The sequence below is a fragment of the Pseudophryne corroboree genome, assembly GCF_028390025.1.
Source record: "Pseudophryne corroboree isolate aPseCor3 chromosome 3 unlocalized genomic scaffold, aPseCor3.hap2 SUPER_3_unloc_3, whole genome shotgun sequence".
Taxonomy (NCBI): Eukaryota; Metazoa; Chordata; class Amphibia; order Anura; family Myobatrachidae; genus Pseudophryne; species Pseudophryne corroboree.
Window position 1 is genome coordinate 5,308,868 of NW_026967519.1, and position 72,089 is coordinate 5,380,956.

General features: G+C 48.7%; 1 protein-coding gene across 3 annotated transcripts; it reads right to left on the minus strand.

Moving 5' to 3' along the window:
- Positions 1 to 2,651: 2,651 nt before the first annotated feature.
- On the minus strand, positions 2,652 to 44,940 carry LOC134983932 (zinc finger protein OZF-like). 3 transcript variants are annotated; one of them, XM_063949538.1, is made up of 7 exons: positions 44,713 to 44,940; positions 20,077 to 20,224; positions 19,616 to 19,807; positions 18,774 to 18,852; positions 18,560 to 18,657; positions 6,215 to 6,422; positions 2,652 to 3,941 (listed from the first exon to the last, which is right to left on the minus strand). In XM_063949538.1, the coding sequence occupies exons 2-7, from the start codon at positions 20,152 to 20,154 to the stop codon at positions 2,752 to 2,754; spliced, it is 1,845 nt and encodes a 614-aa protein (XP_063805608.1). In that variant the 5' UTR covers positions 20,155 to 20,224; positions 44,713 to 44,940; the 3' UTR covers positions 2,652 to 2,751. The 3 variants fall into 3 exon arrangements, with proteins under 3 accessions (XP_063805608.1, XP_063805607.1, XP_063805609.1); XM_063949537.1 differs by having other exon boundaries at positions 2,652 to 3,944; XM_063949539.1 differs by lacking the exon at positions 19,616 to 19,807 and having other exon boundaries at positions 2,652 to 3,944.
- Positions 44,941 to 72,089: the final 27,149 nt, after the last annotated feature.

Below are 72,089 nucleotides of genomic sequence, written 5' to 3' on the forward strand. Positions count from 1 at the left end.
GAAGGGTAGCGCTTCCATATTTTTCTTGGAGTCGGCATCCGCGTTCCATTGATGGATCCACAGGGCCCTCCTGGCTGATATCGACATGGCATTGGTTCTTGAACCCAAGAGACAGATGTCCCTCGCTGCATCCTTTATGTAATCTGCAGCATCCTTAATATAACCAAGAGTTAGCAGCACATTATCTTTATCCAGAGTATCTATGTCATTTGCTAAATTATCAGCCCATTTAGCAATGGCACTACTCACCCATACCGACGCCACAGCAGGTCTGAGCAATGCACCCGAATTAGCGAAAATGGACTTCAGAGACGTCTCCAGCTTGCGATCCGCCGGATCTTTGAGAGCTGCCGTGTCGGGAGACGGAAGCGCCACTTTCTTAGACAAACGAGATAAAGCTTTGTCAACAGACGGGCATGTCTCCCATTTTTCCCTGTCCTCAGAGGGAAAGGGATACGCCATGTAAATTCTCTTGGGAATCTGCCATTTCTTATCCGGCGACTCCCAAGCCTTTTCACAAAGAGTATTCATTTCATGAGAGGGGGGAAATTTTTCCTCAGGTTTTTTACCCTTGAACAAGCAAATCCTTGTTTCTTGTACCGCCGGTTCATCAGAAATGTGTAAAACGTCCTTTATAGCCACAATCATGTACTGAATACTCTTAACTAAGCGTGGATGTAACGCTGCCTCAGTGAAATCGACATAGGAATCAGAGTTCGTGTCGGTATCAGTATCCCCCACCTGATTAAACGGTCGCTTTTGGGACCCAGATGGGGTTTGAACCTGAGACAAAAGCCTCTTCCATGGACCGTCTCCACACCTGGGTCTGCTTCTCAGACTTATCTAACCACTTGGACAAAGAAGTTACACTCGAGTTTAACGCACTGAGCAATGTCATCAACTCTGGTGCCGGCTGCGTCGACATTCCCAAGTCTAGTCCTGCATCCACTCCCCCAATAACCTCTTCCGGTGAATAGGCTTCCGCCTCAGACATGTCGACACAGAGTACCGACACAACACAACACCCAGAATGTCCCTGTTAGGTGACAGGCCTACAAGAGATTACAGATAGAGGACACAAAGGGAGAATGCCAGCCCACACCCCAGCGCTCATATATCGTAAAAACTATATATGCTCCAGCGCTGTCTATTCTAAAAAGCACCAACCACTGCTGACCCTCCGTAAAACAGCCCCCCGTTAACTTTTACCACCATGGAAGCTTGGAGGTCCCGCAGCGTCTCACTCCGTCCTCGTGGAGCAGAGAAAATGGCACCGGTGAGCTGCGGACCGAAGCTCCGCCCCCTTCCTGGCGCGCTCCGGCCCGCCAAATTCAAAATGTAAGAAAATGCCGGCGGGGGTCTGCGATGAGTGCCGAGGCCCTCAGAATCCATATGCTGCCCCAAAACTTCAGTTGCATGCTGCCCAGGGCGCCTGACCCCCCACAGCGCCCTGCACCCAGTAGCTCCAAACCTACTCCGCGCTTGCGATCACTTCAGACTGTTTAGTTCCGGACTTGACGTCACCAACCCGCCCAGAGTTCACGCAGCCACACTTGCGGTTTCCCTGGCATGCCTGCGTTTTTCCTGAACACTTTCTGAAAACAGATAGTTGACACACAGAAACGCCCACTTCATGTCAAATCACTCAGCGGCAGCCATTGCGACTGAAAAGCATTGCTAGACCCTGTGTAAAACTACATCGTTCGTTGTACTCGTACTTCGCGCATGCGCATTGCGCGGCATGTGCAGAACTGGCGTTTTTTTAGCCTGATCGCTGCGCTGCGTACAAATGCAGCTAGCGATCAACTCGGAATGACCCCCCATGGTTTTGCCCAACTGCTAACAAATTTGCAGCATCGTTCAGGTCTGAATTAGGCCCAAAGTCCTGTAATTTTTAAATGGGAACAAGTAATACGTGTGGATGAGAGACGCAGATCTTGTGCAGAGCGGAGAGGACGGGCAGGGAGATATTTTGAGTTAAGAGTAGAGGTGTATGTTTGTGTAGTTTGGTTAATAGCCTTATGTGTAAGTATTTTATATTGAATACAGTAGAATACCGGTAACCAATGGAGGGACTGACAGAGTGGATCTGCAGACGAACGTCTAGCGAGGAAAATCAGCCTCGCAGCTGCATTCAGAATGGATAGTAGTGGTGAGAGCCTATGTTTGGGAAGACTAGTCAGGAGAGTATTACAATAATCAATGCGGGAGAAAATGAGAGCATGGATTAGAGTTTTTGCTGTGTCTTGTGTAAGATATGGTCGTATTTTGGATATGTTTCTTAGATGTATGTAACATGATGTTGAGACAGATTGAATGTGCGGAACAAAAGGACAGTCAAGAATAATCGGGGCTATGTACAACGATCAGCAAGTTCAGGGGCGAAATTAGGCCTCTCTAGTTCTGCTGCCGTTATTTCTATGGCATTGCAACAGCAACTTGCCCATAATACACTCAGCCTCAATGTTGATGGCACACATTCCACCTATATTTGCGGATATTCATTATTAACATGCAAATATGCTGCATGACAGCCATACCTCAGGGATTTTGAAGTATACATTCTGTACATATATTTACCATTAATAAAATTAACCTTTTACAATACAGTACTGCAGTGACCCGGTTTTGTATCCATCATCTCACAGAAATTGCATTTCTCCTTTATTTTTTGATGTTTTAAAAAAAGAGATGGTCTTTACGGAATCCTTCTCACCTGTGTGTAGTTTCTTATGTTTCATAAAAGCTGATTTATATGTACAACATTTCCCACTCAGAGCTTGGCAATTGCTTCTCATCTATGTGACTTCTCTCATGTGTGATTAGAGATGATTTCCGTGTAAAACATTTCCCACACTCCGAACATGGAAATGGCTTCTCACCTGTGTGACTTCTCTGATGTGTAATTAGATATGATTTCCGTGTAAAACATTTACTACACTCAGAACATGGAAATGGCTTCTCACCTGTGTGACTTCTCTCATGACTAGCAAGATTTGATATCTGCGTAAAACATTTTCCACAATCAGAACATGCAAATGGTTTCTCACCTCTGTGACTTTTCTCATGTCTAACAAGAGCTGATTTATCTGTAAAACATTTCCAACACTCAGAACATGAAAATAGTTTGTCACCTGTGTGATGTCTTTGATGAATAACAAGAGATGATTTCCGTGTAAAATATTTTCCACACTCAGAACATGGAAATTGATTGTCACCTGTGTGACTTCTCTCATGTATAACAAGAGCTGATTTGCTTGTAAAACATTTCCCACACTCAGAACATGAAAATGGTTTCTCATCTACGTGACTACTCTCATGTCTAACAAGAGCTGATTTATGTGTAAAACATTTCCAACACTCAGAACATGGAAATGGTTTCTCACCTGTGTGATGTCTCTGATGAATAACAAGATATGATTTCCGTGTAAAACATTTACCACATTCAGAACATGGAAATGGCTTGTCACCTATGTGAATTCTCTCATGTTTAACAAGAGCTGATTTACTTGTAAAACATTTCCCACACTCAGAACATGGAAATGGTTTCTGACCTTTGTGACTTCTCTCATGTATAACAAGAGATGATTTCCGTGTAAAGCATTTCCCACAGTCAGAACATGGAAATTGTTTCTCAGCTGTCATAGCTGACTGATTAGCAATAAGCTTTCTGCTCTCTGTACATTTGTTATCTATGGAACTGGGAAGTATTTTATCTACTGTATGAAGTGTAAGAGAGTCCCCAATATCTGATCCATCAGGGCAACACTCCACATGGTTAGAGGGATTAGATGATATATCTGCATTGTGTGTTGCTGGATGTATAATTTGGGTAATTGGCTTTTCTTCTGGAGAATCTCGTGTGATGTCATTATCTTCTGTATCACCATCTGAAGATAAACGTAGACGTTCCTCTGAGGTATTCCTGATGTTGTTTCCATCTGCTGAAAGTAACATATGTAACAATAGCAACATTTCCCGTACCAAAATTCGTTCTGAAATAAAATCTGTGCTAAAATGGTTTTTTAGCTGTTTCCTGTGTTTATGGGACAGCAGACACACTAAGGCGCCCTACACACTGGGCGATAATACTGCAAGATATGATCGATCTCGTTCATTAATGAACGAGATACCGTTCATATCTTTCAGTGTGGAGGCACCAACGATAAACGATGCACTGCCCCGCACTCGTTCATCGCTGGTGCCCCGTCGCTTGTGCATGCGATGGCAGACGATCTCGTCCATATTTGCCTGCACTGCTATGGAACCGTGTGATGCCCCCCCGCTGCCAGGTCGCCCGTCTGCCGTATCGGCGGTCTGGCAGCGGATCACCGTGTCTGTAGGGCCCATAAGACTCACTATATCCCAAAAATGTGGCCAGACAGAGAAACCTGTATTGCGGGAGAGTAAAACATCATGTGCACTACATTGGTTGAGTGGCATAAAATAATTTTACCTCCGCTTCACATAAAGTTGGGTCTAATGAAGAATTCTCTGGCTAAAGATGGCCAGGGTTTTCAGCTGTCTGAATGGAAAGTTTTCGAAGTTAAGTAAAGCTAAAAGAAAACAGAGATTCAGGCCCCAAATAAGGAAACTGCTTACGGATAAAATATTTAACGCTAAATTGATAGAAAGTGAGTCTGCTGCTTGGTCCTCCTTCAAGGCTGCGGTGCGTGGATTCTTAGGGAACAGTAGAGAGGCCGACTACATGTCCATCGTGAAGGACCTATTGGACAACTTCAAGAATATGGGTTCTAGAATGTCACTTAAAATTCCCTTTTTCCCCCATCTAGACTTATTTCCTACTATCTTACTGTTTTTAGATATAGCTATTACCACTTGTTATTTGTGTGTATCTGATAAATGTGACATAATTGAGAAAATCTGATTTTTCCACTGTATTCAGCATCACCAAATAAAAGCAAAAACACATTTATATGCCAGATGCAGAGAATTTTTTTTTTTTACATTTGATGAGTAGTGTTATTAATGTGCCCCCCTCAGTGTTCAGCACCCTGCCCAAAGACGTTCTAGAGGGAACACAACATGTGGCAGCCCAGAGAGAGGATAACAAATAACGGCCCTCATTCCGAGTTGTTCGCTCTGTAATTTTCTTCGCATCGCAGCGAATTTCCGCTAATTGCGCATGCGCAATGTTCGCACTGCGACTGCGCCAAGTAAATTTGCTAAGAAGTTTGGTATTTTACTCACGGCATTACGAGGTTTTTTCTTCGTTCTGGTGATCGGAGTGTGATTGACAGGAAGTGGGTGTTTCTGGGCGGAAACTGGCCGTTTTATGGGAGTGTGTGAAAAAAACGCTGCCGTTTCTGGGAAAAACGCGGGAGTGGCTGAAGAAACGGGGGAGTGTCTGGGAGAACGCTGGGTGTGTTTGTGACGTCAAACCAGGAACGACAAGCACTGAACTGATCGCACTGGAAGAGTAAGTCTCGAGCTACTCAGAAACTGCACAGAGAAATCTTTTCGCAATATTGCGAATCTTTCGTTCGCAATTCTGCTAAACTAAGATTCACTCCCAGTAGGCGGCGGCTTAGCGTGTGCAATGCTGCTAAAAGCAGCTAGTGAGCGAACAACTCGGAATGAGGGCCAACATCACATGTGGTAGAACACAGCGAGGTCACACTGCATCTCATCTTATTGATCAGTGATGGAATGACCTTGGTAACATCTTCTGTAATGATGTATGAGATACACCAGAGTGTGGGGAGGAGACTGGTCAGATCTCTGGGCTGGTAACACACAGTGACATGATGTGAGGGGGAGAGCAGGAGTATAATAGAGGCTGATGGCTCCTGATGTATGAGATACACCAGAGAGTGTGGGGAGGAGACTGGTCAGATCTCTGGGCTGGTAACACACAGTGACATGATGTGAGGGGGAGAGCAGGAGTATAATAGGGACTGATGGCTCCTGATGTATGAGATACACCAGAGAGTGTCGGGAGGAGACTGGTCAGATCTCTGGGCTGGTAACACACAGTGACATAATGTGAGGAGGAGAGCAGGAGTATAATAGGGCTGATGGCTCCTGATGTATGAGATACACCAGAGAGTGTGGGGAGGAGACTGGTCAGATCTCTGGGCTGGTAACACACAGTAACATGATGTGAGGAGGAGAGCAGGAGTATAATAGGGGCTGATGGCTCCTGATGTATGAGATATGAGACTCCGCTATGTACTTAGTGATTATTACTCACCTGTGCTGACATCTGTAGGGATTTCCTCCTCCTTACACTGCTGGTCACCCCTCACATACGCCTCTTCTTCCTCCTCCTTTACAATTTCTATCTTAATATCAGTCACATACGTCTCTTCTTCTCCCTCTGTACATTCTGCCTTAATATTAGGCACATACATCACGTCTCCGTCTAGATCTTCTGCCTTAATATTAGTCAGTTTTTCGCCCTAAAAAAACAGCATAAGATGAAAACATTTTATTAATATCGGATTTCAACTATTAATATTAATCAGGAGAGTTATACACACACAGCTTCTGTATAGATCACAGTGTGCAATGATTCTCAATAATTTCCCACCTGCGTATCCCCCCTTGCAGTCCATGTGTGTTATATGTACCCCCCAACATTTGTAATATAACTGCTTTTAGATAATTAGTGTCATTATCTATAACAGCAATACATGTGCAATAAACAAAATTGAAATAAATAAATAAATATATATATATATATATATATATATATATATATATATATATAAAATAAGAATTTACTCACCGGTAATTCTATTTCTCGCAGTCCGTAGTGGATGCTGGGGACTCCGTAAGGACCATGGGGATTAGCGGCTCCGCAGGAGACTGGGCACAAAAGTAAAGCTTTAGGACTACCTGGTGTGCACTGGCTCCTCCCCCTATGACCCTCCTCCAAGCCTCAGTTAGGATACTGTGCCCGGACGAGCGTACACAATAAGGAAGGATTTTTGAATCCCGGGTAAGCCTCATACCAGCCACACCAATCACACCGTACAACTTGTGATCTGAACCCAGTTAACAGCATGATAACAGAGGAGCCTCTGGATAGATGGCTCACAACAACAACAACCCGATTAGTTAACAATAACTATGTACAAGTATTGCAGATAATCCGCACTTGGGATGGGCGCCCAGCATCCACTACGGACTACGAGAAATAGAATTACCGGTGAGTAAATTCTTATTTTCTCTGACGTCCTAGTGGATGCTGGGGACTCCGTAAGGACCATGGGGATTATACCAAAGCTCCCAAACGGGCGGGAGAGTGCGGATGACTCTGCAGCACCGAATGAGAGAACTCCAGGTCCTCCTCAGCCAGGGTATCAAATTTGTAGAATTTAGCAAACGTGTTTTCCCCTGACCAAGTAGCTGCTCGGCAAAGTTGTAAAGCCGAGACCCCTCGGGCAGCCGCCCAAGATGAGCCCACCTTCCTTGTGGAATGGGCATTGACAGATTTTGGCTGTGGCAGGCCTGCCACAGAATGCGCAAGCTGAATTGTACTACAAATCCAACGAGCAATAGTCTGCTTTGAAGTAGGAGCACCCAGCTTGTTGGGTGCATACAGGATAAACAGCGAGTCAGATTTTCTGACTCCAGCCGTCCTGGAAACATATATTTTCAGGGCCCTGACAACGTCTAGCAACTTGGAGTCCTCCAAGTCCCTAGTAGCCGCAGGCACCACAATAGGTTGGTTCAGGTGAAACGCTGACACCACCTTAGGGAGAAACTGAGGACGAGTCCTCAATTCCGCCCTGTCCGATTGGAAAATCAGATAGGGGCTTTTGCAGGATAAAGCCGCCAATTCTGACACGCGCCTGGCCGAAGCCAGGGCCAACAGCATGACCACTTTCCATGTGAGATATTTTAAATCCACAGACTTAAGTGGTTCAAACCAATGCGATTTGAGGAAACCCAAAACTACATTGAGATCCCAAGGTGCCACTGGAGGCACAAAAGGAGGCTGTATATGCAGCACCCCCTTGACAAACGTCTGAACTTCAGGAACTGAAGCTAGTTCTTTCTGGAAGAAAATTGACAGGGCCGAGATCTGAACCTTAATGGATCCCAATTTGAGGCCCATAGACACTCCTGTTTGCAGGAAATGCAGGAAACGACCCAGTTGAAATTCCTCCGTTGGGGCCTTCTTGGCCTCGCACCACGCAACATATTTTCGCCAAATGCGGTGATAATGCTTTGCGGTTACATCCTTCCTGGCTTTTATCAGGGTAGGGATGACTTCATCTGGAATGCCTTTTTCCTTCAGGATCCGGCGTTCAACCGCCATGCCGTCAAACGCAGCCGCGGTAAGTCTTGGAACAGACAGGGTCCCTGCTGGAGCAGGTCCCTTCTTAGAGGCAGAGGCCATGGGTCCTCTGTGAGCATCTCTTGAAGTTCCGGGTACCAAGTCCTTCTTGGCCAACCCGGAGCCACAAGTATAGTTCTTACTCCTCTCCGTCTTATAATTCTCAGTACCTTGGGTATGAGAGGCAGAGGAGGGAACACATACACTGACTGGTACACCCACGGTGTTACCAGAGCATCCACAGCTATTGCCTGAGGGTCCCTTGACCTGGCGCAATACCTGTCCAGTTTTTTGTTGAGGCGGGACGCCATCATGTCCACCTTTGGTTTTTCCCAACGGTTTACAATCATGTGGAAGACTTCTGGATGAAGTCCCTACTCTCCCGGGTGGAGGTCGTGCCTGCTGAGGAAGTCTGCTTCCCAGTTGTCCACTCCCGGAATGAACACTGCTGACAGTGCTATCACATGATTTTCCGCCCAGCGAAGAATCCTTGCAGCTTCTGCCATTGCCCTCCTGCTTCTTGTGCCGCCCTGTCTGTTTACGTGGGCGACTGCCGTGATGTTGTCCGACTGGATCAACACCGGCTGACCTTGAAGCAGAGGTCTTGCTTGGCTTAGAGCATTGTAAATGGCCCTTAGCTCCAGGATATTTATGTGAAGTGAGGTCTCCAGGCTTGACCACAAGCCCTGGAAATTTCTTCCCTGTGTGACTGCTCCCCAGGCTCTCAGGCTGGCATCCGTGGTCACCAGGACCCAGTCCTGAATGCCGAATCTGCGGCCCTCTAGAAGATGAGCACTCTGCAACCACCACAGGAGAGACACCCTTGTCCTTGGGGACAGGGTTATCCGCTGATGCATCTGAAGATGCGATCCGGACCATTTGTCCAGCAGATCCCACTGGAATGTTCTTGCGTGGAATCTGCCGAATGGAATCGCTTCGTAGGAAGCCACCATTTTCCCCAGGACCCTTGTGCATTGATGCACTGAGACTCGGCCTGGTTTCAGGAGGTTTCTGACTAGCTCGGATAACTCCCTGGCTTTCTCCTCCGGGAGAAACACCTTTTTCTGAACTGTGTCCAGAATCATCCCTAGGAACAGCAGACGTGTCGTCGGAATCAGCTGCGATTTTGGGATATTTAGAATCCACCCGTGCTGCCGCAGCACTACTTGAGATAGTGCTACTCCGACTACTAACTGTTCCCTGGATCTTGCCCTTATCAGGAGATCGTCCAAGTAAGGGATAATTAAAACGCCTTTTCTTCGAAGAAGTATCATCATTTCGGCCATTACCTTGGTAAAGACCCGGGGTGCCGTGGACAATCCAAACGGCAGCGTCTGAAACGGATAGTGACAGTTCTGTACCACAAACCTGAGGTACCCTTGATGAGAAGGGTAAATTGGGACATGGAGGTAAGCATCCTTGATGTCTAAAGACACCATATAGTCCCCTTCTTCCAGATTCGCGATCACTGCCCTGAGTGATTCCATTTTGAATTTGAACCTCCGTATGTAAGTGTTCAAAGATTTTAGATTTAAAATAGGTCTCACCGAACCGTCCGGCTTCAGTACCACAAACAGCGTTGAATAATACCCCTTGCCCTGTTGCAGGAGGGGTACCTTGATTATCACCTGCTGAGAATACAGCTTGTGAATGGCCTCCAATACCGCCTCCCTGTCGGAGGGAGACGTTGGTAAAGCAGACTTTAGGAACCGGCGAGGGGGAGATGTCTCGAATTCCAATTTGTACCCCTGAGATACCACCTGAAGGATCCAGGGGTCTACTAGCGAGTGAGCCCACTGCGCGCTGAAATTCTTGAGACGTGCCCCCACCGTGCCTGAGTCCGCTTGTAAAGCCCCAGCGTCATGCTGAAGACTTGGCAGAAGCGGGAGAGGGCTTCTGTTCCTGGGAACTGGCTGTCTGCTGCAGCCTTTTTCCCCTTCCTCTGCCACGGGGCAGAAATGAGGAGCCTTTCGCCCGCTTGCCCTTATGGGGACGAAAGGACTGCGCCTGGTAATACGGCGTCTTCTTATGTTGAGAGGCGACCTGGGGTAAAAATGTGGATTTCCCAGCCGTTGCCGTGGCCACCAGGTCTGATAGACCGACCCCAAATAACTCCTCCCCTTTATAAGGCAATACTTCCATATGCCGTTTGGAATCCGCATCACCTGACCACTGTCGCGTCCATAACCCTCTTCTGGCAGAAATGGACAGCGCACTTACTCTTGATGCCAGTCGGCAAATATCCCGCTGTGCATCACGCATATATAGAAATGCATCTTTTAAATGCTCTATAGTCAGTAATATACTGTCCCTATCTAGGGTATCAATATTTTCAGTCAGGGAATCCGACCAAGCCACCCCAGCACTGCACATCCAGGCTGAGGCGATTGCTGGTCGCAGTATAACACCAGTATGTGTGTAAATACATTTTAGGATACTCTCCTGCTTTCTATCAGCAGGATCCTTAAGGGCGGCCGTCTCAGGAGAGGGTAGAGCCACCTGTTTTGATAAGCGTGTGAGTGCTTTATCCACCCTAGGGGGTGTTTCCCAACGCGCCCTAACCTCTGGCGGGAAAGGATATAATGCCAATAATTTTTTAGAAATTATCAGTTTTTTATCGGGGGAAACCCACGCTTCATCACACACCTCATTTAATTCCTCAGATTCAGGAAAAACTACAGGTAGTTTTTTCTCACCGAACATAATACCCCTTTTGGTGGTACTCGTATTATCAGAAATGTGTAAAACATCTTTCATTGCCGCAATCATGTAACGTGTGGCCCTACTGGAAGTCACGTTTGTCTCTTCACCGTCGACACTGGAGTCAGTATCCGTGTCGACGTCTGTATCTGCCATCTGAGGTAACTGGCGCTTTAGAGCCCCTGACGGCCTATGAGACACCTGGACAGGCACAAGCTGAGTAGCCGGCTGTCTCATGCCATCAACTGTCTTTTTTAAAGAGCTGACACTGTCACGTAATTCCTTCCATAAGCTCATCCACTCAGGTGTCGACTCCCTAGGGGGTGACATCTCTATTACAGGCAATTGCTCCGCCTCCACATCATTTTCCTCCTCATACATGTCGACACAACGTACCGACACACAGCACACACACAGGGAATGCTCTGATAGAGGACAGGACCCCACTAGCCCTTTGGGGAGACAGAGGGAGAGTATGCCAGCACACACCAGAGCGCTATATATATATATATACAGGGATAACCTTATATAAGTGTTTTTCCCCTTATAGCTGCTGTATTGTTAATACTGCGCCTAATTAGTGCCCCCCTCTCTTTTTTTACCCTTTTCTGTAGTGCAGGACTGCAGGGGAGAGTCAGGGAGACGTCCTTCCAGCGGAGCTGTGAGGGAAAATGGCGCCAGTGTGCTGAGGAGATAGGCTCCGCCCCCTTCTCGGCTGCCTTTTCTCCCGCTTTTCTGTGGAATCTGGCAGGGGTTAAAATTCATCCATATAGCCCTGGGGGCTATATGTGATGTATTTTCGCCAGCCAAGGTGTTTTTATTGCTGCTCAGGGCGCCCCCCCTAGCGCCCTGCACCCTCAGTGACCAAAGTGTGAAGTGTGCTGAGGAGCAATGGCGCACAGCTGCAGTGCTGTGCGCTACCTTGGTGAAGACAGGATGTCTTCTGCCGCCGATTTTCAGGACCTCTTCTTGCTTCTGGCTCTGTAAGGGGGCCGGCGGCGCGGCTCTGGGACCGGACTCCGAGACTGGGCCTGTGTTCGGTCCCTCTGGAGCTAATGGTGTCCAGTAGCCTAAGAAGCCCAATCCGCTCTGCAAGCAGGCGAGTTCGCTTCTTCTCCCCTTAGTCCCTCGATGCAGTGAGCCTGTTGCCAGCAGGTCTCACTGAAAATAAAAAAACCTAAAACTAAACTTTCACTAAGAAGCTCAGGAGAGCCCCTAGTGTGCACCCTTCTCGGCCGGGCACAAAAATCTAACTGAGGCTTGGAGGAGGGTCATAGGGGGAGGAGCCAGTGCACACCAGGTAGTCCTAAAGCTTTACTTTTGTGCCCAGTCTCCTGCGGAGCCGCTAATCCCCATGGTCCTTACAGAGTCCCCAGCATCCACTAGGACGTCAGAGAAATATATATATATATATATAATTAACACAATAAAACGAATAGGGGACACTGGAATCCTATACAGTAGGGGTGTGAAGCCTTGAACCGGAGGTGTGGCACAATCTAAAATTAGCATTGTCTGCACAGCTGGCTCCTCCCCCTTCACATCCCTCCTCCCTCAGTTTGAAAAATTTGACTGAGAGAATAGGACATGACACTATAGCACATGGCGAGGAACCGAACCGTACAACATATCAAACAGCGGACAAGAACTCTTAACCGAATAACTAACGCTGTTTGCACGAACTGTTTTAACACGAACTTTGAACACAGCAGGTTAACAGCACTGAGGTGGGCGTCCAGTGTCCCCTAGAGGATTCAGAGAAATGGATTTATCGGTAAGTACCAAAATCCTCTTTTCTCTTTCATCCACTAGGGGACACTGGAGTCCTATACAGTAGGGGACGTCCCAAAGTTTTCCCCCAGGGAGGGAGTGCTGTCGGTGGCCTGCAAAACTAAACGTCCGAACTTAGTTTCTCCAGACGCAAAAGTATCAAACTTGTAAAATCTTGCGAACGTGTGGGCTGAAGACCACGTCGCCGCTCTGCAAAGTTGAGTAGTGGAAGCACCTCTGGCAGCCGCCCACGAGGCACCCACTGATCGGGTAGTATGAGCACCCGTCTGAACTGGAACCTGTTTTCCACAGGATATATAAGCTTGCCGAATGGTAAGTCTAATCCATCTAGACAGAGTCTGCTTAGATGCCGGCCAACCCTTCTTTGGCCCATCATACAGAACAAACAAATGGTCCGACTTTCTGAAAGGTGACGTAACCTGTACGTATACCCTTAAAGCTTGGACAACATCCAATGACACGTCCTCCTCTGTGATCCCCTGGAAAGATGGGACCACTATTGGCTGGTTTACGTGAAAACCTGACACCACCTTCGGAAGAAAGTATGCTCTTGTACGGAGTTCTACCCTATCCTCATGAAAAACTAAGAAAGGACTCTTACAGGATAAGGCTCCCAACTCAGAAACCCGCCTAGCCGAAGCCAATAATAACGTGACCTCCCAAGAGAGATATTTCAGGTCTGTTCTGGTCAATGGCTCAAACGTCGGTGACTTCAAATATTCTAACACCAAATTTAAGTCCCATGGTGTCGTGGGAGGACGAAAAGGGGGTTGAATCCTCAGAACCCCTTGTAAAAAGGTTTGGATCTCTGGCAAGGATGCTAACCGCTGTTGAAAAAGGATGGAGAGAGCCGAAATCTGAACCTTCAGAGAGCCCAATCTGAGGCCTCCCTCTAGACCGGCCAGAAGGAAATGTAGGAGTTGAGATAAATGGAAGTTCGTTGAATTCCATCCCCGCTCCTGACACCAAGCCATGTATCGTCTCCAAATCCTGTAGTAGTGTCTGGCTGTGACCGGCTTCCTAGCGGCAATCATTGTAGGAATGGCCGTTCGTGGAATCCCTCTGTTTCTTAAGATCCTGGTTTCAATAGTCACGCCGTCAAATGCAGCCTGTTCAGGTCGGGGTAGGAATGGTCCCTGAGATAGCAGGTCCTCTCTCTGTGGTAACCTCCAAGGATCTTCCGCAAGTAACCCTCGCAGGTCGGTGTACCAAATCCTGCGGGGCCAATCCGATGCGATCAGAATGGCCCACACTCGTTCCCGTTTAACCTTTTCAGAACCCTGGGTATGAGTGGGAATGGGGGAAATATGTAAACTCTCCTGTAACACCAAGGAAGTGTTAATGTGTCCACTCCTTCTGCTGCTGGATCTCGAGTACTTGACACATATCTGGGCAGCTGATGGTTTTGTCGAGACGCCATGAGGTCCACCTGAGGCAGACCCCATCTTCTCACAATCATGTTGAAAATCCGTGGATGAAGGCATCACTCTCCCGGATGCATGTCCTGGCGACTGAGGTAATCTGCTTCCCAGTTCTCCACACCTGGAATGAATACTGCCGAGAGAATGATGTCTCGTCTTTCTGCCCACAACAAGATCTTTGTGGCTTCCTTTAACGCCATTCTGCTCTTTGTTCCTCCTTGACGGTTTATGTAAGCCATCGTCGTGACATTGTCTGACTGAATCCTGATGTGTTGTTTCATGACTAGGTTTTCTGCTAAGAGAAGTGCATTGTAAACTGCTCTTAGCTCGAGGATATTTATGGGTAGTTTGCTCTACTGTAGCGTCCACCGTCCTTGAAACTGATGGTCCTCTGGGACGGCTCCCCAACCTCTGAGACTGGCGTCCGTCGTCAGGATCCTCCAATTCCAAATGCCGCATTTCTTGCCGGCTGCAAGGTTTTTGTGTAACGACCACCATATCAAGGAGACCCGTACTTGTGGTTGAAGTCGGATTCTCCGATGGAGAATCCAGTGTGAGCCTGCTCCCTGAGCAATGAGGTTTATTTGGAATGGTCGGGAATGAAGTCTGCCGTACTGGAGAGCTTCGAATGACGCCACCATCTTCCCGAGAAGTTGCACACATAGGTGCAGAGACACGGTTTGAGTCCTCAGTACTTGAGCCACTAATCTCTGTAGGTCCTGGACCTTGTTCTCTGGTAGGAACACACGTAATAGGACCGTGTCCAAGATGAGACCGAGAAATTGAATCCGTTGAGTCGGTCTGAGGTTGGACTTTTGGAAGTTGACAATCCATCCATGTTGTATTAGAAATTGATGGGATGTCTGAACATCCTTGAGCAGTCGATTCTGCGATGGAGCCTTGATCAGTAAATCGTCTAGATAAGGTATAATCGTGGCACCCAGCAGTCTCAGTCCTGCCACCATGATCGCCATGATCTTTGTGAAAATTCTTGGGGCTGACGCTAGACCGAACGGCAAGGCCCGGAATTGGTAGTGCTCCGCCACCAGTGCGAACCGTAAGTAAGCCTGGTGAGGAGTCCAGATTGGGATATGCAGATATGCATCCTTTATGTCCATGGATACCATGAACTCGTCCTGTTCCAAGCCTGCAATGACTGATTGGATTGATTCCATCTTGAATTTGTAGACTCTTAAAAACTGGTTGAAAACTTTTAAATTGAGTATTGGTCTGACCGTCCCGTCCGGCTTTGGCACAACAAAAAGATTGGAATAGAACCCCGTTCCTCTCTGAGAAGTGGGAACCGGAATAATGACCTCTGCTTGTAGCAATTTGAGAATTGCTGCCCGTACTTTTTGAGGGCACCGAGGCAATCCTGTTGTAAAAAACTGACTGTGAGGCCTCTGTTGAAATTCCAGCTTGTATCCCTGAGAGATTAAGTTGTTCACCCAAAGTTCTGGTGAGGTTTTGGCCCAGATGTCCTGAAAACCTTCCAGTCGGCCGCCCACCAAGGGGGACCCCAGGTGAGCTGGGAGGCCGTCATGCCACGGTTTTGTCAGCAGGTTTATTCTGCTTTCTGGTCGTTGCCTGCGAGCGGCCTCTACCTCTGCCCCCGCGTGCTTGTGTACCGAAACCCCTACCACGGGCTCGAAAGGACTGATCTAAATGAAGTAAATGCTGGACCCGAATAACCTCTCCTAGTTTGTGGAGCGGTTCTCGTATAAGGAGTAGGCAGAAAAGTGGACTTCCCCACTGTAGCCTGCGAAATCCACTTGTCCAACTCTGGTCCGAACAGCATTTCACCCCCAAAGGGGATGGATTCTACCGCCTTCTTGGTGTCAGAGTCTCCCTGCCATTCTCTGAGCCATAAAATCCTCCTAGCCGATATGGCCGATGCAGATATGCGCGACGCTATTCTGCTAATATCCTTAGAAGCTTGACACAAGTATGAAGCAGATTCTCTAATGTGTTCCCCCAGCTGTGTAATCTCTTCTAAGCTATTTTCCTCTTCAATAGCTTGTACAATACGGCCGGACCATGCACCCATGGCCTTGTTGACCCAAGCACAGACGATCGCAGGTCTCTGCGCTGCACCTGCTGCTACAAATATTGATTTTAATGCAGTCTCAACTTTACGGTCGGACGCATCCTTTAAAGTAGTTACGTTAGGAATTGGCAAGATTGTCTTCTTTGACAACCTTCCTAGGGAAGCATCCACTACCGGCGGAGACTCCCACTTATCCATTACACCCCTAGGTAGGGGGTAAGTTACCTAAAACCTCTTTGGAAATTGAAAACGTTTGTCAGGTTGTTTCCAAGCCTCTTCCATCTGAGATTGGAGGGATTTCGGAATGGGGAACTCTGCTGAACGCGGCTTCTGGGATTCGAACAAATCAAATTCTTCCGGCTCCCGGATTTCCGCTTCCTTAAAGCTTAGGATGTCCTTTACCGCGTCAATTAAGGAATCCAGACCTGAGATCGCCGAGTCTTCTTCAGGAAAATCGGCGTCTAGGTTAGGTTCAATTAACTCACCCTCTTCCGTATCCAGAAGAAAACCCTCTTCCTCCCCAGATTCTGGTATAAGAGGAAGAGTTATTTTAACAGCCCTGCGCACACTCGTATCTGCGTGTGCGGGCGGTGTTAACTTGATGAGAAATTCCTCCATCGTCTTTGAGAATCCCGCAGCCCATTCCGCCTGCTGTTTTTGGGATTCTGCCATCTCCTTGGAGATTCTATTAGCAAGCTTGTCTTCCCATGTTTTAGCCAGAGCACTGCTCCCAGGTGGAGCGTCCTTGTCTAAGCAGGAGTCGCACACCCCGGAGCTGCCAACCCACGTGCTCTTCTTGTTACATTTCGTACAAACATAACAGGTCTTAGAGGTCTTGGCTGCCTTAGACATGTTGCTTTTAAACCCCTTATCAGGGTATTACGCAGCGCTTTCACCCTTTAAACTCGGAAGAGAAAGACTGGGAGATGACGGAAGCGAAGGTATTGGATCCGGCTGGGATTACCCGTCCTTTTGTTATGTAAAAGGATCAAGGCAAAATATCTTTACATGAAAAAATTAAATAAAAATTAACCAAAATTATAAAAAATAAAACACCAGCCGACTCGCATCCCTCACACCCCAACTGTTAATCAGCTACGATGTTAGAGTTGGTATTCGCTTGCTTCCGTGTATTTTCTTCAGGATCTTTGAAACAGAAGTCCCTTGAAAATACAATAAGTAAAATATGATTACTTTTCAGGAGATCCTCACATATATAATTTTCACCAGCAGAGGCAGCTCTTAGCCTAAAGAAATCTCTATCTCAACAAAAGCAGATATCCCGTCAGATCAGCAGGTGGAGCTATTTTTAAATACTCTTCCTCTATATTTTCCCCGTTGGAGGGGGGAAGGGACGGTGCTGCCTTTTCCGACTGGCGCCATAATATTAAACATGGCCCCCACTAGAAACTGTCTTATGCTACTGCGCAGGCCTTTATATATTTTACAGACACTTTCTTCATTCTTTCTATATCGCCGCGCGCTGCCGAGAACTCCTCAGCCGCGCTGCGCTGTCTCTCTCTCTCTCCCCCTCCCGCCGCCCGCTGGCTGGCGCGCGCCGGGATCGCTGTTAGGAGCTCTCGCAGCGGCGGGCTGTGTTCTATGTGGACACCGCCTCTCTCTGCTGCCGCGCGCCGCTCCGTCTCCCCCTGCACACAGGAAGGACAAACAGAGACCAGCGCTGCACCAACTCCCGCGCGCCGGCTGCTGACCTCAGTTCTATGAAGAGGGGATCTTTAGTAAAACCACACAGTAAGTTTAAAGAAAGGAGAAAAATTAAATAAATACCTTTACTATAAGAAAAGCCTAACCTAAGCTATTTCCTCTAAGTCCCCAGCCTTTCTCTTTCAACCATTACTCACTATTTCTGCTGTTTGAGGATCTCCTGTGGAGAGATGCAGGTCCCTTCAATAGGGATCTTTGTCTCTCCAATAGTAAGCAGCTTTGTCTCCCCTTTGTTAGGTCGACGCAGCCCTTTTACAGATCTTTAGTCAGGAGCTTAGGTGCTCCACTTGTTGTGCCTCCAGCACAATTTTTCAAACTGAGGGAGGAGGGATGTGAAGGGGGAGGAGCCGGCTGTGCAGACAATGCTAATTTTAGATTGTGCCACACCTCCGGTTCAAGGCTTCACACCCCTACTGTATAGGACTCCAGTGTCCCCTAGTGGATGAAAGAGAAATTATGAAAAATTAAAAATGTACAATAAAACTGGGGGCACGAATACCCCTGGTTGATAACCAGTGAAAATAATTTGGTATATTAATATTTGGTGACATCCTAAATCCCACCTACCTGATCCTCCTGTGGGACACTGTGATTCTCCTCTGTGTGATCCTGGGAATAAAGACGACGGGGACATCTCTCTGGGGTATTCCTGTTACTGGTTCCATCTGTAGGAGACACACAGTGACTGAGTACATTGTATATATGGGATTATCAGATGATGTGTATCTAGGTGGCCCCATAGCTGTTCTCTCCATTACACTACATGACAGTCTCCTCTTACCCAGTGATGTGTGGGTCCGGTGATTCTCCATCATCACATCCTTGTACAGACCCCTGTGTTCCTCTATATACTCCCACTCCTGCATGGAGAAATAGACAGTGATATCCTCACACCTTATAGGAACCCGACACACACAATGATACAGTCATCACCCAGACACATTCCCTGGTGTTACTGTATAATGCTCCATTCCCAGCAGTCACCTCTCCAGTCACATCCCCTGGTGTTACTGTATAATGTCCCATTCCCAGCAGTCACCTCTCCAGTCATCACCCAGACACATCCCCTGGTGTTACTGTATAATGTCCCATTCCCAGCAGTCACCTCTCCAGTCATCTCCCAGACACATCCCCTGGTGTTACTGTATAATGTCCCATTTCCCAGCAGTCACCTCTCCAGTCATCACCCAGACACATCCCCTGGTGTTACTGTATAATGTCCCATTCCCAGCAGTCACCTCTCCAGTCATCACCCAGACACATCCCCTGGTGTTACTGTATAATGCCCCATTCCCAGCAGTCATCACCCAGACACATCCCCTGGTGTTACTGTATAATGTCCCATTCCCAGCAGTCAGCTCTCCAGTCATCACCCAGACACATCCCCTGGTGTTACTGTATAAATGTCCCATTCCCAGCAGTCACCTCTCCAGTCATCACACAGACACATCCCCTAGTGTTACTGTATAATGCCCTATTCCCAGCAGTCACCTCTCCAGTCATCACCCAGACACATCCCCTGGTGTTACTGTATAATGCCCTATTCCCAGCAGTCACCTCTCCAGTCATCACCCAGACACATCCCCTGGTGTTATTGTATGATGCCCCATTCCCAGCAGTCACCTCTCCAGTCAGCAGCTGAATGATCTTGTTGGTGAGTTCCAAGATCTTCTGGTCATTGTGCCTCTCATGTATCAGCAAGTGAGGTGGAGGCACCGGGAAGGGGCTCTGGTTCCTGCTTAGTCCTCCTGACTCATAGGGATGGCTGAAGAGTGTCTCATACTCTCCAGGTGTCTTCTTCACTACAGTGTAAACCTATGTATTGGAGAAAACACTATCACTGCTAACACTTCTAGATCCCTTAACTTCTCTAGTCATGTCCCTGTATTGTTACTATAGAGATAAGTGATGTCACCGTGACCTCCCAGATCCCCTCACCTCCCCAGTCCTGTCCCTGTATTATTACTATAGATATAATTGATGTCACAGTGACACTCCCAGATCCCCTCACCTCCCCAGTCATGTCCCTGTATTATTACTATAGATCTAAGTGATGTCACAGTGATACTCCCAGATCACCTCACCTCCCCAGTCAGCAGGTAGATGATCTCCAGGGTGAGATTTAGTATCCTCTCAGTTGTGGGGCTCCTGTCCTTGTCCATCCTCAGTGTCTAAGGCACGACACAGCTCACCTTCATATAACAAGGATCCAAATCCTCACTGTCCAGATGTCTAGTAACAAATATTATTATGAAAAGCTATTTCTTAACAGTTATTTATTATGTAGTGTAAACATTTTACGCAGCGCTTTACAGGACATAAGGAGATTTATGGTAAGACTTACCATGGTTAAATCTCTTTCTGCGAGGTACACTGGATTCCACAGGGAATAACATTGGGGTGTAGAGTTGGATCTTGATCTGAGGCACCAACAGGCTAAAGCTTTGACTGTTCCCAGGATGCATTGCACTGCCTCCTCTATATCCCCGCCTCCGTGCACAGGAGCTCAGTTTTGTTAACCAGTCCAACGCAGTAGCAGATAAAAGAGACAATAGTAGTTAGCCACATTGACAACACATTCTCACGTCAGGAGAAGGTACCAGCGGCTAATGCCAAACAAACCCAAAGAAGCTAAGTGCGTCAGGGTGGGCGCCCTGTGGAATCCAGCGTACCTCGCAGAAAGAGATTTAACAAGGGTAATTTCTTACCATAAATCTCCTTTTCTGCAGCGGGGTACACGGTGTTCCACAAGGAATAACATCTTGGATGTCCTAAAGCAGTTCCTCATGGGAGGGGACGCATTGTAGCGGACACAAGAACCCAGCGTCCAAAGGAAGCATCCTGGGAGGCGGAAGTATCAAAAGCATAGAACCTGATGAACGTGTTCACGGAGGACCACGTAGCCGCCTTGCACAATTGTTCTAGGGATGCGCCAAGGTGGGCCATCCAAGAAGGTCCAACAGTCCAAGTAGAATGGGCCTTGATAGCAGCAGGAGCTGGAAGACCAGCCTGTGCATAAGCATGTGCAATCACCATTCTAATCCATCTGGCCAAAGTCTGCTTATTCGCAGGCCAGCCACGTTTGTGAAAACCAAAAAGGATAAAGAGAATCAGGTCTCCTAAGGGAGGCGGTTCTCTTCACATAGATAAGGAGAGCCTGTACCACATCCAAAGGCCGGTCTTTGGAAGACAAACCAGGAGAGATAAAGGCCGGAACCACAGTCTCTTGGTTAAGGTGGAAAGATGACACTACCTTCAGTAGATAACCAGGGCGAGTTAGAAGAACCGCACGGTCACGGTGAAAAATCAGAAAGGGTGACCGACAGGACAAAGCTCCTAAGTCTGACAACCTCCTAGCAGAGGCAATAGACAGCAAAAATAAGACCTTAAGCGTAAGCCATTTAAGGTCCACAGACTCAAGAGGCACAAAGGGAGACTCTTGCAGGGCATTCAGAACAACAGACAGATTCCATGGAGCCACAGGAGGGACATAGGGAGGTTGAATCCTTAGAGCACCCTGAGTGAAAGTGTGAACGTCAGGAAGATATGCAATCTTTCTCTGGAACCACACCGACAAGGCAGATATATGAACCTTGAGGGAGGACAGACGAAGGCCTAAGTCCAGGCCCTGTTGCAGGAAAGCCAAAAGGTTGGCAGTACTGAACTTGTATGCATCACAATTCTTAGCCGCACACCAGGTGAAGTAAGAATTCCAGACCCTATAATAAATCCGAGCCGAAGCTGGTTTACGGGCTTTCAACATAGTTTGAATGACCGACTCAGAAAATCCTTTGGCCCTCAGGAGTGAAGCTTCAAGAGCCACGCTGTCAAAGCCAGTCGGGCAAGATCCTGGTAGACACAAGGGCCCTGAACGAGGTGGTCTGGGCATTGTGGAAGCAGAAGAGGACACTATCGAGAGACTCTACAGGTCTGAGAACCAATGCCATCTGGAGCGAGTAGAAGTAATATTGCTCCTTCTTGCTTGAGCTTCCTTATTACCCTGGGCAAGCGTGACACCGGAGGGAACATGTACGGCAGCCGAAAGTTCCATGGAATTGCCAGTGCATCCACGAACGCTGCTTGAGGATCCCTTGTCCTTGCTCCGAAGATCGGAACCTTGAGATTGTGTCGAGACACCATCAGGTCTACATCTGGTAGGCCCCACTTGTCCACTAGCAGTTGAAATACTTCTGGATAAAGGCTCCACTCTCCGGGGTGTACGTCCTGACGACTGAGGAAGTCTGCTTCCCAGTTGAGGACCCCGGAATGAAAACTGCCGATATGGCTGGCAGATGACATTCCGCCCATTGAAGAATCTTTGACACTTCCATCATTGCCATGTGGCTTCACGTGCCACCTTGATGATTTATGTACGCCACCGTGGTGGCGTTGTCCAACTGTACCTGAACAGGCCTGTTCTGTACCAGAGGCAAGGCTAGTTTCAGAGCACTGAACACTGCCCGCAATTCCAGAATATTTATCGGGAGGAGAGATTCCTCCCTGGTCTACTGACCCTGAAGAGAGTGTTGCTCCAACATCACGCCCCAACCCCGCAGACTGGCATCTGTCATTAGGAGGACCCAGTTGGAGATCCAGAAGGGACGACCCCTGCTCAACTGTTGGTCCTTTAGCCACCAGCTCAGTGACAGACGAACCTCCGGAGTCAATTAGATCATGTGATATCGGATCCGGTGAGGCAGGCCGTCCCACTCGCCAAGGATTAGCTTCTGCAGAGGGCGAGAGTGAAATTGAGCGTACTCTACCATGTCGAAAGCCGACACCATGAGGCCTAGTACTTGCATCGCCGAGTGTATCAACACTCGTGTGCAAGAAAGGAAGCATCGTATCCTGTCCTGAAGCTTCAGGACTTTCTCTGAAGACAAGAACAAGCATTGGTTGTGTGTGTCTAGAAGTGCCCCCAGGTGCACCATGCTCTGAGCAGGGACCAGTGAGGACTTCCTCCAATTGATGAGCCACCCGTGGGCTTGTAGGAAGTGGACCGTCAGTTCCAGATGACGGATGAGAACCTCTGGGAAGTTCGCCAGGATCAGCAAGTCATCCAGATACGACAGGATCCTGATACCTTGCCAACGGAGAATGGCTGTCATGACTGCCATGACCTTGGTGAAGATCTGAGGAGCTGTAGTCAGTCCAAAAGACAAGGCTTGGAATTGATAATGTAGGTTGCCAATAACAAACCGCAGTTACTGCTGATGCAACACGGCAATAGGTATGTGTAGGTAAGCATCCTGTATGTCCAAGGATACCATATAGTCCTTGGGCTCCGAAGCCAGAACAATAGAGCAAACAATTCCCATATGGAATTTGGATACCTTCACAAATTTGTTCAAAGAGGTTGAGAATGGTCCGGGAGGATCCATTATGCTTCGGAACTAGGAACAGAGTTGAATAGTACCCCCAGCCCCTCTGAGATAGAGGCACCGGCACTATCACTTCTATGCCCAGGAGGGATTGCACCAGCAAATGTAGAGTTTTTGCCTTTAACAGATCCGTAGTGATTACAGTCGAGCAAAACCTGTGAGGGGGATGTTTCTTGAAAGAGATGGCGTATCCGCGAGTGACGACTTCCCTCACCCAGGCGTCCGAAGTGGTCTGTAACCCTACCTGGGTGAACCGCAGAAGTTGGCCTCCCACTCTGGGATCCCCCAGGGGAAGGCCCGCCTTGTCATGCAGCAGGCTTGTCTGGTTTGGAAGCAGGCTGACGGGCAGCCCAAGAACGTTTAAGCTTTGGCTTAGAGGTTTTGGAAGTGCAAGCCTGTTTCAGGTACGCCTGACCCTTTGCATTACTTAGAGGTCGAAAGGAACGAAAGGAGGTACTTTTAGCCTTCGGGGCCGAAGGATTAATACTTGGTAGACATGCAGTTTAGCTGACACTAAATCAGCAACTATCTTGTTCAAATCTTCCCCAAATAGGATGTGTCCCTTAAAAGGGATCACCTCCAAGGTCTTTTTAGAGTCCAGGTCTACCGACAAGGACCGCAACCACAGAATCCGGTGAGCCAGAATGGACATAGTAGACGCTTTAGCCGCCAGAACACCGGTATCAGAGGCCACATCCTGAATTTAATGAGAGGCTGTGGTAATACAAAAAAGACACTGTCTGGCATTTTCAGAAAAATTTAGCGGTAGCTCTGACTCAACAGCTTGAACCCAGGCTTCAATACCTTTTGCAGCCCAAGAGTCTGCTACAGTGGGTCAATGTACAGCACTTGCTAGAGTGTAAATAGACTTCAAGCAACCCTCCACACGCTTATCCGTCAGTTCCTTCAGAGAGGTGATGGTAGTGACAGGCAGAGTAGATGACACCACAAGACAAGCAACATGTGAGTCCACCGGTGGTGGTGATTCCCAACTCTTACTTAACTCTGCAGAGAGGGGATAACAAGCTAGCATCCGTTTAGACAGGGAGAATTTCTAACCTGGAGACTCCCAAGATTCCTGACGCATGTCAATTAAATGGTCAGAATGTGGCATAACTAATTTAGTGATCTTCTGACATTTAAACTTATCAGGTTTCTTGAACGTATCTGGAGGATCAGTTTCATCCTCAATCTGAAGAATCAGTTTGATAGCCTCCAATAGGTCAGGAACATCAAACTGCATTGTAGATTCCTCATCAGAAGCATCTGCATCAGTGTCTGATGGGACAGTATATACCCTATCCTCATCGGATGAAGTATCCGAAACATGAGTGGATTGTGAGGAAGAAATGGCCTGCTTAGAGGACACCTTGGTCCTAGGAGGGCGAGGGTTAGGCTTTTGCTTAACCAAAGACTGATTTAATTGCTGTAACTGAGTAGACAGAATATCCGCCAATGGCGGAAAAACTACAGGGACAATATGTGGCTGTAATGGCACCGGAGGTCCCAGAGGGGGCGTATGTCTCGTTACTAGCGTAGTCAGTAAATTAGAAAAAGCAGCCCAAGGTGGGTCTTGGTGTGCCACCGGTGCTGCAGACTGACTTGGACCCTCAGTAGGAATATTTTCCTCAGATACCGTATATACTCGATTATAAGCCGACTTTTTCAGCACAGTTTTTTGTGCTGAAAAAGCCACCTCGGCTTATAATCGAGTCAGCGTTAGGAGGGACACGGAGAGCGCAGCACGCGGCTCTCCTGTGTCCCTCCTGCATCTCCAGCAGCAGCGGCGTCTGAGTGGTATAGGAAGTGCACGAACCGGCACTTCCTTTAACACACGCCGCTGCCGCCCGAGATGCAGGAGGGACACAGGAGAGACGCGCGCTGCGCTCTCCGTGCCCCTCATTCAGAAGACAGCGTGGGAGCGACGGAGGGTAAGTATCTAGCACTGTGGGGCATATCAGGCACTGTGGGGCATATCAGGCACTGTGGGGCATATCAGGCACTGTGGGGCATATCAGGCAGAGGGGGGCATATCAGGCACTGTGGGGCACATCTGGCACTGTGGGGCACATCTGGCACTGTGGGGCACATCTGGCACTGTGGGGCATATCTGGCACTGTGGGGCATATCAGGCACATCTGGCAGTGTGGGGGCATATCTGGCAGTATGAGGGCAGTGTACGGCTAGAGCTGCATTTCCCACCCTAGGCTTATACTCGAGTGAATAAGTTTTCCCAGGTTTTTGGGGTAAAATTAGGTGCCTCGGCTTATATACGGGTCGACTTATACTCGAGTATATACGGTAAATCCGCGGCGTCAGCATTGCATGATGCAGGATCAGCCACGGATCTCCCGCCCTGTGTAGCAGACATAATATGGAAACGTAGCCTTAGGGTGTAACAGTACAATATAACCAGATAAAGTGCCTGACAAAAAACCCCTGTGTAGTTTGACTGCCAATGCCGAACACAAACAGAGGATTTAAGTGGTATATGGTGACTGAAATACACAGAGAAAAATACAAGAAGACATTATATCCTGTGAAACTATATTATATATATATGTGTGTGTGTGTGTGTGTGTGTGTGTATGATCCTGACGCACTTAGCCCACTCAGGGTACAGATTATAGTGATAGCAAGGCATGATACACGGAATGGAAACCACACGGCAGCTATAGGCACACACAGTCCTATGTATAATGCAGAAATTGTTACACACACAATAAGACTGCAGTTGACTAGTAATACTACATAAAACCATGTATGTATACAGATATAACAATGCACAGTAAACACTGGATGTATATCACAGAATACTTGTACTAAATATTCCTGTAGTTATGCACTTGTTCTTACACTGTCTAAACGACATGTAGAATAGTTAAGTGTCCTGTAAATGCACAGCGCTGATGAGGCAGGCGGCTTTACAGAGGAGACAGTGCCCAGCAGTCCCAGGATCAGCGCAGCTCTGTGTAATGGCGCCCAAACACTAACAGGTAGTGAGGGAGAGAGATGCAGCTCCAAGGCGGGAACATCTGCTGTAGATGGCGCCTGGGCCTGGGGGAGGGGCTACAGGTTACCGCCTTATCCCCTCTGCTGGGCTTCACCACCGGGTACTACGGAGTCTGTAATAATAAGAATTTACTTACCGATAATTCTATTTCTCGTAGTCCGTAGTGGATGCTGGGGACTCCGTCAGGACCATGGGGTTTAGCGGCTCCGCAGGAGACAGGGCACAATAATAAAAGCTTTAGGATCAGGTGGTGTGCACTGGCTCCTCCCCCTATGACCCTCCTCCAAAACTCAGTTAGGATACTGTGCCCGGACGAGCGTGCATAATAAGGAAGGATATTGAATCCCGGGTAAGACTCATACCAGCCACACCAATCACACCGTACAACCTGTGATCTGAACCCAGTTAACAGTATGATAACAACGAAGGAGCCTCTGAAAAGATGGCTCACAACAAGAATAACCCGATTTTTGTAACAATAACTATGTACAAGTATTGCAGACAATCCGCACTTGGGATGGGCGCCCAGCATCCACTACGGACTACGAGAAATAGAATTATCGGTAAGTAAATTCTTATTTTCTCTAACGTCCTAAGTGGATGCTGGGGACTCCGTCAGGACCATGGGGATTATACCAAAGCTCCCAAACGGGCGGGAGAGTGCGGATGACTCTGCAGCACCGAATGAGAGAACTCCAGGTCCTCCTCAGTCAGGGTGTGCCCCTGACCAAGTAGCAGCTCGGCAAAGTTGTAAAGCCGAGACCCCTCGGGCAGCCGCCCTAGATGAGCCCACTTCCTTGTGGAATGGGCTTTTACTGATTTTGGCTGTGGCAAGCCTGCCACAGAATGTGCAAGCTGAATTGTACTACAAATCCAGCGAGCAATCGTCTGCTTAGAAGCAGGAACACCCATCTTGTTGGGTGCATACAGGCTAAACAGCGAGTCAGATTTTCTGACTCCAGTCGTCCTGGAAACATATATTTTCAGGGCCCTGACAACGTCAAGTAACTTGGAGTCCTCCAAGTCCCTAGTAGCCGCAGGTACCACAATAGGTTGGTTCATGTGAAAAACAGAAAACACCTTAAGGAGAAATTGAGGACGAGTCCTCAATTCTGCCCTGTCAGAATAAAATTAAGTAAGGGCTTTTATATGATAAAGCCGCCCATTCTGACACACGCCTGGCTGAAGCCAGGGCTAATAGAATCTTCACCTTCCATGTGAAATATTTTAATTCCACAGTGGTGAGTGGATCCAACCAATGTGACTTTAGGAAACTCAAAACAACATTGAGATCCCAAGGTGCCACTGGGGGCACAAAAGGAGGCTGTATATGCAGTACCCCTTTTACAAACGTCTGAACTTCAGGCACTGAAGCCAGTTCTTTCTGGAAGAAATTCGACAGGGTCGAAATTTGAACCTTAATGGACCCTAATTTTAGGCCCATAGACAGTCCTGTTTTCAGGAAATGTAGGAAATGACCCAGTTGGAATTCCTCTGTAGGGACCTTCTTGGCCTCACACCACGCAACATATTTTCGCCCAATGTGGTGAAAATGTTTTGCGATTACATCCTTCCTGGCTTCGACCAGGGTAGGGATGACTTCATCTGGAATGCCCTTTCAGGATCCGGCGTTCAACTGCCATGCCGTCAAACGCAGCCGCGGTAAGTCTTGGAACAGACAAGGCCCCTGCTGGAGCAGGTCCTCTCTTAAAGGTAGAGGCCACGGTTCTTCCGTGAGCATTTCTTGAAGTTCCGGGTACCAAGTCCTTCTTGACCCATCCGGAACCACGAGTATCGTTCTTACTCATCTCCTTCTTATGATTCTCAGTACTTTTGGTATGAGATGCATAGGAGGGAACACATACCCTGACTGGTACACCCACAGTGTTACCAGAGCGTCCACCGCTATTGCCTGAGGGTCCCTTGACCTGGCGCAATATCTGTCTAGTTTTTTGTTCAGGCGGGACGCCATCATGTCCACCTTTGGTTTTTCCCAACGGTTTACAATCATGTGGAAGACTTCCCGCTGAAGTCCCCACTCTCCCGGGTGGAGGTTATGCCTGCTGAGGAAGTCTGCTTCCCAGTTTTCCACTCCCGGAATTAACACTGCTGAGAGTGTTATAACATGATTTTTCGCCCAGCGAAGAATCCTTGCAGTTTCTGCCATTTCCCTCCTGCTTCATGTGCCGCCCTGTCTGTTTACGTGGGCGACTGCCGTGATGTTGTCCCACTGGATCAATACCGGCTGACCTTGAAGCAGAGGTCTTGCTAAGCTTAGAGCCTTGTAAATTGCCCTTAGCTCCAGTATATTTATGTGGAGAGAAGTCTCCAGACTTGATCACACTCCCTGGAAATTTTTTCCTTGTGTGACTGTTCCCCAGCCACTCAGGCTGGCATCCGTGGTCACCAGGACCCAGTCCTGAATGTCGAATCTGCGGCCCTTTCATAGATGAGCACTCTGCAGCCACCGCAGAAGAAAACACCCTTGTCCTTGGAGACAGGGTTATCCGCTGATGCATCTGAAGATGCGATCCGGACCATTTTCCCAGCAGATTCCACTGAAAGGTTCTTGCGTGAAATCTACCGAATGGGATCGCTTTGTAAGAAACCACCATTTTTCACAGGACCCTTGTGCAATGATGCACTGATACTTTTCCTGGTTTTAGGAGGTTCCTGACTAGCTCGGATAACTCCCTGGCCTTCTTCTCCGGGAGAAAACATCCTTTTCTGGACTGTGTCCAGAATCATTCCTAGGAACATTAGACGTGTCGTCGGAAAAGCTGCGATTTTGGAATATTTAGAAACCACTCGTGCTGTCGTAGAACTACTTGAGATAGTGCTACTCCGACTGCCAACTGTTCTCTGGACCTTGCCCTTATCAGGAAAGCGTCCATATTTCTTTTAGGAAGAATCATCATTTCGTCCATTACCATGGTAAAGACCCGGGGTGCCGTGGACAATCCAAACGGCAGCGTCTGAACTGATAGTGACAGTTCTGTACCACGAACCTGAGATACCCTTGGTGAGAAGGGCAAATTTTGGACATGTAGGTAAGCGTCCCTGATATCCAGTGACACCATATCGTCCTGGTTCGCTATCACTGCTCTGAGTGAATCCATCTTGATTTGAACCCTTGTATGTAATTGTTCAAATCTTTTAGATCTCACCGAGCCGTTTGGCTTCAGTACCACAATATAGTGTGGAATAATACCCCTTCCCTTGTTGTAGGAGGGGTACTTTGATTATCACCTGCTGGGAATACAGCCTGTGAATTTTTTTTTTTTTTTTTTCCAATACTGCCTCCCTGTCGGAGGGAGACGTTGGTAAAGCAGACTTCAGGAACTTGTGAGGGGAAGACGTCTCGAATTTCCAATGTACACCTGGGATACTACGTGTAGGATCCAGGAGTCCACTTGCGAGTGAGCCCACTGCGTGCTGAAACTCTTGAGATGACCCCCCACCGCACCTGAGTCCGCTTGTATGGCCCCAGCGTCATGCTGCGGACTTGGCAGAAGCTGTGGAGGACTTCTGTTCCTGGGAATGGGCTGCCTGCTGCAGTCTTCTTCCCTTTCCTCTAACCCTGGGCAGATATGACTGGCCTTTTGCCCGCCTGCCTTTATGGGTACGAAAGGACTGAGACTGAAAAGACTGTGTCCTTTTCTGCTGAGATGTGACTTGGGGTAACAAAAGTGGATTTTCCAGCTGTTGCCATGGCCACCAAGTCCGATGGACCGCCCCTTTATACGGCAATACTTCCATGTGCCGTCTGGAATCTGCATCACCTGACCACTGTCGTGTCTATAAACATCGTCTGGCAGATATGGACATCACATCTACTCTTGATGCCAGAATGCAAATATCCCTCTGCGCATCTCGCATATATAGAAATGCATCCTTAAAATGCTCTATAGTCAATAAAATATTGTTCCTGTCAAGGGTATCAATATTTTCAGTCAGGAAATCCGACCAAGCCCCCCCAGCGCTGCACATCCAGGCTGAGGCGATTGCTGGTCGTAGTATAACACCAGTATGTGTGTATATACTTTTTAGGATATTTTTCAGCTTCCTATCAGCTGGCTCCTTGAGGGCGGCCGTATCTGGAGACGGTAACGCCACTTGTTTTTATAAGCGTGTGAGCGCCTTATCCACCCTAAGGTGTGTTTCCCAACTCGCCCTCACTTCTGGCGGGAAAAGGTATACCTCCAATAATTTTCTATCGGAGGAAACCCACGTATCATCACACACTTTAATTTATCTGATTCAGGAAAAACTACAAGTAGATTATTCCCACCCTACATAATACCCTTATTTGTGGTACTTGTAGTATCAGAAATATGTAACACCTCCTTCATTGCCCTTAACATGTAACGTGTGGCCCTAAAGGAAAATACGTTTGTTTCTTCACCGTCGACACTGAAGTCAGTGTCCGTGTCTGTGTCGACCAACTGAGGTAAATGGGCGTTTTTACAAGCCCCTGACGGTGTCTGAGACGCCTGGACAGGTACTAATTTGTTTGCCGGCCGTCTCATGTCGTCAACCGACCTTGCATCGTGTTGACATTATCACGTAATTCCTAAATAAGCCATCCATTCCGGTGTCGACTCCCTAGAGAGTGACATCACCAATACAGGCAATTTGCTCCGCCTCCTCACCAACATCGTCCTCCTACATGTCGACACACACAGCACACACACAGGGAATGCTCTGATAGAGGACAGGACCCCACTAGCCCTTTGGGGAGACAGAGGGAGAGTTTGCCAGCACACACCAAAAACGCTATAATTATACAGGGACAACCCCTTATACAAGTGTTTTCCCTTATAGCATTTTCACATCATATCGCCAAATAAGTGCCCCCCCTCTCTGTTTTAACCCTGTTTCTGTAGTGCAGTGCAGGGGAGAGCCTGGGAGCCTTCCTCACAGCAGAGCTGAGCAGGAAAATGGCGCCGTGTGCTGAGGAGAATAGGCCCCGCCCCCTAAAACGGCGGGCTCTTCTCCCGGAGTTTGTGAGATCTGGCAGGGGTTAAATACATCCATATAGCCTCAAGGGCTATATGTGATGTATTTTAGCCATAAAAAAGGTATAATACATTGCTGCCCAGGGCGCCCCCCCCAGCGCCCTGCACCCTCAGTGACCGCTGGTATGAAGTGTGCTGACAACAATGGCGCACAGCTGCAGTGCTGTGCGCTACCTTATGAAGACTGAAAGTCTTCTGCCGCCTGTTTCTGGACCTCTTCAACTTCGGCATCTGCAAGGGGGGTCGGCGGCACGGCTCCGGGACGAACCCCAGGGTGAGACCTGTGTTCCGACTCCCTCTGGAGCTAATGGTGTCCAGTAGCCTAAGAAGCAAATCCATCCTGCACGCAGGTGAGTTTACTTCTCTCCCCTAAGTCCCTCGTAGCAGTGAGCCTGTTGCCAGCAGGACTCACTGAAAATAAAAAACCTAACTTAAACTTTTATTCTAAGCAGCTCAGGAGAGCCACCTAGATTGCACCCTTCTCGGCCGGGCACAAGAATCTAACTGAGGCTTGGAGGAGGGTCATAGGGGGAGGAGCCAGTGCACACCACCTGATCCTAAAGCTTTTATTATTGTGCCCTGTCTCCTGCGGAGCCGCTAAACCCCATGGTCCTGACGGAGTCCCCAGCATCCACTTAGGACGTTAGAGAAAAACAGATTTTAGTAAATTCTGACTTGTGCCCCTTGCCCTGGTGGATATAGTGGGGTCCCTGCCCGGCCACAGTGTCCACTCCAGCAGCGTGGTCCATCTCCTGGGACCGCGCCAGATCATGATTTCGGCGGGTCCCACCTGTGGGACCCTCTTACCTCCTCCATGTAAGTGCGTCCACGCGATCCAGGAGAGCAGCAGCGGTGATGTGTGCCTGATGAGACCAGAGCGCCTCCGATGTACGTACCCGGCAACCAGGGCGCGGGAGTATACAGCGCCGCTGGGGGAGGTGATGGAGCAGCAGCACGATATGTCAGTATGACATACACAGCATCTAGTGCCTGTGCTGCGGCCCTCGAAGTATTCTTTCTTTTCAAAAATGCTCTTTTCAGGGCTGTCTAACGCAGCCCTCCCTGTTAGCTGCCTGTACTGCAGGCACCAACTTAAAAACTGAGCTCCAGTGCCTGGTGGTGGGGCTATAGAGGAGGCGGTGCAGTGCATCTTGGGAACAGGCAAAGCTTTAGCCTGTTGGTGTCTCGGATCAAGATCCAACTCTACACCTCAATGTTATTCCCTGTGGAATCCCAGTGTACCCCGCTGCAGAAATATTGCAATTTATTTATGAAAATAATAAGAATTTACTTACCGATAATTCTATTTCTCGGAGTCCGTAGTGGATGCTGGGGTTCCTGAAAGGACCATGGGGAATAGCGGCTCCGCAGGAGACAGGGCACAAAAAGTAAAGCTTTAGGATCAGGTGGTGTGCACTGGCTCCTCCCCCTATGACCCTCCTCCAAGCCTCAGTTAGGATACTGTGCCCGGACGAGCGTACACAATAAGGAAGGATTTTGAATCCCGGGTAAGACTCATACCAGCCACACCAATCACACTGTACAACCTGTGATCTGAACCCAGTTAACAGTATGATAACAGCGGAGCCTCTGAAAAGATGGCTCACAACAATAATAACCCGATTTTTGTAACTATGTACAAGTAATGCAGATAATCCGCACTTGGGATGGGCGCCCAGCATCCACTACGGACTCCGAGAAATAGAATTATCGGTAAGTAAATTCTTATTTTCTCTATCGTCCTAGTGGATGCTGGGGTTCCTGAAAGGACCATGGGGATTATACCAAAGCTCCCAAACGGGCGGGAGAGTGCGGATGACTCTGCAGCACCGAATGAGAGAACTCCAGGTCCTCCTTAGCCAGGGTATCAAATTTGTAGGATTTTACAAACGTGTTTGCCCCTGACTAAATAGCCGCTCGGCAAAGTTGTAAAGCCGAGACCCCTCGGGCAGCCGCCCAAGATGAGCCCACCTTCCTTGTGGAATGGGCATTTACATATTTTGGCTGTGGCAGGCCTGCCACAGAATGTGCAAGCTGAATTGTATTACACATCCAACTAGCAATAGTCTGCTTAGAAGCAAGAGCACCCAGTTTGTTGGGTGCATACAGGATAACAGCAAGTCAGTTTTCCTGACTCCAGCCGTCCTGGAACCTATACTTTCAGGGCCCTGACAACATCCAGCAACTTGGAGTCCTCCAAGTCCCTAGTAGGCGCAAGGCACCACAATAAGCTGGTTCAGGTGAAACACTGACACCACCTTAGGGAGAGAACTGGGGACGAGTCCGCAGCTCTGCCCTGTCCGAATGGACAAACAGATATGGGCTTTTTTGAGAAAAACCCCACCAATTTGACACTCGCCTGGCCCAGGCCAGGGCCAAGAGCATGGTCACTTTTCATGTGAGATGCTTCAAATCCACAGATTTGACTGGTTTTAAACCAATGTGATTTGAGGAATCCCAGAACTACGTTGAGATCCCACAGTGCCACTGGAGGCACAAAAGGGGGTTGTATATGCAATACTCCCTTGACAAACTTCTGGACTTCAGGAACTGAAGCCAATTCTTTCTGGAAGAAAATCGACAGGGCCGAAATTTGAACCTTAATGGGCCCCAATTAGAGGCCCATAGACACTCCTGTTTGCAGGAAATGCAGGAATCGACCGAGTTGAAATTTCTTCGTGGGGCCTTCCTGGCCTCACACCACGCAACATATTTTCGCCACATGTGGTGATAATGTTGTGCGGTCACCTCCTTCCTGGCTTTGACCAGGGTAGGAATGACCTCTTCCGGAATGCCTTTTTCCCTTAGGATCCGGCGTTCCACCGCCATGCCGTCAAACGCAGCTGCGGTAAGTCTTGGAACAGACATGGTACTTGCTGAAGCAAGTCCCTTCTTAGCGGCAGAGGCCATAAGTCCTCTGTGAGCATCTCTTGAAGTTCCGGGTACCAAGTCCTTCTTGGCCAATCCGGAGCCACGAGTATAGTTCTTACTCCTCTACGTCTTATAATTCTCAGTACCTTAGGTATGAGAAGCAGAGGAGGGAACACATACACCGACTGGTACACCCACGGTGTTACCAGAACGTCCACAGCTATTGCCTGAGGGTCTCTTGACCTGGCGCAATACCTGTCCCGTTTTTTGTTCAGACGGGACGCCATCATGTCCACCTTTGGTATTTCCCAACGGTTCACCATCATGTGGAAAAACTTCCCGATGAAGTTTCCACTCTCCCGGGTGGAGGTCGTGCCTGCTGAGGAAGTCTGCTTCCCAGTTTCCACTCCCGGAATGAAACACTGCTGACAGTGCTATCACATGATTTTCCGCCCAGCGAAAAGTCCTTGCAGTTTTTGCCATTGCCCTCCTGCTTCTTGTGCCGCCCTGTCTGTTTACGTGGGCGACTGCCGTGATGTTTTTCCCACTGGATCAATACCGGCTGACCTTGAAGCAGAGGTCTTGCTAAGCTTAGAGCATTATAAATTTACCCTTAGCTCCAGTATATTTATGTGGAGAAAAGTCTCCAGACTTGATCACACTCCCTGGAAATTTTTTCCTTGTGTGACTGCTCCCCAGCCTCTCGGGCTGGCCTCCGTGGTCACCAGCATCCAATCCTGAATGCCGAATCTGCGGCCCTCTAGAAGATGAGCACTCTGTAACCACCACAGGAGAGACACCCTTGTCCTTGGATATAGGGTTATCCGCTGATGCATCTGAAGATGCGATCCGGACCATTTGTCCAGCAGATCCCACTGAAAAGTTCTTGCGTGAATCTGCCGAATGGAATTGCTTCGTAGGAAGCCACCATTTTTACCAGGACCCTTGTGCAATGATGCACTGACACTTTTCCTGGTTTTAGGAGGTTCTTGACTAGCTCGGATAACTCCCTGGCTTTCTCATCCGGGAGAAACACCTTTTTCTGGACTGTGTCCAGAATCATCCCTAGGCACAGCAGACGTGTCGTCAGGATCAGCTGCGATTTTGGAATATTTAGAATCCATCCGTGCTGTTGTAGCAGTATCCGAGATAGTGCTACTCCGACCTCCAACTGTTCCCTGGACTTTGCCCTTATCAGGAGATCGTCCAAGTAAGGGGTAATTAAGACGCCTTTTCTTCGAAGAAGAATCATCATTTCGGCCATTACCTTGGTAAAGACCCGGGGTGCCGTGGACAATCCAAACGGCAGCGTCTGAAACTGACAGTGACAGTTCTATACCACGAACCTGAGGTACCCTTAGTGAGAAGGGCAAATTTGGGACATGGAGGTAAGCATCCCTGATGTCCCGGGACACTATATAGTCCCCTTCTTCCTGGTTCGTTATCACTGCTCTGAGTGACTCCATCTTGATTTGAACCTTTGTAAGTGTTCAAATTTTTTTAGATTTAGAATAGGTCTCACCTAGCCTTCTGGCTTCAGTACCACAATATAGTGTGGAATAATACCCCTTTCCTTGTTGTAGGAGGGGTAATTTGATTATCACCTGCTGGGAATACAGCTTGTGAATTTTTTCCCATACTGCCTCCTTGTCGGAGGGATACCTTGGTAAAGCAGACTTCAGGAGCCTGCGAGGGGGAAACGTTTCGACATTCCAATCTGTACCCCTGGGATACTACTTGTAGGATCCAGGGGTCCTGTACGGTCCCAGCGTCATGCTGAGAGCTTGGCAGAAGCGGTGGAAGGCTTCTGTTCCTGGGAATGGGCTGCCTGCTGCAGTCTTCTTCCCTTTCCTCTATCCCTGGGCAAATATGACTCTTATAGGGACGAAAGGACTGAGGCTGAAAAGACAGTGTCTTTTTCTGCAGAGATGTGACTTAGGGTAAAAACGGTGGATTTTCCAGCAGTTGCCGTGGCCACCAGGTCCGATGGACCGACCCCAAATAACTCCTCTTCCTTTATACGGCAATACACCTTTGTGCCGTTTGGAATCTGCATCACCTGACCACTGTCGTGTCCATAAACATCTTCTGGCAGATATGGACATCGCACTTACTCTTGATGCCAGAGTGCAAATATCCCTCTCTGCATCTCGCATATATAGAAATGCATCCTTTAAATGCTCTATAGTCAATAAAATACTGTCCCTGTCAAGGGTATCAATATTTTTAGTCAGGGAATCCGACCAAGCCACCCCAGCTCTGCACATCCAGGCTGAGGCGATCGCTGGTCGCAGTATAACACCAGTATGTGTGTATATACTTTTATATGATATTTTCCAGCCTCCTGTCAGCTGGCTCCTTGAGGACGGCCCTATCTATAGACGGTACCGCCACTTGTTTTGATAAGCGTGTGAGCGCCTTATCCACCCTAAGGGGTGTTTCCCAACGCGCCCTAACTTCTGGCGGGAAAGGGTATACCGCCAATAATTTTCTATCGGGGGGAACCCACGCATCATCACACACTTCATTTAATTTATCTGATTCAGGAAAAACTACAGGTAGTTTTTTCACATCCCACATAATACCCTCTTTTGTGGTACTTGTAGTATCAGAAATATGTAACACCTCCTTCATTGCCCTTAACGTGTGGCCCTAATAAGGAATACGTTTGTTTATTCACCGTCGACACTGGATTCAGTGTCCGTGTCTGTGTCGACCGACTAAGGTAAACGGGCGTTTTAAAACCCCTGACGGTGTTTTTGAGACGTCTGGACCGGTACTAATTGTTTGTCGGCCGTCTCATGTCGTCAACCGACCTTGCAGCGTGTTGACATTATCACGTAATTCCCTAAATAAGCCATCCATTCCGGTGTCGACTCCCTAGAGAGTGACATCACCATTACAGGCAATTGCTCCGCCTCCTCACCAACATCGTCCTCATACATGTCGACACACACGTACCGACACACAGCACACACACAGGGAATGCTCTGATAGAGGACAGGACCCACTAGCCCTTTGGAGAGACAGAGGGAGAGTTTGCCAGCACACACCAAAAAACGCTATAATTATATAGGGACAACCTTATATAAGTGTTTTCCCTTATAGCATCTTTTTATATATTTCTAACGCCAAATTAGTGCCCCCCCTCTCTGTTTTAACCCTGTTTCTGTAGTGCAGTGCAGGGGAGAGCCTGGGAGCCTTCCCTCCAGCCTTTCTGTGAGGGAAAATGGCGCTGTGTGCTGAGGAGATAGGCCCCGCCCCTTTTTCGGCGGGCTCGTCTCCCGCTCTTCAACGGATTCTGGCAGGGGTTAAATATCTCCATATAGCCCCCGGAGGCTATATGTGAGGTATTTTTTGCCAAAAAATAGGTTTACATTGCCTCCCAGGGCGCCCCCCTCCCAGCGCCCTGCACCCTCAGTGACTGCCGTGTGAAGTGTGCTGAGAGCAATGGCGCACAGCTGCAGTGCTGTGCGCTACCTTAAGAAGACTGAGGAGTCTTCTGCCGCCGATTCTGGACCTTCTTCTCTTTTCAGCATCTGCAAGGGGGCCGGCGGCGAGGCTCCGGTGACCATCCAGGCTGTACCTGTGATCGTCCCTCTGGAGCTAATGTCCAGTAGCCAAAGAAGCCAATCCATCCTGCACGCAGGTGAGTTCACTTCTTCTCCCCTAAGTCCCTCGTTGCAGTGATCCTGTTGCCAGCAGGACTCACTGTAAAATAAAAAACCTAAGCTAAACTTTTCTAAGCAGCTCTTTAGGAGAGCCACCTAGATTGCACCCTTCTCGGCCGGGCACAAAAATCTAACTGAGGCTTGGAGGAGGGTCATAGGGGGAGGAGCCAGTGCACACCACCTGATCCTAAAGCTTTACTTTTTGTGCCCTGTCTCCTGCGGAGCCGCTATTCCCCATGGTCCTTTCAGGAACCCCAGCATCCACTAGGACGATAGAGAAAATAGGATTTTAATACCTACCGGTAAATCCTTTACTCTTAGTCAGTAGAGGATGCTGGGGTCCCATTAGAACCATGGGGGGTATAGACGGGATCCGCAGGAGACATGGGCACTTTAAGACTTTGATAGGTTATGCCCCTCCTCCAGACTCCAGTTATATGAACTGTGCCCAGGGAGACGGACAGTTCGAGAAAAGGATTTAATGTTAAACTAAGGTGAGATTCATACCAGCTCACACCTCAAGCATGCCGCACCACGTGACATTCAACAGAACACAAGCCAATCGCATGAACAATTTCAGCAACAGGCTGACTATAAACGTAACACAACGTGTGTAACCACAACTAAAGACTGCAGATAGAGTACGCACTGGGACGGGAGCCCAGCATCCTCTACGGACTAAGAGAAAAGGATTTACCGGTAGGTATTAAAATCCTATTTTCTCATACGTCCTAGAGGATGCTGGGGTCACATTAGAAACATGGGGTTATACCAAAGCTCTAGAACGGGCGGGAGAGTGCGGATGACTCTGCAGCACCGATTGACCAAACTTGAGGTCATCATCGGCCAAGGTATTAAACTTGTAAAACTTACCAAAAGTGTTTGATCCCGACCAAGTAGCTGCTGGGCAAAGCTGTAACGCTGAGACCCCCCGGGCAGCCACCCAGGACGAGCCCACCTTTCTAGTAGAATGGGCCTTCACCGATTTCGGTAATGGCAATCCTGCCATGGAATGAGCACGCTGAATCGTACCACAGATCCAGCGCGCAATTGTCTGCTTGGAAGCAGGACACCCAATCTTGTTGGGAGCATATAGGACAAACAAAGCCTCTGTTTTCCTAATCTGAGTCATTCTGGCGACATAGATCTTCAAAGCTCTGACCACATCTAGAGACTTTGACTCAGCGGAGGTGTCAGTAGCCACAGGTACCACAATAGGTTGGTTCATGAGAAAAGAGGAAACCACTTTCGGTAGTAATTGCTGACGTGTCCTCAATTCAGCTCTATCTTCATGGAAGATCAAATAAGGGATCTTGTGAGACAAGGCCGCTAATTTAGACAACCGCCTTGCAGATGCCAAGGCCAATAGGATGACCACTCCACCTCCTATAAAAGGTTCAAACCAATGTGATTGGAGGAATTGCAACACCACATTCAGATCCCATGCTGCCACTGGAGGCACAAATGGAAGTTGGATGTGTAACACGCCTTTCACGAAAGTCTGAACTTCTGGAAGGGAGGCCAATGGTTTCTGAAAGAAAATCGATAAGGCTGAAATCTGCACCTTAATTGAGCCCAACTTTAGCCCCGCATCCACACCTGTTTGTAGAAAATGGAGAAAGCGTCCTAGTTGAAATTCCTCCATAGGAGCCTTCTTGGATTGACACCAAGAAACATATTTTCTCCAAATACGGTGGTAATGTTTAGACGTTACTCCTTTCCTGGCCTGAATAAGTGTGGGAATGACTTCACTGGGAATACCCTTTCGGGCTAGGATTTGGCGTTCAACCGCCATGCCGTCAAACGTAGCCGCGGTAAGTCTTGGTACACGCACAGCCCCTGCTGCAACAGGTCCTCGCATAGAGGTAGGGGCCAGGGATCTCCTATGAGTAATTCCTGAAGATCTGGATACCAAGCCCTCCTTGGCCAGTCTGGGACAATGAGGATCGTTTGAACCTTTGTTCTTATGATTTTTAGAATCTTTGGAATGAGAGGTAGCGGAGGGAATACATTCCCCGACTGAAACACCCATGGTGACACCAGTGCATCCACTGCTATTGCTTGAGGGTCCCTCGACCTGGAACAATATCTCTGAAGCTTCTTGTTGAGACGAGATGCCATCATGTCTATTTGAGGAATTCCCCACTGACTTGTCACCTCTGTGAAGACCTCTTGATGGAGGGCCCACTCCCCTGGATGGAGATCGTGTCTGCTGAGGAAGTCTGCTTCCCAGTTGTCCACTCCTGGAATGAATATTGCTGACAGAGCGCTGGTATGCTTTTCTGCCCAGCGGAGAACCTTTGTGGCTTCTGCCATTGCTGCTCTGCTTTTTGTCCCGCCCTGGCGGTTTATGTACGCTACTGCTGTTACATTGTCCGACTGGATCAGTACGGGCAGATTGCAAAGAAGATGTTCCGCTTGTAGAAGGCCGTTGTAAATGGCCCTTAACTCCAGAACATTTATGTGGAGACAAGTTTCCTGGCTTGACCATCTTCCTTGGAAGTTTTCACCCTGTGTGACTACACCACAGCCTCGGAGACTTGCATCCGTGGTTACCAGAATCCAGTCCTGGATCCCGAACCTGCACCCCTCTAGGAGGTGAGAGCTGTGTAGCCACCACAGGAGTTAGATTCTGGTCTTAGGAGCCAGGATTATCCTTCGGTGCATGTGCAGGTGGGATCCGGACCACTTGTCCAACAGGTCCCACTGAAAAATTCTGGCATGGAATCTGCCAAACTGAATGGCCTCGTAGGCCGCAACCATCTTCCCCAGTAAACAAGTGGATTGACACTCTTGCTGGTTTCAGAATTTGTTTGACCAGACTCTGAAGTTCCAGAGCCTTTTCCACTGGAAGAAAAAAACTCTCTGTAGGTCTGTGTCCAGTATCATTCCCAAAAACGACAACCGCGTCGTCGAAATCAACTGCGATTTTGGCAAGTTTAGGAGCCAAACATGTTGTTGAAGAACTGTCAGGGATAGTACAATGTTTTGCACCAACTGGTCTCTGGATCTCGCCTTTATCAGGATATCGTCCAAGTACGGAATAACCGTGACTCCTCGCTTGCGAAGGAGAACCATCATTTCCGCCATTACTTTGGTGAAAATCCTCGGAGCCGTGGACAGACTGAACGGCAACATCTGAAATTGGTAATGACAATCCTGAATTGCAAACCTCAGGTAAGCCCAATGCGGAGGATAAATGTGAACATGTAGGTAGGTATCCTTTTTGTCCACCGATACCATAAAATCCCCTTCCTCCAGAATGGAGATCACTGCTCAGAGAGACTCCAACTTGAATTTTAATCTTCTTAGGTAGAACGTCTTGAAACTCCAGTTTGTACCCTTGGCATACTGTTTGTAAGACCCAGGGATCCAGGTCCGAACGAAACCAGAACTGACTGAAGAGTTTGAGACATGCCCCACCGGTGCAGACTACCGCATAGGAGCCCCAACGTCATGTGGTGGAATTGGCAGAAGCCTGGGAGGACTTCTGCTCCTGGGAGCCCGACAAGGCTGGTGAACGTTTACCTCTTCCCCTTCCTCTAGTAGCAAGGAAGGAAGAACCTCGGCCCTTTCTGTATTTATTGGGCCGAAAGGACTGCATCTGATAGTGGTGCATTTTCTTTTGTTGTGGAGGAACATAAGGCAAAAAGGATTACTTACCCGCGGTAGCCGTAGATACCAATCATCAAGGCCGTCACCAAATAAGGCCTTACCTTTATATGGTAGAGATTCCATACTTTTCTTGGAGTCAGCATCAGCATTCCATTGGTGAATCCACAATGCTCGCCTAGCTGAGACTGCCATGGCATTGGCCTTTGATCCCAAAAGGCCAATATCCCTCGCAGCTTCCTTTAGGTATGCTGCAGGGTCCTTGATATAACTCAGCGTCAAGAGGATGTTATCACTATCTAGGGTACCTATATCAGAAGACAAGTTGTCTGCCCACTTTTCGATAGCACTACTCACCCACGCAGATGCAATGACAGGCCTGAGTAGCGTACCAGTGGTTGCATAAATGGACTTTAACGTAGTTTCTTGTTTACGATCCGCAGGATCCTTAAGGGCTGCCGTGCCAGGTGACGGGAGAGCCACCTTTTTAGACAATTGTGAGAGGGCCTCGTCTACAATGGGGGGTGACTCCCACTTTTCCCTACCCATAGAGGGAAACGGATAAGCCACCGGAATCCTTTTGGGAATCTTTCTGTCAGGACATTCCCAGACTTTTTCAAATAGCGTTTTCAGTTCATGAGAGGGAGGAAACGTTATCTCAGGTTTCCTTTCCTTATACATACAGACCCTTTTATCAGGAACAGCAGGGTCCTCAGTGATATGTAATACATCTTTAACCGCCACAATCATGTACTGAATGCTCTTTGCCATTTTTGAATCTAATCTGGAATCACAATAGTCGACACTGGAATCAGTGTCCGTGTCGGTATCAGTGTCTGCCAACTGGGCAAAAGTACTTTTTTGTGATCCCGAGGGGTCCTGTAATTGTAATAACATATCTTCCACAGATTTCTTCCATGCCTGGGTCTGGGACTCAGACTTATCTAGCCTCTTACTAATAAGAGCCACATTAGCATACAAAGCATTCAAAACATTCACCCAATCAGGAGTTGTCGGTGCCGACAGGGTCACCCCCACAGCAGTTTGTGTCCCTAATACAGCCTCCTCCTGTGGAGAGTACTCAGCCTCCGACATGTCGACACACGTGTACCAACACCCACAGTCACACCGGGCATATAGGGGACAGACCCACAGTAAAGTCTGTCAGAGGGACACAGAGGGGATTTGCCAGCTCACAACCCAGCGCCAAATTAACGGGTCTAAAAACACTAATAAATGCCCTAGACCTGTAGCGCTTTTAATATCAACAATATTGCACCAAATTATACTGTGCCCCCCCCCCCCCCCCCCCCCGTTTTGCACCATGATACTTGTCAGCAGTGTGAGGAATGACCAGCGTCTCTGCTCCCGGAGAGGAAATGGCGCCGAGGTGAGAGTGAGCTGTGAGGAAGAAGCTATTTTACTCAATAATTATACTGGCGGGGGTTAGGACAGTGCCCAGGCACTAATGTCCCCTCTTGCCAGTTGAAAAATTTGGATTTTAATGCTGCCCAGGGTGCCCCCACGTCCTGCACCCTGTAGTGCTGCTGTGTGTGTGGGAGCATGGCGCGCAGCGGTCCGTCCGCTGCACTGTACCTCAGAATGCAGTCACTGAAGAAGTCTTCTTTCTTCTGCTACTCACCTGTCTTCTGACTTCTGGCTCTGTAAGGCGGTGACGGCAGGCTGCGGGAGTGAGCATCTAGGCGTACTCAGCGATCAGCACCCTCAGGAGCTAATGGTGTCCTGTAGCCAGAAGCAGAGCCATTGAGCTCACTAGAAGTGGGTCATACTTCTCTCCCCCAAGTCCCACGAAGCAGGGAGAATGTTGCCAGCAGCCTCCCTGAAAATAAAAAACCTAACATAAGACTTTTCCAGAGAAACTCTGTAGAGCTCCCCTGTAGTGCGTCCAGTCTCACTGGGCACAATTCTAAAACTGGAGTCTGGAGGAGGGGCATAGAGGGAGGAGCCAGTTCACACCCTTTTAAAGTCTTAAAGTGCCCATGTCTCCTGTGGATCCCGTCTATACCCCCCATGGTTCTAATGTGACCCCAGCATCTTCTAGGACGTAGGAGAAAATTTAAATAAAACAGAGAGTAATGTGAGGAAGGATCCCGTCACTGGTGCTGTGGGGTGAGAGTGGCACTGGGAGGGTCAGTCAGTCAGTACAGCAGTGACAGGAGCAGACAGAAAAAGCTAAGGATAGGAGAGCTGCATCAGACATGTAACACCTTCCATCACACTGCAACTGCAGCTGCATCTGTAACACTATGGGTGGTATTCAAATGATATATCACGCCCAATCTCCTTTTTAAAGTGATCCCCATTGTAATCAGGTTTAGCTGCATAAAGGGTTAGATTAAAGGGTGATTATACCACGCCCGTTAGAAACAGAACGAGTGTGGAAGGGGGTGAAAATAATTGAATACCGCCCTGTGACGCAACAAGTAGGCAGCCGAGGGAAGGTTACATAAAGGTCTGACCAGAACGCAGGTCCATCTGCTACCTACCTCCGACCAGTGACCTGCTTAGATAGGGAAAGCTGGTATGAATATATATATATATATATATATATATATATATATATATATATATATAACTGGTCCTCTAGATACTCTCCTGGCAGAGAGAGCAAAACACGGCACTGCAGGGTTTTCAAATAGCTGAAGTTTAATTCAACGTTTCGGGACCCAAAGTCCCGTCGTCAGGAAAATATCATACCCGTATGATATTTTCCTGACGACGGGACTTTGGGTCCCGAAACGTTGAATTAAACTTCAGCTATTTGAAAACCCTGCAGTGCCGTGTTTTGCTCTCTCTGCCAGGAGAGTATCTAGAGGACTATTTATTTACACAAGGGCACGCAGGTACTTGTTATCACTATCATGTAGAGTGCCGATCCAGCAGCATCCCTATATATATAACTGTGTATAGTGGAACCTGAAGATGTACAGGCAGTAACCCTTACCACAGAGGAATAAGCCACACAGACAGCGCGGTAGCGGTGAGGGGGTATGTATCCCTACCATGTATGCACACAGCGCTGATGCACAGAACATTCCATCCCTGAGCTGCAGTCTGTCACCAACAGCAACTGTCACACACAGGGGCCTGCGCCATCTGTATTATAATCACATGACAGGAGATTGTAACCCACCTGCACAATGATGATAAAGTCTGCTCCACCTGCACTGCAACAAGGAATTAACAGGGGTGGGGAAAGGAATAACAGGGGGCACACAGGGCAGCAGCAGGCGGTGTCACACACAGCGATATCTCCCAGTCACCCGTCACGGAAGTGAACCACCTGTCACCAGGGAGCAGAGGGCGGAGACCAGAGGGGAGGAGCGCCGTGACCTCACATCCGGTGCAGCGCGGAAATAGGGTGGAACGAACAGGTCGGATGTCGTCTAGACCGCAGTACGCCGGGAGCGGAAGCCTGGTGGAACGCATAGTACTGAAGCTTGATGAAACGCAGAAACCGGAAGCCGGCCGAGTAACGTGCTGCGTTCGCACGGGCAGAGGTACAGTGAGGCACTTACAGCCGGGATAGAGCAGGGACATGGCTGATGCTGACTCGTTTCACCATTATTCGGAACCATGTGGCTATGAAGTAGGGTAGCATAGACTCACCTCAACCTATGAAGTAGGCCTCCCCCTTGTGTCGTGGCTCCTCCCCTGACGTAAAGGGGCCTTTAGGCCACTTGGATCTAGCATCTACCATGAAGTAGGGATTTAGGGCTGTGACTCCTATCACATGACCCCCTCCTGGCTTCACACCCCATGTCCTCATATCACTCTCCTCAGCCTCATTATGCCTCACCTGGTTCCCCTATAATGCCTCATCTCTGCCTAATAATGATCTCCTGCTATCCTGTAAAGGCCCATACGCATTGGGCGATTTTGAGCTGAAAGCAGCTCACCTTTGGTGTTTTGAACTACTTGCAGCTCAAAACCACCCAGTGTGTATGCCCCAGCGATGAGCGCTGATGTACGCCCCCGCTTAATCGCCAGCGGCCACCGTTCATCTGCTGGTATTACCAGCAGATGAACTGCGGAGAGGGCGGCTTTCCATAGCGTCCTGCTAAAACTGGGTCAGGGCATGCTGGGATATATAGTTTCACAACAGCTGGAGGGCCGCAGTTTGGACATGCCTGGACTAGTGGTTCTGAACCAGTATGTTTGGATTCTCTAAAAGGGATGATCTCGGATATTTCTAATAAATTGTCCCATACTGAGAAAGAGACGTCACAGTTAAGACAGTCTATGGATGACCTGATGAATAGAGATTCAAGTCCCATGCCAGTGTCTCGTACCCCTGCCATTTGTCTACAAAAGCGTTCACCGGCCCACACATTGCAGGCTGACACTGATGATGATGATGATGCGTCAGACCCACAGGATGGTGAGGTGGACTTAGGTGGGGGGTATGCAGCCTTGTCACAAGGAATACAGGCCCTGATAGAAGCAGTGACAGAAGAAGATGAGGAATCTTATTTTAATGTGAAAAAGAAATCCTCTTCTTACTTTCCCTGCATCTCAGGAATTAAATTCCCTGTTTGAAGAAACTTGGGTTGATCCTGACAAGAAGTTTCAGATCCCTATAAGGTTAATTACATCCATCCCTTTTCCTCAGGAGGGTAGGAAAAAATGGGAAAGGCCACCGATTATTGATGCATCGGTATCTAGATTATCAAGAAAGATAGTCTTGCCAGTCCCAGGGGTAGCCTCCTTCAAAGACGCGGCTGACCGCAAGATTGAGACCACTCTCAAATCTATGTACACAGCTGCGGGAGTAGCCTAGAGGCCTACTATAGCTTGTGCTTGGATCACAAGAGCCATTTAGAAATGGCCCGGTAATCTAATAGAGGGTTTAAATTCCTTACCCAAGGATTCTTTTACTCTTGCACTATATTCATGACTCTGCAGGTTTTATGGTTGAGGCTATAAAAGAGATAGGCTTGCTAAATGCACGCACCACAGCCATGGCTGTGTCAGCACGCAAGCGCTTATGGCTATGTCAGTGGACTGCGGATATGGATTCCAGAAAAGGTGTAGAAAGCCTACACAGGCGAGGTCCAGTTTGGAGATGAACTGGATACGTGGATATCCAAGGCTATGGCGGGTAAGTCTACCTTCCTTTCGCAGCTCCTCCACCTAGGAAGACCTACTCGGCTCCTACTCTGCAGTCTTTTCGGACAGTGAAATTTAAAAATAAGACCAAGGGTTTTTCTACAACCTTCAAAGGTTATACTGGTAAACCCAAGAAACCAGCAACTGCAGGTTCACTGGAACAGCACTCAGGTTCTGCTTCCTTTAAGCCTTCAGCATGATAGTGGACCGCACTGCCTGGAAGACAGGCAAGTGGGAGCCCGTTTAAGAGACTTTAGTCACATCTGGGCGACATTGTGCCAGGATCCCTGAGTCATAGACCTTATCACCCAGGGATACAGACTAGAGTTTCAGGAACTCTCGCCTCACAGATTCTTCAAATCAGGCTTACCAGCTTCTCAAGAGCCAGGTGTAATTTTACAGGATGCAATCCAAAAACTGGTACAGACTCAGGTCATTGTTTCAGTTCCATCTCAGCTGCAGAACAAAGGTTATTAGGCCAACCTGTTTGTGGTACCGAAACCGGACGGATCGGTGAGACCCATTTTAAACCTCAAGTCATTGAACCCGTATTTACAGGTGTTCATATTCAAGATGGAGTCTCTGAGAGCGGTGATCTCAGGTCTGGAGGAAGGGGAATTCCTGGTATCTCTGGATATCAAGGATGCATACCTTCATATTCAAATCTGGCTGCCTCATCAGGCTTATCTAAGGTTTGCATTACAGGACTGTCACTACCAGTTCCAGGCACTACCATTTGGCCTCTCCACGGTACAGAGGGTGTTCACCAAGGTAATGGCAGAAATGTTTCTCCTCCGCAAACAGGGAGTGAACATAATTCCATACCTGGACAACCTGCTGATCAAGGCACCATCCAGGGAGAGGTTGTTGGACAACATTGCCCTCTCAACTCGACTACTCAGGCATCACGGGTGGATTCTGAACCTACTAAAATCTCACCTGGGGATGATACTGGATACGAAGGCACAGAAGGTATTCCTTCTATTGGAAAAGGCATTGGTGATCCAGTCGACGGTGCGTGATGCCTTGAAACCAACCTGGATATCGGTGCATCTCTGCATTCACCTTCTGGGGAAGATGGTAGCCGCCTACGAGGCGCTACAGTACGGAAGGTTTCACGCAAGACCCTTCCAACTGGATCTGTTGGACAAATGGTCCGGATCACATCTCCACATGCACCAGAGGATACTTCTGTCGCCAAGAGCCAGGATCTCTCTTCTATGGTGGCTTCAGACTTCTCACCTGACTAAGGGCCGAAGGTTCGGGATTCAAAATTGGATGCTGTTAACCACAGACGCAAGCCTCGGAGGTTGTGGAGCAGTCATCCAGGGAAGACAGTTCCAAGGAAAATGGTTAAGTCAGGAAGCCATTCTTCCTATCAACATTCTGGAACTAAGGCCCATATACAACGCCCTTCTACAGGCATCACATCTTCTTCAAGATCAAGCCATTCAAGTTCAGTCGGACAATGTGACGGCAGTAACGTATATAAACCGACTCAGAGGTGACAAGGATTCTCTTCTGGGCAGAAAGGCACGCGGTGGTGTTGTCGGCAATCTTCATTCCAGGAATAGACAACTGGGAATCAGACTTCCTCAGCAGACACTACCTCCACCCAGGAGGGTGGGGCCTCCACCTGGAGGTGTTCGGGTGCTTGACACGTTGGTGGAGCATTCCACAAATTGACATGATGGCCTCTCGTCTAAACAAGAAGCTCCAGCGGTATTGTTCCAGGTCGAGGGACCCACAGGCAGTGACGGTGGACGCTCTGGCGTCCCCATGGACCTACCAGATGGTGTATATGTTTCCGCCACTGCCATTGATCCCAAAAATTCTCAAAAGAATAAAAAGGGAAAGGGTACAAGCAATTCTCATTGCTCCGGACTTGCCAAGACGGGCTTGGTACGCAGATCTACTGGACATGCTCCTGGAGGATCCTTGGCCTCTACTTCGAGAGGATCTCCTGCAACAAGGGCCGTTTACCAAGACTTACCACAGCTATGTTTGATGGCATGGAAGTTGAGCGTCAAATTCTAACCTGGAAAGGCATCCCGGAAAAGGTTATTCCAACTTTGATCCAAGCCAGAAAAGGGGTAATGTCTAAGCATTACCACCGTATTTGGAAGAAATACATCTCTTGATGTGAGAATAGGAAATTTCCTACAGTGGAATTTCAACTGGGGCGTTTTCTGCTTTTTCTGCAGTCAGGTTTGGATGTGAGCCTACGCCTGTGCTCCATACAAGTCCAGATTTCGGCCTTGTCCATTTTTTTCCAGAAACAATTGGCTTCCCTTCCTGAGGTTCAGACATTCTTGAAGGGTGTTCTGCACATCCAGCCGCCCTTTGTGCCTCCCACGGCACCTTGGGATCTCAACGTGGTGTTGCAGTTCCTCCAATCAAAATGGTTTGAGCCCTTACAGGAGGTGGACGTAAAGTTTCTTACGTGGAAGCCCTTTACACTGTTGGCCCTGGCTTCGGCCAGGCGGGTGTCAGAACTGGGGGCATTGTCTCACAAGAGCCCCTATTTGATTTTTCATGAGGATCAAGCTGAACTCGGGACTCGTCAGCAATTTCTTCCAAAGGTGGTGTCTGCGTTTCATATCAACCAACCTATTGTGGTTCCGGTGGTTACCGACACCTCCTCTACCTCAAAGTCCCTGGATGTTGTGAGGGCTTTGAAGATTTATGTGAAACGGACAGCTTGTCACAGAAAGTCGGACTCACTGTTTGTTCTCTATGATCCCAATAAAATTGGGTGTCCTGCTTCAAAGCAGTCTATTGCTCACTGGATCAGGCTTACTATCCAGCATGCTTACTGTACAGCAGGTTTGCCGATTCCAAGATCTGTACAGGCCCACTCTACTAGGTCAGTGGGTTCTTCCTGGATGGCTGCTCGGGTGTCTTGGCTTTACAGCTCTGCCGAGCAGCTACTTGGTTGGGTTCGAACACGTTTTCTAAGTTCTACAAGTTCGATTCTTTGGCCACTGAGGACCATCAGTTTGGTCAATCAGTTCTGCAGGAACCCCTGCATTCTCCCACCCAGTTTAGGAGCTTTGGTACATCCCCATGGTACTAATGTGGACCCCAGTATCCTCTAGGACGTAAGAGAAAATAGGATTTTAATTACCTACCGGTAAATCCTTTTCTCGTAGTCCGTAATGGATACTGGGCGCCCGCCCAGTGCTTCGTGTTTCCTGCACTGTTACTTGGTTAAGTATTGTTGTTGATTCAGCTGTTGCTGATTCTGTTCAAGTTTGGTTAGCATGGCTTTCCTCTAGGTTTGTGTGTGCTGGTTCGAATTTCATCACTGGCCTTTCAATCCTTCTCTCAAGGTATGTCTGTCTCCTCGAGCACAGTTTCTAGACTGAGTCTGGTAGGAGGAGCATAGAGGGAGGAACCAGCGCAAACTTAATTTCTTAAAGTGCCCAAGGCTCCTAGTGGACCCGTCTATACCCATGGCACTAATGTGGATCCCAGTATCCTCTATGGACTATGAGAAAAGGATTTACCGGTAGGTAATTAAAATCCTATTTTTATGTATACGTGTATTAGGGAGTTAGGTCCTGAATCAAGGTTGATTGCAAAACAACATTTTCCTCTAATTGGCAAAACCATGTGCACTGCATGGGGGGGCAGATATAACGTGCAGAGAGAGATTTAGGTGGGGTGCGTTCAAACTGAAATCTAAATTTAACCCACCCAACAATATAACCCACCCAAATCTAACTTTCTTTGCACATGTTATATCTGCCCCCCCTGTAGTGCACATGGTTTTGCCCATTAGAGGAAAATGTTGTTTTGCAATCAACCTTGAATTAGGCTCTTAATCATCTGCGTCTGTGTATTTCAGTAAATTGATCAACTCTCATTCTTACAGTAAGAATAGCAACTCTAATTATGCACGAGAGCTACCAGTCATATTATTACCATTTATGCACCTTATAAACCACACATGAAGGCTGGGTGGAAGTCTAATGGAGTGACGGAGGTAATTCCAGAGGTAAGAAGTGAAGAGTCCCAGGAGGGCGTGTGAAGAAATGAGGCTGGAGATGTAGGGGGAGCTGTGAGGTGGAGGTGAAGTGGCAGTCATTACCAGAGGGAAGAAAGCAGGAGGGAGTGTGTGTGAGGAACTGAGAATAGGTGTGTAGGTGGAGTGGTGAGGTGGAGGTGAGGCAGCATTCATTAGCAGAGGTAAGAGAGCAGGAGGGTGTGTGTGAGGAACTGAGAATGGAGATGTAGGGGGACCGGTGAGGTGGAGGTGAGGCGGCAGTCATTAGCAGAGGGAAGAGAGAAGGAGCGAGTGTGAGGAAATGAGGCTGGAGGATGTAGGTGGAGCGGTGAGATGGAGGAGATGCGACCGTCATTAGCAGAGGAAAGAGAGCAGGAGGGTGTGTGAGGGAATGAGGCTGGAGATGTAGGGGGAGTGGTGAGGTGGAGGTGAGGTGGCAGTCATTAGCAGAGTAAAGAGAGCAGGAGGGTGTGTGAGGGAATGAGGCTGGAGATGTAGGGGGAGTGGTGAGGTGGAGGTGAGGTGGCAGTCATTAGCAAAGGGAAGAGAGCAGGAGGGGAGTGAGGAACTTAGAATGGAGATGTAGGGGGAACGGTGAGGTGGAGGTGAGGCGGCAGTCATTTTCAGAGGGAAGAGAGCAGGAGAGGTGTGTAGAAATGAGGCTGGGGGGGCGGTGTGGTGGAGGTGAGGCGGCAGTCACTATCAGGGGGAAGAGAGCAAGAGGGGTGTGTAGAAATGAGGCTGGAGATGTAGGGGGAGTGGAGAGGTGGAGGTGAGGCGGCAGTCATTAGCAGAGGGAAAAGAGAAGGAGGGGTGTGAGGAAATGAGGCTGGAGGGTGTAGGTGGAGCGGTGAGATGGAGGAGATGCGGCCGTCATTAGCAGAGTGAAGAGAGAAGGAGGGTGTGTGAGGGAATGAGGCTGGAGATGTAGGGGGAGTGGTGAGGTGGAGGTGAGGTGGCAGTCATTAGCAGAAGGAAGAGAGCAGGAGGGGAGTGAGGAACTTAGAATGGAGATTTAGGGGGAACGGTGAGGTGGAGGTGAGGCGGCAGTCATTTTAAGAGGGAAGAGAGCAGGAGAGGTGTGTAGAAATGATGCTGGGTGGGCGGTGTGGTGGAGGTGAGGTGGCAGTCACTATCAGGGGGAAGAGAGCAAGAGGGGTGTGTAGAAATGAGGCTGGAGATGTAGGGGGAGTGGAGAGGTGGAGGTGAGGCGGCAGTCATTAGCAAAGGGAAGAGAGCAGGAGGGGGGTGTGAGGAACTGAGGCTGGAGATGTAGGGGGAGTGGTGAGGTGGAGGTGAGGCGACAGTCATTAGCAGAGGGAAAAGAGAAGGAGGGGTGTGAGGAAATGAGGCTGGAGGGTGTAGGTGGAGCGGTGAGATGGAGGAGATGCGGCCGTCATTAGCAAAGTGAAGAGAGCAGGAGGGTGTGTGAGGGAATGAGGCTGGAGATGTAGGGGGAGTGGTGAGGTGGAGGTGAGGTGGCAGTCATTAGCAACGGGAAGAGAGCAGGAGGGGAGTGAGGAATTTAGAATGGAGATGTAGGGGGAACGGTGAGGTGAGGCGGCAGTCATTTTCAGAGGGAAGAGAGCAGGAGAGGTGTGTAGAAATGAGGCTGGGGGGGCGGTGTGGTGGAGGTGAGGCGGCAGTCACTATCAGGGGGAAGAGAGCAAGAGGGGTGTGTAGAAATGAGGCTGGAGATGTAGGGGGAGTGGAGAGGTGGAGGTGAGGTGGCAGTCATTAGCAGAGGGAAGAGAGCAGGAGTGGGTGTGTGAGGAACTGAGAATGGAGATGTAGGGGGAGTGGTGAGGTGGAGGTGAGGCGACAGTCATTAGCAGAGGGAAGAGAGAAGGAGGGGTGTGAGGAAATGAGGCTGGAGGGTGTAGGTGGAGCTGTGAGATGGAGGAGATGCGGCCGTCATTAGCAAAGTGAAGAGAGCAGGAGGGTGTGTGAGGGAATGAGGCTGGAGATGTAGGGGGAGTGGTGAGGTGGAGGTGAGGTGGCAGTCATTAGCAAAGGGAAGAGAGCAGGAGGGGAGTGAGGAATTTAGAATGGAGATGTAGGGGGAACGGTGAGGTGAGGCGGCAGTCATTTTCAGAGGGAAGAGAGCAGGAGAGGTGTGTAGAAATGAGGCTGGGGGGGCGGTGTGGTGGAGGTGAGGCGGCAGTCACTATCAGGGGGAAGAGAGCAAGAGGGGTGTGTAGAAATGAGGCTGGAGATGTAGGGGGAGTGGAGAGGTCGAGGTGAGGCGACAGTCATTAGCAGAGGGACGAGAGCAGGAGGGGTGTGAAGAACTTAGAATGGAGATATAGGGGGAACGATGAGGTGGCGGTGAGGTAGCAGTCATCAGAAGTGTGTGGAGGTTAGGCGACAGTCACTATCAGGGGAAGAGAGCAAGAGGGGTGTGAGGATGTGAGGTTGGAGATGTAGGGGAAGTGGTGAGGTGGAGGTGAGGTGGCAGTCATTAGCAGAGGGAAGAGAGCAGGAGGGTGTTTGAGGAAATGATGCTGTAGATGTAGGGGGAGCAGTGAGGTGGAGGTGAGGCGGCAGTCACTATCGGAAGAGAGTAAGACGGGTGTGAGGAAATGAGGCTGGAGATTTAGGGGGAGTGGTGAGGTGGAGGTGAGGCGGCAGTCATTAGCAGAGGGAAGAGAGCAGGAGGGGTTAGGAAATGAGGCTGGAGCTGTAGAAGGAGCGGTGAGGTGGAGGTGAGGCGGCAGTCATTAGCAGAGGGAAGAGAGCAAGAGGGGTGTGTAGAAATGAGGCTGGAGGTGTCGAGGGAGCGGTGAGGTGGAGGTGAGGCGGCAGTCATTAGAGGGAAGAGAGCAGGAGGGGTTTGAGGAAATGAGGCTGGAGATGTAGGGGGAGCGGCGAGGTGGAGATGAGGCGGCAGTCATTAGCAGAGGTAAGAGAGCAGGAGGAAATGTGAGGAAATGAGGCTTGAGGTGTCGAGGGAGCGGTTAGGTGGAGGTGAGACGGCAGTCATTAGAGGGAAGAGAGCAGGAGGGGTTTGAGGAAATGAGGCTGGAGATGTAGGGGGAGTGGTGAGGTGAGGCGGCAGTCATTAGCAGAGGGAAGAGAGCAGGAGGGTGTGTATGAGGGACAGTGTGGTTAATAGCTTCGTAGGTGAGAGAGAAGGGTCTGACTGTAACTTTAAATTTGGCTGGCAGCAGAGTTGAGGATAGACTGGAGAGGGGCAAGGCAGTAATCAGGGCAGAAAATGATGAGGGCACGAATGATAGTTTTAGTATGGGGAGACTGTTAGTTCAGGTTTTGAGATACTGCGTTCAGGAAGCGTTGTACCATCCAGGATGAAATGACTGGCAGATGGCGTCATGGAAGAGGACCGAAGAAGAGAGGACCAGGGAAGATGGTTCAATATATAACTTAATTAAGTCCCTCTAAACAATGTGGGTCCCAGATGTCAGACTACAAATATTTATAGGGGACCGTGATTATATTCTCTACTGGTAACTACTGGTGGAGTGCTAGTTCTATGATGCGGTTTTGGAATGATAAAATCAGTGCAAATATCATTCCAATTCCCTAATAAAATGAAAGCTGATGAGATAGAGCACAGGTTCTCAAACTCGGTCCTCAGGACCCCACACAGTGCATGTTTTGCAGAACTCCTCACAGAATCACAAGTGAAATAATTAGCTCCACCTGTGGACCTTTTAAAATGTGTCAGTGAGTCATTATTTCACCTGTGCACCTGCTGGGTTACCTGCCCGTGTGGGGTCCTGAGGGCCGAGTTTGAGAACCTATGAGATAGAGGCTTGAGATGCAAGGCTTAATGTTAATTGGTTCCAGCGATCATGTGACGTTTAGATAGGTTATATGATGAATACTAATATTGTGTTATTCTGAAAGCGCGATCACGTGACTAAACGATCCGGTCACGTGATCGGGATGCAGATGCCGCACAGTGGTCTGTCTCCATGGCGATCAGCAACAAGGGGTAATCGCGTGCGTTCACGTGACTAAGATTCCGGTCATGTGATTGGGCCGGATGTAGAAGCCGTACTGTGGGCTGTCTCCATGGCGATTACTACCTGGAAGTGATCTAGAGCTGAGCAAGCTCCGGTCACCTGATCGCAGAAGGCATCTAATTATTATCGAGGTGCGTTCCACATACAGGAGATCAGTCCCACGATCACGTGACCGGGAGCCGAGTTTTGAATTAAGAAGGTAGAATTTGGTTATTTGTAATGCACAAAATAGTTGTTTAAACATTAGATATTATAAGGTTGTCTTTCACTGAAACAGAGAGCTGGATATAATCCAGTTTTGAGATGTTTTTTGACTAATTAAATGTGGATCACCTGTGAAGCATGGGTCGTTAGCACTGCTTTAAAAAGGGCATCTGGGCACTGCACTGTATCACCTTGACAAAGCTGTGGTAAACAGCGAAACGCGTTGGTGCGGAGCTGGACGTTTGCATCATCTATTCAGTTGAAAGGAATGAAGCCTAGAAGTCGGATATAGGAAACATCTCTGCGAATTGGACACTATATAATGGACCCGAGCTTCGAATCGGACCATTTGGATTCTACAATAAAGCTGTCTAAAGATCCTACTTTCCAATTCAAATTGGTAACTTTCCATTCGCGCACAAAATTGTTCCTGGACTGTGGCTATAACAACTAGATGAACTTGATGCTAAAGATCCAGCCTATTTATTATGAAGCTGATGTTTCATCCATAAAAATTAATGCAGTGCTATGACAGGCCCGTGTATTTAATTTTAGTTGTGTTTTTATAATGTTGCAACATATGGAATTCTTATAATGTATTAATAAATCTGTGATTCTTTTTGAATATATTCAGCTCTCTAGCGCCAATTTCATTTGTTTTAATTTTTGTTGTGTGGACTAACTTTTCCGTCTATATTGGCTGCTTCGGGTGTAGTATTGTATGCCAGCAGCCGGGAATAGTGAGCGCAAATGAGCCACTTGCGGGCTCGCGCACGCCGCGCTGTGGGCACGGTGGCGCGCTACATGTGCCACGCTATTTATTCTCCCTCCAGGGGGTTCGTGTACCCCCAAGAGGGAGATAAAGTGTTGGTATGCCGGCTGTCGGGATTACGGCGCCGGTATACTGTGTGCCGGGATCCCGACAGCCGGCAAACTGAAGACCACCTGGCTGCTTCTACAAAATGACATTACTTGATAATTTATTTTTCTGCAAGAGGTGTGAATTGGTAGCAATTCATCGGCATAGGATTGGTGGCAAAGACCAAAGAACCAGCTAATCTTCCTGAGGGAAGACGTATATAGGGAGTAAAGAAAGGAGGAGCTAAGGACATAACCTTGGGATCTCAGATGGGAAGGGAAATCAGAGGGGAGGGTAGCATACTGAGATATGAAGAAGGAACAGCTGGACAACCGGGAAATAACTGAGTGATGAAGCCTAATAGAGTGGAGGATTTGTAGGAGGAGGTAGGTGATCAAATGGTGTCAAGTGCTGCTGTGAGGTTATAGAGTAAAAGAGTAGAGAAATGGCACAGGACAGTGTGCTAATTCTACGTTCTGTACACTGATTACATGTATCTTCTATAGCACAGGTTCTCAAACTCTGTCCTCAGGACCCCACACAGTGCATGTTTTCCAGGTCTCCTCACAGAATCACAAGTGACATAATTAACTCCACCTGTGGACCTTTTAAAATATGTCAGTGAGTAATTAATACACCTGTGCACCTGCTGGGTTACCTGCAAAACATGCACTGTGTGGGGTCCTGAGGACCGAGTTTAAGAACCACTGTTCTATAGGATTGGGTTCAGGTGACCGCCGGTCACCATACCGATGCCGGTATCTTGGTTATTAGATGGCATGGGGAGGGAAGGAGCACAACGAAGCCCCTTGCGGGCTCGCTCTGACTCTATGGGTGTCGTGGACACCAACAAGTGGGAATAGTCCCTGTTGGCATGCCGACCGACGGGCTAGTCACCGTTCGGGATCCTGGCATCGGTATAGTGGCGGTATCCGGTTGATAGACAGTGTTTAGTTAGACAGTCAATAGATAGACACCATATGTTAGACAGACATTAGGTCTACAGGGACAAAAGGTCGACATGAAAATGATTAACATAAAAAAAAATTTTAATATGTTTTTGGACTTTTTCATACCTTCTCGATCCATGTCAGCATAGAGTTGGTTATAAACCTTGTGGCGAGCGTATGCCTTTCTACAATTGGGGGTCCCACAGGACAAAACTATCCACACAAACCACAAAAATGCAAAAAACATGGTGTCTACTTTTTTATGTCGACCATTTTCATGTTGACCTTTTGACCCTGTCGACCTTTTGTACTGTCTACCTTTTTCATGTCGACCTTTTGACCCTGTCGACCTAATGTCTGTCTGACATACATTGACTGCCTTGATGAAGGGAATCGTCCCGAAACGCGTCGGAAGCAGGAGATAGGAGTGTGATCCAAACCAAAAGGTACCAGGCTGACCAGACGGAACCGTTACGTGGACCAAGGAGACAGGTTCCGGAGTTGGTCATTCCACATTTACCTCTTATGGTCCATATCACGCCAATATCTGCTAATCCTCTACCTTGGCCATTACCAATTGAGTCGTTTTATTGGATGAAGGATTTCCATTGTGTGTTATTATATGTTTGTCATTGAAGTTGTTGCCATATTAAATCTTTGTTTTTGAATATACTACACTATATTCAATTTATATTTTTTCTTTATATGGAATCGACTTGAGACATATTCGCAAATTATAAAGTGATGTATTGAGGGAAGTATTTTTCTACCTTTTTCGGTTATACACTAGCGCATCATTTTGGACCTCCTTTTGCATGTTTCAGATTATTTTGGTATTAGGGAATACCACTGGTCTAAGGGGGAGCAGTCGTTACTGTGTAATAAGGCGCCACGGTTACTCTTTAAGATCCATTTTTAGTATATGGTGTTTATCTATTGACTGTCTAACTAGATACTATCTATCGACCCACACCCATCGTGACTGCCGGTCACATAACCGCATCCCCTTCTATATAAGGTAAGCTTGTTGTCTATTTACTCGTCCCTGATGAAAGTTTACTTGAAAACTGAAACATTGGAGCTTTTTGTCTACTCTAAATTTCTGCAGCGGGGTACACTGTATTCCACAGGGAATAACATCGGGGTGTAGAGTAGAATCTTGATCCGAGACACCAACAGGCTAAAAGCTTTGACTGTTCCCAGGATGCATAGTGCCGTCTCCTCTATATCCCCGCCTCCAGGCACTGGAGCTTAGTTTGTAATTTGGTGCCCTGCATGCAGGACACTAATAGGGAGCAGCCCTGAAAAGAGGTTTTATAAGAAGAATAGAAGACTTCAAGGTCTGCAGCATAGGCACTCTCAGTGCTAGATGTCATTCTGATATCTCCTGCAGCTCCATTACCTCCCCCGGCGACAGTGTATACTCACGCGCCCTGGTTGCTTGGTACATACAGCGGAGGGCTCCGGTTTTTCTCCATACACACACTTGCCGCAGCTCTCTGGGATTGCGTGGCCACATCAAGGGAGGAGGTAAGAGGGTCCCCCAGGCGGGACCCGCTGCAAATCGCGATCCAGCGCTACCATTAGGAGAGGGGCCGCGCACGCTGGCATGGACACTGTGTTGGTACAGTGACCCCACTAGACCACCAGGGCAAGGGCACAGGTCGGATTCTCATATAATCCGTTTTAATATGGCCCGCAGTACAAGGTGGTGAAGTCCAGCAAGGGGATAAGGCTCTGACCTGTAGCCCCTCCCCCAGCCCCTGGGCGCCATTTACAGTAAATGCTCCCGCCCTGGAGCTGCATCTCTCTGTCTCCCTCACTCCCTGTCAGCATTTGGCGCCATCACAACATGCTGAGCTGATTCTGGGACTGCTGGGCACTGTCTCCTCTGTAAAGCCGCCTGCATCATCAGTTCTGTGCATTTACAGGACACTTAGGTATTCTACATGTCTTTTGACAGTGTTAGTTCAGGGTTATTTAGTACAAGTACCCTGTGATATACATCCAGTCTTTACTGCGCATTGATATATCTATAAGCCTCTATAGCTTTACTTAGTATTGCTAGTGCAGTGCAGTTTTATTATTTGTCATAATTTCAGCATTGTACATGTGACTGTGTGCAGTGATCGCGCTGAGCCCCCCCAAAAAGTGGGTCCCACGGACCCCTCACTTTTAAAAATTGGGGTTTTATCTGTCCTTTTCTGGGTCCCATCGGAGTGAAGGTTCATATTAATCTTATTAATTATTCAAATATAAAAACAGACTTGATTTGGACACTACAAAAGTATTGCGAGGGGGAGGAGGGGGTGACAATGCTGCTGGGCTGTGTAGCACACAGGACACTCTGCCCCAGAGCTGTAACTAGGACATTTCAGTGCCCTTTGGCAGAAAGTAAATTGGTGCTCCCCCTGCCATACTTTAAATCAAGGACAGTGTGCGCCAAAAAATTTAGGGGCGTGGCTTCATGGGGAAAGAGCATGGCCACATAACAGTACCAATTCACATTACACCACACAGGTAGAGCACATTATACAGATTGCGCCAGTTAGAACACCCTATACACATTGCACCAGGTAGAGCACGTTACACATATTGCACCAGGTAGAGTACATTACACACATTGCACCAGGTAGAGCACATTACACACTTTGCACCAGGTAGAGCACGTTACACACATTGCACCAGGTAGAGCATGTTACACACATTGCACCAGGTAGAGCACGTTACACACATTGCACCAGGTAGAGCACGTTACACATATTGCACCAGGTAGAGCACATTACACACTTTGCACCAGGTAGAGCACGTTACACACATTGCACCAGGTAGAGCATGTTACACACATTGCACCAGGTAGAGCACGTTACACACATTGCACCAGGTAGAGCATGTTACACACATTGCACCAGGTAGAGCACGTTACACACATTGCACCAGGTAGAGCACGTTACACATATTGCACCAGGTAGAGCATGTTACACACATTGCACCAGGTAGAGCACGTTACACAAATTGCACCAGGTAGAGCACGTTACACATATTGCACCAGGTAGAGCACATTACATACATTGCACCAGGAAGAGCACGTTACACACATTGCACCTGGTAGAGCACGTTATACACAGTGCACCAGGTAGAGCACGTTACACACATTGCACCAGGTAGAGCGCGTTACACACATTGCCCCATGTAGAGTACGCTATACACAATGCACCAGGAAGAGCACGTTATACAGATTGCGCCAGTTAGAACACATTATGCACACTGCAGCAGGTAGAGCACGTTACACACATTGCGCCAGGTAGAGCATGTTATACACGTTTTATATGGTACCAGGGAGTAGGGCAGAGGTAACAGGGACAGAGGTAGGCACCAGGGAGTAAGGACAGAGGTAGCAGGGAGTAGGGACAGAGAGAGGCACCAGGGGGTAGAGACAGAGAGCGGTAGCGACAGAGAGAGGCACCAGGGAGTAAGGACAGAAGTAGCAGGGAGTAGGGACAGAGAGAGGCACCAGGGGATAGGGACAGAGGTAGCAAGAAGTAGGGACAGGTAGCAGGTAGGGACAGAGGCAGCAGAGGGTAGGGACAGAGGCACCAGGGAGTATGAACAGTGGTAGCAGGGAGTAGGGACAGAGAGGCACCAAGGAGTAGGGACAGAGAGAGGCACCAGGGAGTGGGACAGAGGCGCCAGGGGGTGGGGACAGAGGCGCCAGGGGGTAGGGACAGAGGCACCAGGGGGTAGGGACAGAGGCACCAGGGGGTAGGGACAGAGGCACCAGAGAGTAGGGACAGAGGTAGCAGGGAGTAGGGACAGAAAGAGGCAGCAGGGAGTAGGGACAGAGGCACCAGGGAGTAGGGACAGAGGCAGCAGGGAGTAGATACAGAGGCACCAGGGAGTAGGGACAGAGAGGCAGGAGAGAGTGCAGCCAAAAACCTCACCACCATAACAACACCCTCCAGGGACCAGGCCCCACCGCTTACCTGTAAAAAAAAGCACTCTGGGCTGCTCCATGAACACTGCCAGCAGCAGCGGAGTCAGTCCGGTGGGATATAGTCCGTGGATCAGCATGAGGCCACACCACCGCCAGCCTGGACTCAGAGTATGCGGCTAGGGGGGAGTGGAAAACACGGAAGGGGCGGCTGCATGGGTGAGGGAGAAGAGGGGAATTAACGGGGAGAGTGGCAGCGGCATCCAGCCGGGGGCACAGGGACCGAACTGCCCCCACCTCAGGTATATACAGCAGCGGACTCAGCCGTTAATGGGGGGGGGGGGGGGGCATGCGGAGCAGAGGATGAGGGGATGGCGGGACATCATACTCCTCATGGTCTCCGCCTCTTCCAAGTTCCTCCCTCCGTTGTTATGGATACCAGACTGATTGACAGGACAGCGCTGCGGGTCACAGCGCATCCTGAGGGACCCGGCGGTTTTTTATTTTTGTGTCCCCACCATCTGGGGTAAAGTACGCGCAATAGCGCGTTTTTGCGATCACTGTGTGTGCATATAGCTGCTGTGTGATTTCTACTCCGTGTATCTCACTCATACTGCTATCCCTATATTCTGTACCCTGAGCGGGGCTAAGTGCGTCAGGGTTGTTATTTAATATAGGTATCTCACAGGATGTACTTATTTTGTAATTTTCTCTATGTTTCTCAGTCACCATATACCTCTGGAATCCTCTGTTTGTGCTGTCACACTGCACAGGGGGTTCTTGGTTAGGTATTATATCTGCTGATATTGTACAGTGTCGCCCGTGGTTTTTGCTTTTGGGGGCGATGGTTCTGTGGCTGATCCCGCAATACGTGGTGGTGAGGCCGCAGATACCTTGGAGGTTAACATGGCAGCGGAGGGTTCAGGTTCTGGGGGTTCCCTACCCCCCCAGTTTGTAGCAAGGGGGGCATATCAAGACCCACCTTGGGCTGCTTTTTCTAATTTACTGGCAACGCTAGTACCGAGACTTGCGCCCCCTATGGGACCTCCTGTGCCTTTACAGCCACATATCGTCCCTGCAGTTAATCCGCAATGGGCAGATCTCTTGTCCACTCAGTTACAGCAATTGAATCACTCATTGACAGAAACCTAACCCTCGCCCGCCTAAGACCAAGGGGTCCTCTAAGCGGGCCATTACTTCCTCTCAATCCACGCATGTTACGGATACCTCTTCCGATTAAGATGGCGTGTATACTAACCCCACAGACACTGATACAGGTGGATGTTCCTGACCTCTTAGAGGCTATCAGGCTGATCCTTCAAATTGATGATGATCCAGAACCTGCTGCTACTTCTAAGAAGCCGATTCAAACGTCAGAAGGTTACTAAACTAGTTTTGCCTCATTCTGACCACTTGGTTGACATATGTCAGGTGTCACGATCCGGGTATCTGGACGCCATTACCTGCCATTTAGGTGTCTTCTGAGACTGGCCCAGCGTTCCAAGTCCGGATCTCATCTGTGTCAACACTCTGCACATCCCTCCTGTCATTCTGAGACACTACCACAGCGGCGCCATGTTTGAATCCAACATGGCGTCTCCCGTCCTCCGCGGCCTCCGCCGCTGTTCCTGTGTTATTGTTGCAGGTTCTCAGATTAGTGTATCATGCCTGCCGCGGCCTCTGCTGCCCTCCAAGTGTCTCAGCATATAGCTGTCATCTGGCGTCTCCTGTCCTCCGCTGCCGGCGCCGCCATTATCACTATATTTGCACATTTCATCTCAAACCAGTTTTCCCTCCAGGTTCCAGCATGGGCACAGCCATGTTGGATTTGATCACATGCTCCAATTCCTCCAATCCACCGTCTCTGGAATCTGCATAATTGCCCAGCCAATGCCTGCATAGCAGCAGGTATAAGTATCCTGTGTCTGGGCCAGATAGATGTCAGTGCTTTGAAAGTCATACCTTGTTCCAGTCTCTCTCTCCTGTGGCTTGTTTCTCCAGGTTCCAGTTCCTGTCTCCAGCATCCACAAAGAGACCCGCACCTGCTTTCCATCCTGCGGTGCAGCCTGACTCCACAGTCCTCCGTGGCTGTCCAGTTTCCAGCTATCTACTATCTGCTTCCAGCAGCCAGCTTTCAACTGATTCCAGCTTCTACAAAACACTGGTGCTGATCCAGCGGATCCTATCTTACCAGCAGTATCCACTACCACCGGTAATCATTCATCAGCTATTCTGTTTCTACGCTCCCTAGCATCTCACATCATCCACTCTGTGTTTCATCACCTGGCTGGTTCCATCCAGCATCCACTCCGTGACTTTAGTACCTGGCTGATTCCATTCAGCATCCACTCTGTGTTTCATTACCTGGCTGATTCCATTCAGCATCCACTCCGTGTCTTACCACCTGGCTGGTTCCATCCAGCTGATACAGCAGCTTACTCAAGTTACCAGATTCACCTGTTACAACTACTGGCATGTTCTTCGGCTATCTCCACTACTACAACCAGGCCTGGTAAGGTTTTTCCATCAAAGGACTTTAACATCTGTTCTTAACCTACCAGTGCTCTGAGATACCTTCTATGGTTACGTGTTCCAGGAACTGTGTTATTTGCCACTGTCATTGCTAATTCTGAATGCTGCTTGTTATTTCATGGAGTCTGTTAATAAACTTTTATTTTGAATTTTAACTTGGTTGTCATGGTCACACCTTCGGGTAATCATTCTGCACTTACATGTCCAGGGGTCTGATTAAAACTCCCAAAGTTTAATTTCATCTCAGCCCCTACAACTGAGGCTTTCTCCCGTCAGCCTAAACCCTCAGTTGTGACAGTAAGCACTGACCAAATGAATCCAGCCGGAGACCAGGATCAAGCGGCTAGACCTATGCAAGAACTGGCAGCCAGACTCGAACATCAGGAGACTGCACAAGGTCACATCATCCGCTGTCTCCAGGATCTCTCTACTCGGCTGGATGGGATTCAGACGACCCTCCGTGGACCTGGTACGTCTGGTGCGTCCACCACAGTGACTCCAGCTGTAACCCCACCCACCTTACCCATTTCCATACCACGTCTTCATCTTCCAACGCCAGCAAAATTTGACGGATCTCCAAAGTTCTGCAGGGGATTTCTCAACCAATGCGAAATCCATTTTCAGCTTCAACCTGGCAACTTCCCCAGTGACCGTACCAAAGTTGCTTATATTATTTCTCTTCTCAGTGGCTCAGCCCTTGAGTGGGCATCACCGTTATGGGAGAAATCGGATCCCCTGCTGTCCTCCTATACTGACTTTGTAGCATCATTCAGGCGCATCTTCGACGAGCCAGGCCGGGTATCCTCTGCTTCATCTGAGATTCTCCGTCTACGCCAGGGAACACGTACTGTGGGACAGTATCTTATACAGTTCAAAATCCTGGCATCTGAACTGGCCTGGAACGATGAGGCCCTGTATGCTGCATTCTGGCATGGCTTGTCAGAACGCATTAAAGATGAGTTAGCTACCAGAGACTTGCCTTCTAAGTTGGATGAGCTAATTTCACTATGCACGAAGGTTGATCTACGGTTCAGAGAGAGAGCAACCGAGCGAGGAAGATCATCCGTTCCTAAATCTTCTGCTCCTCCTCCTCGTCAACCATCTCCATCCAAGGATGAGCCTATGCAAATTGGTCGTTCCCATCTATCTCCCGCTGAGCGCCGAAGACGTCTCTCTGAGTCTCTCTGTCTTTACTGTGCAGCTCCGTCGCACACTATCAATGCCTGTCCCAAAGGTCCGGGTAACTCCAGATCCTAGCTCGCCAAGGAGAGGGCCGGCTAGGAGTAATGATCTCCTCTCCATCTCCTCATGATTGTAACCTCCCAGTGTCGCTCAAAATTGCTCAACGTTACAGGAACGTCATTGCCCTCCTTGATTCCGGAGCAGCTGGGAATTTCATAACCGAAGCTTATGTTAAACAGTGGTCCCTACCCACCGAGAGACTGTCCTCGTCCATCTCTTTGACTGCCGTGGATGGCAGCAAGATTTTTGACGCAGTCATTTCCTTAAGGACTCTTCCAGTTCGTCTGAGAGTGGAAGTTCTTCATTCTGAGTATATTTCTTTTCTAGTGATTCCAAGAGCCACACATCCAGTGGTTTTAGGCCTTCCATTGCTCCGTCTCCACAACCCATCGATTGACTGGACGACTACGCAAATACTGGCATGGGGTCCCTCCTGTGCTAGGACTTGTTTAGCCAAAGTTCTTCCTGTTTGTTCTTCCTTCCCCAGGTCATCCGATGTTCCTCCTCCTCCATATCAAGACTTCACGGACGTATTCAGTAAAGCCTCTGCTGATATTCTTCCTCCTCATAGAGAATGGAACTGCCCAATCGACCTCATTCCAGGGAAGGTTCCACCGCGAGGCCGAACTTATCCATTGTCTCTGCCTGAGACACACTCCATGGAAGAGTACATCAAAGAGAACCTGGCGAAGGGTTTCATCCGACCATCTGCTCCAGCCGGCGCAGGCTTTTTCTTCGTTAAGAAGAAAGACGGTGGTCTGCGTCCGTGCATCGACTACAGAGGTCTGAACGACATTACCGTCAAGAACCGATACCCTTTGCCCCTGATTACAGAGCTCTTCGATAGAGTCAGTGGTGCAACCATTTTCACAAAGCTGGACTTGAGGGGTGCCTACAATCTCATCCGGATCCGTGAGGGTGACGAGTGGAAGACCGCCTTTAACACCCGTGACGGACATTATGAGTACCTCGTCATGCCCTTCGGATTGAACAACGCTCCAGCTGTCTTCCAGCACTTCGTGAATGAGATCTTCAGGGACATCTTATACCGCCATGTCGTGGTTTATCTAGATAATATCCTCATCTTTGCTAATAATCTAGAAGATCATTGTTTCTGGGTAAAGGAGGTTCTTTCCCGTCTCCGTGTCAATCACCTCTATTGCAAATTGGAGAAGTGTGTGTTTGAAGTTAAAACCATTCCGTTTCTAGGTTACATTGTGTCCGGTTCCGGACTAGAGATGGATCCTGAGAAACTCCAAGCAATCCAGAATTGGCCTATACCCTTAACCCTCAAAGGGGTCCAGAGGTTCTTAGGGTTCGCCAATTATTATAGAAAGTTTATACGAGACTTTTCCACCATTGTGGCGCCTATCACTGCATTAACCAAGAAAGGTGCTAATCCGTCCAAGTGGTCCGAAGAAGCTACGCAGGCCTTTCACCTTCTGAAGCAATGGTTCATCTCTGCACCAGTTCTGAAACAGCCCGACACCGACTCTCCTTTCATCTTAGAGGTAGATGCCTCCTCCATTGGAGTAGGAGCGGTGTTATCCCAGAGGGCCAAAGATGGTCATCTACATCCTTGCAGTTTCTTCTCCCGGAAGTTCTCCCCAGCTGAGCGCAACTATGCCATTGGCGATCAGGAGTTGCTAGCCATCAAGCTCGCTCTGGAGGAGTGGAGATACCTGTTGGAGGGAGCTTCTCATTCAATCACCATACTTACCGACCACAAGAATCTTTTATATCTCAAAGGCGCACAATGTCTGAACCCTCATCAGGCCAGATGGGCACTTTTCTTCTCTAGGTTTGACTTTAAACTCCAGTTCTGTCCGGGTTCTCAGAATCGTAAGGCCGATGCCCTTTCCCGCTCATGGGAGCAAGAAAATGAGTCAGAGTCTGCAGACAAGCATCCTATTATTAATCCGTTGGCATTCTCCACGGTAGGGATGGACTCTACGCCCCCGCCAGGGAAAAGTTTTGTTAAGCCAGTTCTAAGGAAGAAGCTCATGCATTGGGCCCATGCTTCCCGTTTTGCTGGACATACAGGCATTCAGAAAACCCTGGAGTTTATCTCTAGGTCCTACTGGTGGCCAGCTCTGAAGAAGGACGTTATGGAATTTATTGCCTCCTGCCCAAAGTGTGCCCAACACAAAGTCTCCCGCCAGTCGCCTGCGGGGCAACTGGTTCCATTATCTGTTCCCCGTCGACCATGGACCCATTTGTCGATGGACTTTGTTACTGATCTACCTATGTGCAACAAGTTTAATACCATCTGGGTGGTAGTTGATGGCACATTTCATCCCTCTCACCGGTCTTCTGTCAGCTTCCAAGTTGGCTCAAGTGTTTATACAAGAGATCTTCCGACTTCACGGTCTTCCTGAAGAGATCATCTCGGATCGTGGAGTACAATTTGTAGCCAAATTTTGGCGAAGTTTGTGTCAAGCCCTCCAAGTCAAGTTAAAGTTTTCCACAGCTTACCATCCTCAGACCAATGGTCAAACCGAGAGGGTGAATCAGGACTTGGAGGCCTTCCTCCGTATATATGTGTCTTCCTCTCAAGATGACTGGGTTCAACTCCTTCCTTGGGCCGAGTTCAGCCACAACAATCAATACCATTCCTCATCTTCTTCGACCCCATTCTTCATCAATTATGGATTCAACCCTAAAGTCCCAGAATTCCAACCGCTTCCCGCAACTTCTGTTCCAGCAGTGGATGTCACCTTGCGTCAGTTTTCAAATAACTGGAAGAACGTCCGCGCAGCCCTGCTTAAAGCCTCATTCAGGTATTAGAAGTTTGCCGATAGGAAGCGTAGAGCGGTTCCTGCTCTCAAGGTGGGTGATCGTGTGTGGTTGTCCACGAAGAATTTGAGGTTGAGAGTTCCCAGCATGAAATTTGCACCTCGCTACATCGGTCCTTTCAAGATTGAACAAGTCATCAATCCTGTTGCCTACAGATTACAGTTACCACCCTTCTTGAAAATACCCAGGACATTTCATGTTTCCTTGTTGAAACCGCTGATCCTGATCCGGTTTCATTCTGCACTCCCTCCAGCTCCTAAAGTTCAGACTCAACGGGGAGTCGAGTACGAGGTGATCAAGATTTTGGACTCACGTTTCCGTGACGGTCAGTTACAGTACCTCATTGACTTGAAGGGCTATGGTCCTGAAGAACGCTCTTGGACCAATGCCTCAGACGTCCATGCTCCTGCTTTGGTCCGAAATTTCCACTCAAAGTTTCATTTAAAGCCTAAGAAGTGTCCTGGGGCCACTCCTAAAGGAGGGGGGTGCTGTCACGATCTGGGTATCTGGACGCCATTACCTGCCGTTTAGGTGTCTTCTGAGACTGGCCCAGTGTTCCAAGTCCGGATTTCATCTGTGTCAACACTCTGCACATCCCTCCTGTCATTCTGAGACACTACCACAGCGGCGCCATGTTTGAATCCAACATGGCGTCTCCTGTCCTCCGCGGCCTCCGCCGCTGTTCCTGTGTTATTGTTGCAGGTTCTCAGAATAGTGTATCATGCCTGCCGCGGTCTCTGCTGCCCTCCAAGTGTCTCAGCATATAGCTGTCATCTGGCGTCTCCTGTCCTCCGCGGCCGGTGCCGCCATTATCACTATATTTGCACATTTCATTTCAAACCAGTTTTCCCTCCAGGTTCCAGCATGGGCGCAGCCATGTTGGATTTGATCACATGCTCCAATTCCTCCAATCCACCATCTCTGGAATCTGCATAATTGCCCAGCCAATGCCTGCATAGCAGCAGGTATAAGTATCCTGTGTCTGGGCCAGATAGATGTCAGTGCTTTGAAAGTCATACCTTGTTCTCTCTCTCCTGTGGCTTGTTCCTGTCTCCAGCATCCACAAAGAGACCCGCACCTGCTTTCCATCCTACGGTGCAGCCTGACTCTACAGTCCTCCGTGGCTGTCCAGTTTCCAGCTATCTACTATCTGCTTCCAGCAGCCAGCTTTCAACTGATTCCAGCTTCTACAAAACACTGGTGCTGATCCAGCGGATCCTATCTTACCAGCAGTATCCACTACCACCGGTAATCATTCATCAGCTATTCTGTTTCTACGCTCCCTAGCATCTCACATCATCCACTCTGTGTTTCATCACCTGGCTGGTTCCATCCAGCATCCACTCCGTGACTTTGGTACCTGGCTGATTCCATTCAGCATCCACTCTGTGTTTCATTACCTGGCTGATTCCATTCAGCATCCACTCCGTGTCTTACCACCTGGCTGGTTCCATCCAGCTGATACAGCAGCTTACTCAAGTTACCAGATTCACCTGTTACAACTACTGGCATGTTCCTCGGCTATCTCCACTACTACAACCAGGCCTGGTAAGGTTTTTCCATCAAAGGACTTTAACATCTGTTCTTAACCTACCAGTGCTCTGAGATACCTTCTATGGTTACGTGTTCCAGGAACTGTGTTATTTGCCACTGTCATTGCTAACTCTGAATGCTGCTTGTTATTTCACGGAGTCTGTTAATAAACTTTTATTTTGAATTTTAACTTGGTTGTCATGGTCACACCTTCGGGTAATCATTCTGCACTTACATGTCCAGGGGTCTGATTAAAACTCCCAAAGTTTAATTTCATCTCAGCCCCTCAGCTTTCTCCCGTCAGCCTAAACCCTCAGTTGTGACATCAGGAATCCTGGGAGAATCCAGGAAAGAAATTCACATCTCACAAGAAGATGCTAGCTCGCTATCCCCTCGCTGCAGAGTTAAGTAAAAATTGGGAACCACCGCCACCGGTGGACTCACAAGTCGCTCGGCTGGTGGTGTCATCTGCTCTGCCTGTCACTACCGTCATTTCTCTCAAGGAACCGACGGATAAGCGTGTGGAGGGTTGCTTAAAGTCTATACACGTGTAGGAGCTGTTCATATGCCCACTATTGCGACTACTTGGGCTGCAGAAGCTATTGAAGTATGGGCTCAGGAGTTGGAGGCTGAGCTGCCGTCCAATTTTCCTGATAATGCTAGACAATGTCTTTCGTATTGTTATGCACACCAGTGCCTGCAGGAATGTACAGGTGTCAGAACTGTTATGCACTCCAGTGCCTGCAGGAATGTACTGGTGTTTGAACTGTTATGCACACCAGTGCCTGCAGGAATGTTCTGGTGTCTGAACGGATAGGTATGCAAAACAAATGAACTCACAGACAGACTGGGAAATATGACATTACGTACACAGAAGGTGATAGGGTAACAAAATACACACAAAGTGAACAGAGAAGCCCAGAGGCTAAGAAACTGGGTGTCTCCCTAGTATTAGTAATGCTCAGATGGGAAAAGCAAGATGTTGTGTTTTAATACGTAGAGAACCCGAAATGCTGTTGCTAAGGGCAACAGCAAAACCCTAAAGGGTTACCAACGGGTGTGGCAGTAAACTCCTTGGTCAGAGATGGAATGATAGACACAAGGAGAGTCTCCACAATCCTAATTCTCACTTGCAGTGCACAGGTTCAGCTTACTGCCACTAAGCTGACACCTTGCACAGTGAGACAGGATTTATGCAGGCAAGTCTTAGAATACAGCCGCAAACTTGCTAAGTTCACAGAGTAGTAAAAGAACCCCAGCAAGCTAAACGACTGACTCCAGTCTTACTGCTAGGTCTGGGTTGGCAGAGTGTAGTACCAAATCCCCAGGCCTATTTGCAGTAAGCAACAACAAATACAAAGCTACACAGTACTGGCTAACTTTCAGAAACTGACTAACCAACAAAGATTCAGCAGCATCTGCTTAACCTGAGAAGAGGCCTTATAAAGCAGGTGCTGTCCACGCCCCACTCAGACCTCACAGACTGTGAGCACAAAAACCAGCACCGGATCCCCTGCCGTGCACAGAGCCTGTAACCACTGCACAGCAAAAGACCCGAACCGGAGTATCTGCTGCGCTCAGGTTACTCCGCTAGCACTTGTCTCCCGGTTGCCATGACGACGTGGCAGCACAGGGCAGGAGACCCTAACAGTACCCCCCCTCTGACGAGGGGTCAAAGAACCCCTACCACCGGGTTTATCGGGGAACTGCGAGAAGAAAGAGCGTATCAGTCTGGAGGCATGAAGATCACAACTGCGCACCCACGACCGCTCCTCCGGGCCATACCCCTTCCAGTGCACCAAAATGACAGCCGACCCCGAACCATCTTGGAGTCAAGAATCCTTTCAACAACAAACTCCCTCTGGCCACGTATCAGAAGAGGGGAAGGTCTTCCACTGGAAGAAGGATTACTAATCGCCCGTTTTAAAAGGGAACAATTAAATGTTTTATTGATACCCAAAGAACGGGGCAGATCTAACTGAAATGCCACTGGATTGATAACCCTGGTGATCTTATAAGGGCCGATGAACCGGGGGCCTAACTTATGAGATGGCTGTCTCAACTTCAAATTCTTGGTAGACAACCAGACAAAGTCTCCTAATTTGAAGCTGCAGGGTCTTTTCCGCTTACCAAAAACCCTTTTGGTCACTAATGACACAGACACAAGGGCTTTCTTCACTTTCCGCCAAATACCTCTAAGGACCGAAACCACAGAGGAACCACCAGGCGTGGAGTCCAGGGGGTCAAAAGAATTGGCCTTAGGATGATGCCCATACACACAAAGAAAGGGAGAGATCCCTGTAGCAGAGTGAGCCGCGTTGTTATAGGCAAACTCCGCCATGGACAGATGAGCAACCCAGTCAGTCTGACACTTGGAGACATAACACCTGAGGAACTGCTCCAAGGACTGGTTCACCCTTTCAGTCTGCCCATTAGACTGCGGATGGTAGCCTGACGACAAGCTGACAGAAATCTGGAGATCGGAACAAAATGCCCTCCAGAATTTGGCCACAAACTGGGATCCGCGGTCAGAGACCACATCAAGTGGCAACCCGTGGAGACGCACAACATGCAGCATAAATAATTCAGACAGGCGTCTGGCCGATGGCAGCCCAACCAGTGGAACGAAGTGCGCCATCTTCGAAAACCTGTCAACGACAACCCAGATGGCTGTCATCCCCGAGGATTTGGGCAAGTCCACCACAAAATCCATTGAAATGTGGGTCCATGGCTTAGATGGGATAGAGAGTGGATGTAATGGGCCAACAGGAACCCCTCTAGGAGTCTTATTTCGGGCACAGATGTCACATGCCCGAACCCACTGATCCACATCCTTAGCCACCGAGGGCCACCACACCGCCCTAGATAGCAACTCCCGAGTTCTGGCAATACCCGGGTGACCTGCATGGAATTCCAGGAACACTCGCTGTCTTAACCTAGGAGGCACAAACAAAAGACCTACCGGAAGGTCTGGAGGAGCCTGCTCCTGTGCTCTAAGGACTAATGATAAGAGGTCCTGGGTAATGCCCACTTTAATACATGATGGGGACACAATGGGCAACGGCTCCTCGGTGGTCTCCTGGATTGGAGCAAAACTCCGCGAGAGCGCATCAGCCTTGATGTTTTTTGACCCAGGGCGATATGTTATCAAAAAATTAAAGCGAGCAAAAAACAAAGCCCATCGTGCCTGCCTGGCATTGAGACGCTTCGCTGACTCTAAATATGCCAGATTCTTATGGTCGGTGAGAATTGAGACCACAAACTTAGCCCCCTCAAGCCAGTGTCTCCACTCCTCGAGTGCATCCTTAATAGCCAACAATTCCCGGTTACCCACGTCATAATTCATCTCGGCAGGC

Excerpts from the sequence above, each read along its gene's own strand:
- LOC134983932 (XM_063949537.1), bottom strand. The coding sequence starts at position 20,154 with ATGGACAAGGACAGGAGCCCCACAACTGAGAGGATACTAAATCTCACC. Across the intron at positions 19,808-20,076 it reads TCTACCTGCTGACTGGGGAG|GTTTACACTGTAGTGAAGAA; the intron begins GTGAGGTGATCT and ends TCCAATACATAG. Across the intron at positions 6,423-18,559 it reads GTGTCCCACAGGAGGATCAG|GGCGAAAAACTGACTAATAT; the intron begins GTAGGTGGGATT and ends CTGTTTTTTTAG.